The 62,622-nt window shown below is 42.7% G+C and overlaps 1 protein-coding gene across 1 annotated transcript; it reads right to left on the reverse strand.

Moving 5' to 3' along the window:
- Positions 1-16,726: 16,726 nt before the first annotated feature.
- Positions 16,727-46,475, reverse strand: TMEM254 (transmembrane protein 254). The gene is made up of 4 exons (XM_075564215.1): positions 46,169-46,475; positions 35,069-35,172; positions 34,814-34,873; positions 16,727-17,475 (listed from the first exon to the last, which is right to left on the reverse strand). The coding sequence occupies exons 1-4, from the start codon at positions 46,271-46,273 to the stop codon at positions 17,355-17,357; spliced, it is 390 nt and encodes a 129-aa protein (XP_075420330.1). The 5' UTR covers positions 46,274-46,475; the 3' UTR covers positions 16,727-17,354.
- Between the last annotated feature and the right edge of the window lie 16,147 nt (positions 46,476-62,622).

Raw genomic sequence — 62,622 nt, forward strand, 5'->3', positions numbered from 1 at the left:
AGCATGAAAATCCCCAAAGCTTCACAGCAGGAGTACTGACAGAAATAGAGGAATATGGAAGAGTGGAAAGATACAAGATCAATAAACAGAAGTCTATTGTTTTGCTATATACATCAGACAAGACTGTGAAAGAAAAATTAATTAACTAATTAATTTTAAAATAGAAAGATCATAAATGAGGAGCTCAAGAAAGCAGTACCGTTCACAATATCCAAGAACAAATTGAAATATCTAGGGATATATTTAACCAAAAAAGCAAAAGACTTATACAAGGAAAACTACAGGACTGTATGCACTACAGGAAACCAAAAGCAAACTTCACAAATGGCATAATATCCCATGCTCGTGGATTAGAAAACTCAATATAAACTCAATCATACCCAAGGCACTATATACGTTTAATGCTATCCTGATTCAAATACTAACAACCTTCTTCAAAGATTGGAAACACTGGCCACCAATTTGATATGGAAAGGGAAGAAGCCCACAATTAGCAGAGAACTCCTCAAGAAGGACAAAGTCAGAGTGCTCGCTTTACTTGACTTTAACATCTACTACACAGCAACGGTGGTCAAAACAGCATGGTACTGGTATAATGACAGATACTCACACCAATGGAAAAGAACAGATGACCAAGAAATAAAACCAGTGTCATATAAACAACTGATCAACAAGGGCCCCAAAAGCATCAAGTGGGAGGCAGACGCCCTCTCTAACAAGTGGTGCTGGAAACAATGGACATCCACCGGTAGAAAATGAAGCAAGATCCTTACTTCACCCAATGCACAAGAATAAAGTCAAGGTGGATCACAGATCTAAAAGTAAAACCCCAAATTATCAGGACCATCAATGAAGGAATTGGGCCAAACCTAAGAACCTTGGAGAAGGGATGCATGGGCTAACTGCAATAGGGAAGGCTAGACATACAGGTGAACCTGATATTGACAAGTGGGATAAACCTTAGTTTTATGATAAAGGACTTGTGTGCATCAAAAGACTTCACCAAGAGAGTCTGGTGGGAACTGTGGAAGCGGATGCAGCCACCTGCGATGCTACTTCTCTACGAGGCTCCCCTCTCTTGCCTGTGGCCGCACATTCCCCTCTGCTACCCCTACCTCCGGAATGAGAGCTCTCTCTCAGAGTGAAGTTGCTGAGGAGACTCTGTTGCCACCCCACCCCGGGGCGAGTGAGAGTGTCACGCAGTGTCACCTCCCAGAGGCACTGTTCTCACTTGGAGCACTCCCTGGCTCTGCAGGACCTATTGGGGCCCAGCCCCTACTCATGGTGCCCAGACGACCGGGTATAGCACCATGGGCAAACCCATTAAACTACTGGCTAACTGTTTATGAGTTGAAATCCCGAAGATTGCTGTTTACCTCTATGAGGTGGATATTAAACCAGACAAGTGTCCTGGAAGAGTGAACAGCACTGCAGGGGAGGCACTGGAGAAAAGGTACTGGAATTGTACTTGGTCTGACGCCCCCCTCCCTCAGCGCCTCCACCGGGGAGAAACAAGAAGGGAGCGCAGCAGAGGAGCAAGGGGAGCAAAGAAAAGATGCCCCCAAGTAATCCTGAAAATAGACTACAGATGTGGAGGGCAGATCTTGGCACCTCACCAGCCTCACCAGAAAACATACATAAGGGTCGACAGACAGACGTGGAACTATTTATAGACCCCCCCTTTTTCTTCTTCTCCTTTTTAATAAGATAGGCAAGATAAACAATCCCAAGAATTAAACAACAGTGTATTGGACAGGGTTCTCTAGAGAGACAAACCAGATTGCTAGTAATTATATATAAATATATTTATAAAGATAGATATATAATTTGAGAAATAAACCGTTAAATAATATACAGATAGATAATACAAGAAATTAACAGTTAAATTATAAAGCAGTGAGACACTAGCAGTCCTTCAAGTTTTGAGAGTTGCCAGGTGCCAGTCCCCTTCTGTAGAGAGAGCTGGGCTATCTATACCCAAGCAGCAAACAGAAAGGCAGGTCACCAACTGTCATCAACTGTCAGTCCCCAGCTCCAGAGATGAACATTCCAATTGTGTGGGCTTAAAGGGACCTCACCTTACAGCGACACAGTCCACAGGCTAGGCATCCCACAGGTAGTGTACCCCTTTAAACTGAGGCACAGAACAACCAAGGTGAGGCTCACCGAGCCATTTATCCCTCTGCCCTTCAGTTAATCCTACTTGTGTTTATCGGACAGGCTGGCACAATAAACTATAGCAATCCACCCCTTGCCAGCCTGGCACCTGTACACAATTCTTTACCAATACATACTTATATAATTTCCAGATATTAATGAAATCACACTTATACTTACCATCAATCATCTATCATACATATAAATGAAAACACAATGAGTCAAATTATATCTGATATAACATACTTGAACAAAGGAAATATACGCAATAATCACATACAAAGAAAATACATTGACAATTACAAGCCTCGCTTTTGCAATTGATCACGTGGTCGTAATTGATAGGTAGAACTACCTTCTACTGCTACCCATTCTGTATTACCTTTGCCCTCAGCAAGCACCTCAGCTGGCTGTGGTTTTTGGCCTGGCGGGGTGACCCAGACCTTCATTCCTGGGTCATTATAAGTCCTGTTAGGATTGGGTTGCTGCAACTTACCATTTACTTTAATAACAGGGCATGGTAACACTAAGAGTCGGCCTATGGGATCTCCTGGATTCCAGACATATTCTTCTTTACCTCCATTATGTAGGACCAGTCCAATTTCTCCTTGGTAATCAGGATCAATCACACCACTCAGTATGGTGACACTCTTCCTGACCTGTTGATCCAAAGGCATGAGAAGTCCAAAGTGCCCTGGGGGCATTCTCAGCTGCCAGTTCAGTGGAATCCAGGTGGGAGAGTTCCTTTTTTTGGGACCAGGACCTCCAGGCCTGAGGAACACAGGGTTGCTGGGACAGGAAGCAAAAATGCTGCACAGGGATCACTAGGAGTAATAGTGAGTGGTGCCACTCCAGCTTCCACCCCTTGGTTCCTGGACCCATGAATTCTGGCTATTGGAGACACAGCACCATATATTGGCTGCTGGTTTAGAGCATATACAGCTTCCTGGAGAACATTGCCCCAGCCCCGCAAGTTGTTGCCACCTAGTTGGCGCCGTAATTGTGTATTTAGGAGCCCATTCCATAGTTCTATCAAGCCGGCAGCTTCAGGATGATGAGGAACATGATACAACCAGTGGATTCCATGGGAATGGGCCCATTGCCGCACTGTATTTGCTGTAAAGTGAGTTCATTCATCTGAAGCAATGCTATGTGGGATGCCATGCCGGTGGATGAGGCATTCTGTAAGTCAACGAATAGTAGTTTTGGCAGAAGCATCACGTGCAGGGAAGGCAAATCCATATCCAGAGTAAGTGTCTATTCCAGTGAGAACAAAACGCTGTCCCCTCCATGATGGAAGTGGTCCTATGTAATCAACCTGCCACCAAGTTGCTGGTTGATCTCCCCGAGGAATTGTCCCATATCTTGGACTTAATGTGGGTTTCTGTTGCTGGCAAATGGGACACTCAGCAGTGGCAGTGGCCAAGTCAGCCTTGGTGAGTGGAAGTCCATGTTGCTGTGCCCATGCATAACTTCCATCCCTGCCGCCATGTCTACTTTGTTCATGTGGCCATTGGGCGATAACAGGAGTGGCAGAGGAAAGAGGAGGACCAGTCTCCACAGCGTGTGTCATCTTATCCACTTGATTATTAAAGTCCTCCTCTTCAGAGGTAATCCTTTGGTGAGCGTTCACGTGAGATACAACTAACTTTACTTTCTTGGCCCATTCAGAGAGGTCTATCCACATACCTCCTTGTCACCAATTTTCCAATCATGGTCTTTCCAATTCCCTGACCATCCAGCCAAGCCATTAGCCACATCCCATGAATCAGTATATAATCTCACATCTGGCCATTTTTCCTTATATGCAAACTGAACGGCCAGGTGCACTGCTCGAAGTTCTGCCCATTGGGAAGATTTAGCTTCGCCACTGTCCTTTAGGGAGACCCCAGAAAGGGGCTGTAGTGCTGCTGCTGCAATTGGGGTCGCCACCTGGTTAAGTTTACGATAATCCACTGTCATTCTCCAGGATCCATCTGTCTTCTTTACAGGCCAAATTGGTCAATTAAATGGGGATGTAGTAGGAACCACCACCCCTGCATCTTTCAAGTCTTTGATGGTGGCACTGATCTCTGCAATCCCTCCAGGAATGCGGTATTGCTTTTGGTTCACTATTTTCCTAGGTAATGGCAATTCTAATGGTGTCCACTTGGCCTTTCCTACCATGATAGCCCTTATTCCACATTTTAGGGATCCGATATGGGGGTTCTGCCAGTTACTAAGTATGTCTATTCCAATGATGCATTCTGGAACTGGGAAAATAACCACAGGATGGGTCCGGGGGCCCACTGGACCCACAGTGAGGCATACTTGAGCTAAAACTCCATTGATAACTTGACCTCCATAAGCCCCCACTCTGATTGGTGGGCCTTCAAAACATTTTGGGTCTCCTGGAATTAGTGTCAGTTCTGAGCTGGTGTCTAGTAATCCCTGAAAAGTTTGATTATTTCCTTTCCCCTAGTGAACAGTCACTTGTGAAAGGCCGCAGGTCCCTTTGGGGAAGGCTAGAAGAAAGACTAACAGTATAAACCTTCAGTGATGTAGCAGGATCCTCCTTACAAGGGACCCGGCCTCCCCTTCATTCAAGGGGTTGTGGGTCTGTAAACTGTCTCAGGTCTGGGAATTGATTGAGCGATCATGACTGTCTATTCTGCTGTTCACCTGATCTACCATTCTTTTGCCTGTACAGATCACATAAATATTTAGTAGGCTTCCCATCTATTTCATTCCTAGGGACACCGTGGCTAAGTAGCCAATGCCATAATTCCACACGAGACAGGTTGCTTTGATTATTATTGAAAACTTGTTGTCTATTATAACCATGCCCACCCTGTCTCTGTTGATTCAGTGCTGACACCTGCCCTCTACCATCACGGGGACCAATCAGCCCCTGGGGTTCCAGGGGACAGGGGAGAGAGGGAAGGAAGGAGGAGCCAACCAACCCAGGGACAGGAGAACAACAAGAGATCTAAAATCGATGGCAAGGAGGGAGTGGATGCCTGGTGGGGTTTGATCAAGGGCAATGTAGCTGAGAGGAATTACTGAAATAAAGCTGAACATGATATTGGGACAGGAGAAAAGTAAAAGGAAATAGAGGAATGAAGTAAGAGGCAAAAGACATTTACAGAGGTATAAATATGGAATGTACATACATAAATATATATAACGATAGGGATATAGGCCTTTGTTCATATATTTATATGTTAAGTATTAAGAAAGCAGATGGACATCGGGCCTCTACTCAAGTACTCCCTCAATGCAGCACACTTTGTTCTAATAACCTGGCATTCTGTGACACTCACCTTCCTGAAATGATCACAGACGACAAAACGGGTGCATAAGCAAATGTAGTAAAGAAAGCTGATGGTGCCCAGCTATCAAAAGATATAATGTGTTGGGTCTTAAAGGCTTGAAGATAAACAAGCAGCTATCTAGCTCAGAAGCAACAAAGCCCACTTGGAAGAAGCACACCAGCCTGTGAGATCATGAGGTGTCGATAGTATCAAGTATCAGGCATCAAAGACCCAATACAAAATCATACTCAATGTGAATGGGGGAAGGGGGGCAAGGAGTGGAGACACAATGCCCATCTGTAGACAATTGGACATCCCTTTGCAGAGAGGTCACAGGGAAGAGATGAGCCAGTCAGGGTGCAGTATAGCACCCATGAAACACAACTTTCTTCTAGTTCTTTGGTGCTTCCTTTCTCCCACTATCATGACCTCAATTCTGCCTTACAAATCGGATTAGACCAGAGCATGCACACTGCTACAGATAAGAGCCCGCAATACAAGGAATCCAGGATAGATAAACCCCTCAGGGCCAATAAGGAGAGTAGAGATACCAGGAGAATTAGGGGAAGGTGAGGTGGGGGGGGGGAAGGGGACTGGATCACAAGGATCAATCTATAACCCCTGCCCAGGGGGACGAATAATGGAAAAGTGGGTGAGGGGTGATGGAGGATGATGTAAGATATAAAAATAATAATCTATAACTTAATAAGGGTTCGTGAGGGAGGGCGGGTGGGGGAGGGAGGGAGAAGAAATGGGGAGCTGATATCAGGGGCTCAAGTGGGAAGAGAATGCTTTGAAAATGATGATGGCAGCATATATGCAAATGTGCTTGACACACTGGATGAATGTATGCATTGTGATAAGAGATGTAAGAACCCCCAATAAAAGTAAGAAAAGGAGAAAAAAAAAGATTTAACCAAGAGGGTAATAAGAGAACCCACAGACTGGGAGGGTGTTTTTTAGCAATGACACAACAGACAAAGGGCTTATTATTAAAATCTACAATACCATCCTGGCCAGGAAAAGAGGAAAACAGTTAACCCCATGAGGAAGTGGGCAAAAGACCTGAAAAGAAATTTCACTAGGAAGGAGACCCGAATGGCCAATAAACATATGATAAAATGCTCCCGGTCATTAACCAGCACAGAAATGCAAATCAAAACAACAATTCAATACCATCTAACACCCTCAAGGATAGCCCAAATCAGAGAACAAATGTTGGAGGGAATGTGGTGAGATAGAAACTCTCCTGCATTGCCGGTGGCATGTAGCTACATACAGCCTTTGTGGAAAGTGATCTGGCGATATTTAAAGCAAAAGGAAATTGAGCTACCTCATGACCCAGCTATCCCTCTACTGGGCATATACCCAGAAGAGGTAAAAAAGAAACCACAACCAGCTGTTTGTGCTCCAATGTTTATTGCAGCACAATTCACAATCACAAAGAATTGGAAACAACCTAACTTTCTACTGATAGACAAGTGTATTAGTAAACTCTGGCTCATACACACAATGTAGTACTGCACATCACTAAAAAGTACTGATGATCACATGAAGCATGTCATTTCAAGGAAAGAATTGGAGACAATTATGCTTAGCGAAGTCAGGCAATCACAAAAGGAGAAGTACAACATGAGTCCCCTGAAGTAAGCATAACCAGCACAGTAGGTATAGAAGAAAAGCCATTTATCTCACAGGTACAGGCAGTCAGGTGGAGTACAAAGCAAACTCAAGGAGGTACATGTTATTCCAACTGAAAGAAGGACAAAGGAGAGAAGGGAAGGGAGAAAAGAAAGGGGAGAGAGAAGATGGCATTGGGGCCACAGGACACTAACCCACCAGTAGGAGAGTATTGGTTATGTCTCCACAGAATGGAGAGTGTGCATACAGACCCCACATCAGTGCACAAACCTTGAGGACAACATAACCACATGGAGAAAGGCATGAAAAGATTGGGCTACAGGGCTGGCCCCAATCAGAGTCAAACTGACCTCCACCCTAGAAGTAGGTGCTACAGAGGACAACGCTAAACCTACAGGTTGGGAAGAGGGGCCAGCATACCATGCCCACAGGGAAGCAAACCAAGAAGGAAAAAGAGAAAGGGATGGTCTAGACCCCATATCGGCACACCAAGCCCTGAGGACGATGTCCCTGCACAGAGTTGCTAAAGCACAGAGATGACTTTAGGGCTGACAACAGCTCAAGATATGTTGTCCCCTCACTGGAGCATACTGCGACAGAGGACCATACTGGTGACACACAGGGGAGAGTTAGTCCTGCCTAAAACCTCCTCAGTGGGGCGAACCAAGAAGGAACATAGCAGATCAGCAACAAGAGCAAAGCAAAGCCACAGCCCTTAAAGAGCCCCCAAAACAGACTCCAGTGGGGAGATAGTCATAAAGGTGAGTAGACAGACCTGGAATTATGTATGTTTTTCCCCCTTTTCCCCACCAATCTTTTGTTTTCTTTTTGTTTGGTCTATATTATTGTTTGCGTGCCTACTTATATAAGATAGGCATGAGAAGCAAGCTTGAGGAGAAGGCAATGGGACCAACAGTCCCAGAGTACCTTGGGAAAGAAGGAGGCGAGGGAAGGGAGTGGTGAGCAAACAACGCCATAGACAGGGAAACAACTAAGGAATTAAAACCAACAACAAAGAAAACATAGAGATCCTGGGGGTATTGGAGAAACAACAATCTAGTTGAGAGGAATTACTAAGAGATGGAAGTAGAGTGAGCATGATGGTGGGACAGGAAGAAGATAAAAGGAAACAGAAGAAAGATCTAGGAAGCAAAGTTTTGGATAGAGGTATAAAGTTAGGTGTGTGCACATATGTAAACACAGTAATTCACAAAAAATAGAGGTATCAGCCTAGGGGCATATAGTTATATGGCAATACACTGAGGTAGTGGACAGAGTTTGGGTTTCTGCTCATATCCTCTCTCAATGCAAGAACACTTTGCTCTAACAAACTGTGATGCTCACTGTGGTAGTTACATAATCTATTGTCAATTTGAGAATTAAGAGTGAAGGAGCAGATTCTGGCCTACCAATCAGGTCACACCTTGATGACCTCATTAGGAGGTATGAATGGAGATAAATAGCTCACTGGAGGTAGGACACACACTCACTCTCTGAGAGACATGACTGACGATGAGCCTGATGGAGCTATACTGATGCAGCCAGAGACCAGAGCTGGAGGAGCCACATGGAAATCCACCCCAGTGCTGAGATGTTTCTACCACCACTGGATCCACAAGACTTTCCACCTACTGACCTGTGATCGTCCTGCATTTGGCAGCATTGCATATGTTGCGTGAGTCTGAAGAGGAATATATAGCTTGGTCTTGGAGATATGGGCTAACATCAGACTTATGGACTTGACCTGGACTGGACTAGGATGTATTCTTAACATACAATTACTCTTTGATATAACGTTCTTTCTTATACATATATGAGTGTCTATGAATTCGTTTCTCTAGTCTACCCAAACTAATACACTCACCCTCCCAACACATCACTGAAGACAAAATGGGTGCATAAACAAATGTGGTAAAGAAAGCAGGTGGTGCATGGCTATCAAAAAATATAATGTCTGGGTTTTAAAGGCTTAAAGTTAAACAAGCAGCCATCTATCAGAGAGGCAACAAGCCCACATGGACGAAGCACACCAGTTTGTGCAATCATAAGGTGTCATTGGGACTGAGTAACAGGCATCAGAAGACTCATAACAAACAAAAAACATATTGTTGAGAATGAGGAGGGTCGGAGCAGAGACCAAAAGTCCGTCTGCAGATAATGGGACATCCCCTCTCAGAGGGGTCACAGGAAAGGGATGAGTCAACCAGGGCACAATATAGCACTGATGAAACATACAATATTCCTCTGGTTCCTTGAGGTTTCCTCACTCCCACCCCACCCCCACTATCATGACCACGGTACTGTTTTTCACTGCGATTTAGTATGGAACATGTGCACAGGTACAGATAATAGCTAAGAACTCAAGACACACTGAATCCAGGAACAGGAATAGGAATGGAGATACCAGAAGGGTGAAGGAAGGTGGAGAGAGGAGTGGAGGAAGGGGGGACCAGTCACAATGATTGACACATAATCACACACACACCTCCAGGGGGATGAACTACAGAAACCATGGGAGAAGGGAGACAGCAGTCAGTGTAAGACATGAGAATAATTATAATTTATAATTTCTCAAGGGGTCACAAGGGTGGAGCGGGAAGAGGGGAAAAAGAGGGGCTGAGACCAAGGGTTCAATAGAAAATAAATGTCTAAAAAAGAATGATGGCAACATATGTACAAATATGCTTGATACAATTGACGTATGGATTGTTATAGGAGGTGTCAGAGCCCCCAATAAAATGACCTTTAATTTTAAAAAATGAGTTTAGGATCAGGCTGTACTAGGTTTTTATGCTTAGCTTCTGCCTATTGTTATTGGTATAATGAGTGATAGAAATGATTATTGAGACGTAAAAAGAGAGAGTTTGTAAGCCTCCTTGCCTTCAGCCACTGAAAGTGGATCTTTAAATGGGTGTAAAACATGCCTGCAAAGAAGGCTCTGAAAAGCTTAGCTCCACCCAGTGCTTTGGAGTACTCAGGACAGTTGCATTCGAAGAGACTTGCCTAGGGGGCTGTTGACAGACTGAAGAAACAAAGAAATCTTTGGCTTTTAGAAGTTTGAACTAGTGGTTTGTGCCAGAAGCTAGAAAAATATTGGAGCCATGGAAGGAATTCTGTGCTCTAGGACTAAACTGTTAAAGGGAGCCTGTGGGCAGGCTGAAATGCTTTCTAGGTGACCACCTGGATCCAATTGTTGAGTGGAAGTGAGAGAAACCAAGCAATAAAGAGATGGGTTGAGTCTGGCCACTGACATTCCTGGACCTGGTTCAGAGGGATTAGTGGAAAAGACGAGAGCAGGTTAACTGGCCTGAAGTCCATGACCTAACACAAGGGGGCTAGGGTTGTTAAGAATTGTGATGGGGCCCATGGTCTAAAGGGAAGGCACCAATGGGCACACTGGTGAAGCAGTCCACATTGAGTTGACTAGAACCTGTCCAGATGAAGAAAAGATTTTTGAGCCTGTGAACTGGAGCATATGCTGCTGACTTTATGGACATCCTGTCCTGATTTGACTTTGCTTATGGATGTGTGTCACATGGAATGAAGATTTTTCACATCAAAGATAAGGATGGTCTCCTCAGAGCACTGGGTTGATGTAATTGGGCAGTATAAAAATGGGATACCCAAAATTAGGGAGATAAATGCATGAAGTGGTGGGCTCACAAACTTTCACAGGTGGGGAAATATATTCATAGAATTATGGTGTAGGTGTTCCTTTCATTGTAACTGTTAGACATAGAATATTATTGTGTTGTTCACTTGTAGAATATTATGGGTACGTGAAGCTTTGGCACTTGTTGAGTTGTACACATTTTAGTTTTATCTGTTAGGTACAGATTTGATTTTATCATTTTTTGTTTAAAAATTATATATGGCTAAAGAGTTGTGTAAAAGTGTCAAATTGACAAGGGTGGTCTGTGGCCATTACATAATCTCATGTCAACTTGTGAAGGGGTGGAGTCTAGCCTGTCAATCAGGTCACAACTGGATGACCTCATTTGGAGGCACGAAAGAGATAAATAGCTCACTGGAGGCCAAACCCTCTCTCTGTCTTCCCTTTCCTGCTGTTGAGACACTCCGAGCTGAAGAAGACACATGGAGACTCATGCCATCATTGAGATGCTTCACTGCCACTGGACCCACAAGACCTTCTACCCACTGGCTTGTGATCTTCCTGCTTTCGGCATCATTGCATGTGCTGTGTGAATCTGAAGAGGAAAGTATGGACTAATATCAGACATATGTGCTAATATCAGACTTATCAACTTGATCTGGATTGGGTTGGGATGTTTTCTCAATATACAATTGCTCGTTTATATAAAGCTCTCTCTTATACGCATATCAGTGTCTATGAATTTGTTTCTTTAGTCAACCTGGATGAACACAACAGTCCATGGTACTTTCAATATTCTTCTTCAGCTCCACAGTTCAAATACATCAATTCTTCTTCACTCTTCTTTATTCAATGTCCATTTTGCATATGCATATGCACAATGGAAAATACCATGACTTGGGTTATGCACATCTAAGTTCTCAAAATTACATCTTTGCTCTTCAATATTCTAAAGAAATCTTGGGTAGATTTACCTAATGCAACTCATCTGTTGATCTCTTGAATGCTGCTTCCATGAGCATTGGTTGTGGATCTAATTAAGACAAAATCCTTGACAACTTCAACATTTTCTCCATTGATCATGATGTTGCCTATTGGTCCAGTTGTGAAGATTTTGGTCTTCCTTACATTGAGTTGTAATCCATAATGAAGGCTATAGTACTTGATCTTCAAAATCCAGAGCTTCCCAATGAAACACACAGTATTCCTCAGGTTCCTTGAGGCTTCCTCATCCCCCCACTATCATGACTCCAGTCCTACCTTTAACTGAAGGCTAGACCAGAGCATGTACAGAGGTACAGATAAGAGCTCACAACACATGGAATCCAGGTCAGATAAACCCCTCAAGAACAGAAATGAGAGTAGCAATACCAGGAGAGAAGGAGGAAGGTGGGGAGAGGAGAGGAGGAAGGGGGAAACCATCGCATTGATCGACGACACATAACCACACCCAGTCACCCCAAGGGGGATGAACAACAGAAACTGTGGGGGAAGGGAGACAGTGGTTTGTGTGAGATATGAAAATAATAATAATTTATCAAGGAGTCATGAGGGTTGGTGGCGGGGTGGAAGAGCTGATACCAAGGTCTCAAATATAAAGTAAACGTTTAGGAAATGAGGATGACAACATATGAACAAATATGCTTGATACAATTGATGTATGGGTTGTTATAAGAGCTTTAAGAGTCCTCAATAAAATGATCTTGGTTGGGGGGTGGGGAAGCAAGTGCTTCAAGTCCTCACTTTCAGCAAGCAAGGTTGTGTCATCTGCATATTGCTGTTAATAAGCCTTCCTCCAATCCTGATGCCCCATTCTTCTTCATATAAGCCAGCTTCTCTGATGATTTGCTCAGCATACAGATGGAACAAGAGGATACAGCCCTGATGCAAACCTTTCCTGATTTTAAACCATGTAATATTCCCTTGTTCTGTTCGTTCAACTGCCTCTTGATAAATAGAGAAATTCCTCGTGAGCACAGTGAAGTGTTTTTGAATTTCCATTCTTCTCAACGTTACCCACTGCTTATTATGGTCCACAGTCAAATATGTGTGGACAGTCAATGAAACACAAGTTAACATCATTCTGGCAATCTCTGCTTGGAGCCAAGATCTACCTGACATCAGCAATGATGGCCCTTGTTCATGACAGTTTTACTTCCTAAATGTTTAACATGATCTTTTCCAACACGTTTTTTTTAGCACAACAGGTCGTTAGACTATTGCCTCCATGGACATTAATTATAAAACCATATAGATAAAATGATGCTATTTATTTAATACAAATATATATAATTATCCCTGAACTTTTCCTAAAATAAAATAGATTCTAGAGATTCTGGGTCAAGATGGCCAATTGATCACAAAGAGATTGAATTCCCTCCAAAAACCTGGAGGAAGATATAAAAAGAGAGAGAGAGAGAGAGAAAGAGAGAGAGAGAGAGAGAGAGGTGAAGCACTTCAGAAAACAACCTAATAAACAACCCAGCCCAGGCCACCCTCTGAGGTCGTGGGAACAGGTAAGGGCAAAGGGGAGAGATCTAGCCCTTCTTTCTACAGAGCTAAGCTGCTGATCTTGGAAGACAGCTTAATTCCCCAGCAGTGTGCACCCCATACACCTGGCCTCCAGGCTGCTCACGCTCAGTACTCATTTCTAAGTTGGTGGGCACCCTTAAGCAGCTGAGCACCCAGGCTCTCAGTGCCCCTCTGCCCTGAATTCAGAAGGCTCCAAGTCAAAGTCCTATGCCCTGAATTCAGAAGGCTCCAAGTCAAAATGCTGTCAGACTTGAGCACCCCAGCCTCTCACAACCCCCACTCTCCACCCTAGTTAGAGCACCCCAGGCTACCAAAGCAAAAGCCTGCCCCCAGAGAAGGCTCATACCCCCTGAGCTAGTTAGTTTATTGTGCCAATCTGGCCGATAAATACATGTGGGGTTAAATAAATACATGGGGATAAATGGTTCAGTGAACCTCGCCTTTCTAGCTCATGGGTCTCTTGCTTTGTGAGGGTCGGACCAGGGCGCAGCTGCCTTAGTCAGTTCCCTGCTTCAGCTGACAAGTCTCACTTACTGCAAGACATTCCCAAATGCAGCCCTGGGTGCTGGAGCAGCCATGTAGAGACAACCTGCCAGCACTGAGACGCTTACACATTCACTGATTCGGCTTTCCACCTGCAGGTGGCATAACAGTGTGTATTTTGTGAGATGGAGGAGGACTTTGCGGACTGGTGTCAGACATAGGGGTTAAGGTTGGACTTGTGGGTTTGGGCAGGTCTGGATTGGGATATTTCCTTGATGTGCAATTAAGCTTTATATAAATCTCTCTCTTTCACATGAATTTCTGTGGATTTCTCTCTAAAGTACCCAGACTAACACCCCAAGCCCCACCTCATTTAGAGAAACAACCTTTCCTTCCTTGGAAGATACTAGACACGGCCCCTCTCTTCCATCTTCCATTAGGAATCTCCATCACCTGACTAAACATAGTGAACTCCACCCACTCCGATGACCTGGGCCACTTGAGCTCTATTCATGTAAGACAACTGGCTATGATTAGCCACACTCTACTTCTCAAACTATAAGAACTCCAGGATCTTAGGTCCTGCAGCCCTCTAGGCTGCACTGAGGGCACAAGCCTGGACTGAACTCTGGCCATTATTTAGTGCTACAAAGATTCTCTGTGCTTTCAGCTCCATTGCCTTTTCCTGTTTTGTTATGTTAAAACCCTAGGTTGTGCTCCAGGGATCAGTTCTGCCTATCTTTTTATATTAATGCTGTTAAGAACCAGACTTCTGGTGGCTTACATTCAAAGTTACACAAAGGAACACAGTCTAGGATGAAAGTGTTTTAATTTTTTTTTAAGTTTTATTTATTTAATGGGTTTGTGGGGTGCCTTGGTATCAGGGATGTGCCACGCTGTCCCACAGGGAAGGGGGACCAGGTTAGCTAAGTGGGTTTGGGGCTGGCTGGGTCTGAATTCTCTCCCAACAGCACTCTTGTGTCACTCCTGGCTCTCTCCTGCACAGCTCTGCAGACTGTGCTCCAGGGAGCTGCATTCTGTCATGGGGAAATATCCAAGGGGCTCTTTATTTGCTGTAAGTTGGTGTCTAATTAACTAATTATCATTACCCACACTGGCAAGCACACTGCTGTGGAGAGTGGGAAAGGGGATGGCCAATTTAGTCACTCCATTTCTGGCTTGGGTTGGGAGATGCAACGCCCAGGAAAGCCTGAGCGGGAAGGTTAGCAGAGAGGGGAACTCTAATGTGAGGCTTTGTGGTCAGTTCTTGGAGAATCTCCAGGAGCCTGGGGAAATTACTGCACACTGTGGGTCTCAGATCTTGGGCACAGGAAGGGGTAATGGGCACCTTCCCACTGGCCCTGGTGAGGGATTAGAGGAGCCCAAGGGTAGGTGTGGTGAACTTAGCATTTCAGTGAGTTCTCGAATCGCTCCATGGGCAAAAAATCACACGGGGAGGTCTGATACAACAGGAACATTGGGTGGGTGATTCTACCTAGATGCCATCTTCAATTCCACTCTATTTGTTAATGATCCTGAGCATTTCACATGTTTGTTGACTGCCTGAATGTCTCCTTTGATGATGTATCTGTTCATGTGCTCTATTTTAGCATTTTTTTTTAAATGAAGGCACGAGAATGGGTTCCGTTATTTTAACATGAAAGCTGAAATAAGTTTAATAAATGAAAAGTGTAATCAGAGATTCTTTGTTCACTAAACAATGATTAAGAATCTGTATGCATGGCAAGTGGGTTAAAGGGTCCAGGGGCAAATTAAGCTAAGAGGTGGTACTGACTTGAAGGAGCCTCTGGCAATGACCACCAGTCTCTAACATCAAGTACACACACTCAGAGGACAGTGAGAGTTCCCAAGTGAAGAAAAGGATCCAAAAAGGCATTCCTCTGTCATGTCTTCTGTGATTCTATGTAAGGGCAGATCATCTCTCAGCCTCCCTGCCAAGGCAATCACATATTCCTTCTTTTTCTGAGTTTGAGAGCAAAGCTCTTGCTTCACAGGTTCCTAATAAATGTCTGAAATTGATGTGTTGTAAAAAGGGTTGTTCTGTGTTATATTGGTATAGAAAGATGGAAACACTTTTGAGAAAGGTGAGCTAAGATGGTTAGGTGAATGTAAGGTGTTCTAATCAGAAAGCAGGTATAAAAATATGCCAACAGGCAAATTTAGTATTCATTTCATGAGAGGGTAGAATTTTGCTTAAATAATTGTAGTAGTAATAAAGATGGCAAATTAAGATACTATCAGGTTTAGGCATGTATAGTCTGTATTTTTGTAAGCCAGAGACAACACCTGAGCGGGTGACATGCTTTAAATTTGAGTTCAGAAAGGTTAATTTTGTGGCCCCATAAGTTACAGGAAATGCAGAAATGAGGCTGCTGCTGCCACGGTGGAGACATGGCCTTGGACAAAAGTGGCTTCAGTGAGAATAAGAAAGATATCCTGAAGTGACAAAGGAACTTGTTCATTTGTCCAGTGATGTACAAAAGAAAAAAGCATCCACAGCAATTGCTAGGTTCTTGGTCCAAATGATGGAGAAAATACCAACAAATTCAAGGACCTCACGAAGACAACACAAAGTACTCCGCCAAAAAGATTAACCTATGGAATTAAAGAGCGAATCTTTATCGTCTCATAAGCCCAACCCCAGCATACAACATAATAATATCTAAAAACCAGAAGCCGAGCGGTCTACTCTTGAGTCAATTCTGGCTCATAGCACTGCTGACTAGGGTTTCTAAGACCGTGAGTCTTTACATGTGCAGACAGTGTCATCTTTCTCCCTTGGAATAGTTGATGGGTTTGCACTGTTGGCCTTGCAGTTAACAGCACAATGCCTAATTTACAGAGCCACCGTTCCCCAATGAATAACTAGAGTCTTTCTTGTGAAGTTCTGTGCTGGGTGGTTGCCCACGGGTGAACTAGCAAGCTCCAGACCCGTGTAGTTTGTTAGGATCCAGAGATAAGCCTCGAGCACGCACACACACTGAACAGAGTTAGGCCACAGTTTTATTAAAGTATAAGATTGCTTCAAAAGAAATGAAGAGTGTTTCTTTTGAGGTAAGAAAGACACCCTTAAGGAAAGAGAAACTTTGCTTCTGGAGTGAAGGGTGTCCCCCTTCCAGTTGAAAAGGGACGTTGTTTATGGGAAGGTTTCCAGTTTTTCAATGGAACTTTCAAAGGGGAGGGGGTTACGGCTCTGCAGATGGTCAAGCAGCTTTCTAATTAGTTACTCAGTTCTTCCTAGGGTATCATGCATAGTTTCTCACAATTTTATCTCAGCTCCAGCCCGGCTTCGGGTTTGAATGTTTAAGGATTCATCTCCAGTTGCAGTCTTGTGTCAGGAAGGATACCAGGTGGATACCAGGGCCTACCTTCAAGGTTAACCTGTTCACCAGGCCTGTGCCCACAGGGTCCTTTGTTCATTCCCTTAGAAGGCAGGGCAGAAATCCTGTTCTGTTCCTAACATGCTTTGAAGGACAGATATTTTTTAGAAAGTAGAAAGAGCAAGTAAATACTGTACCACCCCTCCCTCTTGAATTTGCTCCATGTCCCCCCCACCAAAAAAAAAAAGTAGGGTTGAATGTCCATGTATAGAAAAAACTTTCTGATATCTTCTTTTAAGTTTTCTTCTTGTGCTTTGGTCTGTACGCAATCAAGATGGAGAGAGATGCTATTCCAAAGAGGAAAGTCTGAATGAACCAGAGTAGCCGAGCCCGGCCATTCGTGATGCCTTTATACCTGAAGAGAAAGGGGGTGGGGAGGGAGGGGCAAAAAGACACAAGGGAAAATTTAAACACCAAAATTCTAAGCCTATGGCTGAACAGAATATAGAATTATCTTCTATATTTTTAATTTGGTCATTCCATCTATTTTCATTTGAGTTTATTTCACTATTTGGCTCTAGCTTTAAAATGTTAACAGTCCACATATATTTTTAAGTATTTTTAACATGTACATTCAAAATGGTATGTTCTTTGCCCCCAAAACAGTCTTGCTACTTTCCAGGGTACCTTATTATAAATGTGTTTCTCATGTGATTCTAATATGGAAACACCGTGATAAAGGCCTAGTATAACTTCAGCACAAGAGCTTGGACGATAGACCAGATGTGAATCCTTGCCTGGCCAGCACCATGCCGGTGACTTTGGGAAAGTCACTCAATCTCTCCCAGACTGAGTTTCCTCATTTGAAAAATAGAAATAATAGTACTTATCTCACCAAGTTTTGAGATGAGTTATAAAAGATGAAAAGTACTTAGTAATTGGCACATAATAAATACTTGCTAATATATTCTTTCAAATTAACCTCCCTTGTGGTAATCCCGAGTGCGGCTCGGGGTCAATGTTAACTGTCAGAAGCCACACTCGGGATTACACCGCAGAGAAGTCCCTTAACTGCTCCCAGGCCAGCGGTGTCCTCTGCTGTGATCGCAGAGCACAGCAATCTGACTTCCTCTTTCCCTTCCGGTCCATTATCTGCATGCACTGCATGGGGCGGAACGGGGCGGGAAATTCAAAACTGCAAGTCTAAAAGAGACATACACACACAAACAGTGATACAGTGTAATCTGTGAGGATTACATTGTATCAAAGCAAATCACCTCAGATTTGCCCCTAGATCAGTCTCCAGTGCCCTGCCTGCCCTTTTACTGTCATTTGGAAAAATTTTTGCCTGGAAATTTTTGTCCATGGCATCAAAAAATTGTCACTTTAGCACAAAAGGAGTCTTAGACCAGATAAATGACAGTGACAGTGACTTAGAAGTACTCGCAGAATTGAGCAATAGCGGTTCATGGGGAAATTCATCATCGGGCACTGACACTGATCAGGTAAGTGACGACAGTGATGATTCTGCACCTGAGCTCAGTGATGTGCGAACTTGGTGCTCTATTGTCTGCGGTACGGATCAGGCAGCTCCCCCAAGATTCCCGTTTACTAGAGCACCTGGTATGAAAGTAGACGTTGACCACAACAACCCTTTGGCATACCTACAATTATTTCTGACCGATGAGGTCACTGAAAAAATTTTTACAGAGACAAACCGGTACAAAGAGCAACAATCCGCTACTCTGCTTCATAAGTTTTCAAGAAGCAGAAAGTGGGAACCAGTGACCAAAGATGACATTTTGAAATTTCTGGGCCTAATATTAAGTATTATTATATGGGAAACCCCTGCAGAAATGCTATTGAACCACCAATAAATTACTTGCAAGTCCATTTTTTGGCACCGTCATGTCAGAATACAGATTTCCCCTGATGATATTTTTTTCACTTCACAATGAAGAATTTGGGTACAAAATGACTGACATACTTAGACCGCCAGGGAGTTAAATTCCCTAAACCAAAGTCCACCAGCGTCAAAGTAGACCTTGGAGATCATCTCATGAATAGATTTGAGCAGCTTGCCCAGTGGTCCCGTGGATCTGTGTCTTCTTTCAACAGTGTTTGGATGGAACAGATGCAGGGACTCCCTGCCACCAGCCTCCAACTTCTACAGGCATAACCTCCTGGACCATCTTCTTGGCCATCCTCTTTTCTGAGACCACCTAACTCCGTTTTATTTTGTGTGTGTTTAGCACCAAACATGTGATCCACTTGTGAGTTCACAGATTCATCATAATTATTCTGCTGAGGCTGAGGCCAGGATTAAGTATCTGGTCAGTGTGCATCTGTGGCTTCTTACACCTATTTCTCTTGCATTTCCATTTCAACCCTGACAATGTGGCCTTAGAAGGCAAAGCTGCTGGAGGAGAAGAGCAAGGGGCCTGAGTGATTCTTGAAGCTGCCAAACCAGCACATGGGATGCACCCTCTCCCGGTGTATGGAAGAGTTATCTCAAGAGAAGTTGCCATGGAAACTACCCTGGCTCTGGGGAAGAATCTCAACTCGGCCCTTCTGGGCCTTCATGACATGTGTTCTACCCACACAGACCCCCATTTCTGTGACTTTCTGAAGAACCACCTCTTGCAAAAGAGGTAAAACTCCTCAAGATGGGCTGACCAGCCCCATGGTGCAGCTGGTGGAGTATGCCTTGGAGAGACTCTCCCTCAAGCAAGACTAAGAGCCTGCCAAGCCACCTCTGCCTCTGCCTGATTCCTCAGACCCTCTGTCTGAACCTGCCCTTCCAGCAGCATCGCCAGTACCTGAAAGTCCCCTCTCAAGCCATGGACTAAATGGAAGCAATAACGTTTCCTTTCGTGGGAGGGGGGGCAAGACTTGACAAATTGAACACAAATCATCAATAGCCACATGAATTACAGGGTAACATCAAAGATGTCATACATCAATGATGAAAGTAAGAAGTCAATAAAAAATAGAAAAGAAAGGAGAAATCAAAATGGATGTCAGGAGAAATTCTGGAAATTTCCCTTGAAAGTAAAGTAGTGGAAGCAAACAGATGACATAATGAAGAAAAGGTGTTGAACATAAGGTTTTTATATTATCCAGCAATCTTTCTACTCTGTGTGTACCCTAAAGTAATACAGAACAAAACACAACTGATATGTGAACACCCATGTTTACAGCAGCACTGTTCAAAATAGCAAAGAGATGGAGACAACCTAAATGTCCACTGGTAAAGGAATGGATAAATAAACTTTGGTACATGAATATTAATTATTACTAGAGAAACATTATAAAACTGTCAGATACCTCATGACATGGATGGATTTGGAAAATATGCTGAGTGAAGTTAATTAATCACATAAAGACAAATATTGTATGGACCACTGTTAGGAAAAAATCAAGATAAAAGTTTCTCATACCCAAAGAAACAGACTGATGATTACTAGGGCTGGTGTGTGTGTGTGTGTGTGTGTGTGTGTGTGTGTGTGTGTAGTAGTAGTAGTAGTAGTAGTAGTAGTAGTAGTAGTAGTAGTAGTAGTAGGCTGGGGAGCAGAAGGGAGAAGAAAAAGAAGGGGGGAAATAAATTAAAAGATAAAAGGCACATGATTTGAATCGTTCAAAGATGCCAACACTGTCATTTTGATATGGTGAAAATTAAAAGCACAGAATTCTTTGGGAAAGATGGAAACAGCACCTTCATAACTGTATAAACTTAAATGGAGAAACAATGTCATATTTTGATGATTTAAATCAAAGTTTTGTATGATTTTGTAGCAATACATTTTGTCTAACACTTCTTAATAATAAGGCCCTATGAATATCCTGTGTCCTTTAAAAAAATCTATTGAGATTATCTCTGTGGAATTAAAAAACCAAAAACAGTTAACCTAACCTTCTGATCTCATCTTTCTGTCTTGAATTTAATTGGTCCAGCAGCTCCCCTCATAAACCAGTGTTAAATGGGTCTTTTTCTTTTTATGGCACCCTAAGGAAACTAAGACAGATGTATTACTGAGAGACCTGGTTTGCAGCCCATCCATTGGTTGGAGAGGCATGTTTAACGATGATTTATTTACAATAAACCTGGAACCCCTGTAGCAATACTTTCTCACTTGCAAACAAGTGTGCATATATGGGGAGTTTTAAAAAGTTTGCGGGAGCCCCCATACCAGCTACCTGGACAACTGCCCCTCCCCGCAGAAGAATTTACTTTAGAGTATGGCACTGAAGCTGCAGTTTGGGGAGAGGGACATGTCTGATCAGAGCACATGGGAGCAGATGAAGGGGAAGGAAGAGAGAGTGGAGCACATCCTGGCTCACCAGGCCTGGAGGATGATATCCCCACTCTGAACAGCCAATCCAGAGAGTGGACCATATGGCTGATCCCACTACGTGACACGCCATCCCTTGCTGGCCCAGGGCCCTCAGGGGGACAACACTGGAGACTCAGTGTCAGGACTGGCCCGGACTGACCCTGTGACACCGAGGCAAACCACTAAAGGCATGAGGCAGAGCAACTGTGGGAGCAGAGCAGGGAACCCCCAAAGGAGTACAAAGGACAGACTCGGGCCAGAGCATGGTACCCCATTGGACTTGACTGGAGGACATGCCTTGAGTTAGAAAATCAGACCTTGATCTATTTCCAGGTTTTTCTTTCTTTTAAATTTTTTTCTTTTCATTAATTTATTCTTTTATGGGTCATTGGTTTTCTTTTTTGTTGTCATCACTATGTTCTCATTCATCACCTATCTTGCTATGGCTTGATTTTTGGTGCATATTATTGTCTCTACAGATCTATCTAGATAAGATGGGCTGGATGAATACTCTGGTAGAGAAAACAACAGGATCAATGGTTCCGGGGGGACATGGGAGAGGGGGAGGTGGGGGTAAGGAGGTGGTGCTGACCAATCCAGGGACAGGGGAGCAACAAGTCATCTAAAATGAGTGGCAAGGAGGGTGTGAGAGGACTGGTCGGGATTCAGCAAGGGTAATGTAACCGAGAGAAATTATTGAAACCCAAATGAAGACTGAGCATGATAGTGGGACAAGAGGAAAGTAAAAGTAAATAGAGGAAAGAATTAGGTGACAAAGGGTATTTATAGAGATCTAAATACTGGCATGTACATATGCAAATATTTTATATAGGAGGGTGGGGAAATAGATTTACGTGCATATATTTATAAGTTCAGTATTAAGGCAGCAGATGGACATTGGACCTCTACTCAAGTACTCCCTCAATGCAAGAACACTTTGTTCTATTAAATTGGCATTCTACATTGCACACCTGCACGACATGATTGCTGAAGAAAAATGCATGCATACGCAAATGTGGTGAAGAAAGTTGATGGTGCCCAGCTATCAAAAGATATAGCATCTGGGGTCTTAAAAGCTTGCAGGTAAACAAGTGGCCATCTAGTTCAGAAGCATCAAAGCCTCCATGGAAGAAGCACACCAGCCTGTGTGACCACGAGGTGTAGAAGGGACCAGTTATCAGACATCAAAGAACAAAAAATCATATCAGTGGGTGCCCATCTTCCCGATACGATCACTGAAGACAAACGTGTGCGTAAGCAAATGTGGTGAAGAAAGCTAATGGTGCCCGGCTATCAAAAGATATAGCGTCTGGGGTCTTAAAGGCTTGAAGATAAACAAGCGGCCATCTAGCTCTGAAGCAACAAAGCCCACATGGAAGAAGCACACCAGCATGTGGGATCACAAGATGTCAAAGGGATCAGGTATAAAGCATCAAGGAACAAAAAATCATATCATTGTAAATGAGGGTGAGTGCGGAGCAAAGACTCAAAACTCATTGGTAGGCAATGGACACCCCCTTACTGAAGGTTTGTGGGGAGGAAATGAGCCAGTCAGGGTGCAGGGTAGCAACAATGAAACATATAACTTTCCTCTAGTTCTTAAATGCTTCCTCCTCCTCCCGCCTCCTACTATCATAATCTCAATTCTACCTTACAAATCTGGCTAGACCAGAGGATGTACACTGGTACAGATAGCAACTGGAAACACAGGGAATCCAGGACAGATGGCTCCTTCAGGACCAGTGGTGAGAATGGTGATACCTGCAGGGTGGAGGGAATGTGGGGTAGAATGGGCGAACCGATTACAAGAATCTACATGTAGCCTCCTCCCTGGGGGGATGGACAGCAGAGAAGAGGGTGGGGGGAGACGTCGGACAGTGTAACATATGACATAATAACAATTTATGAATGATAAAGGATTCATGAGGGAGGGGGAATGGGGAAGGAGGAGGGAAAATGAGGAGCTGATATTAAAGGCTCAAGTAGAAGGCAGATGTTTTGAGAATGATGATAGCAACAAATGTACATATGTGCTTGACACACTGGATGGATATATGGATTGTGATAAGAATTGTATGAGCCCCCAATAAAATGATTTTTAAAAAGTTTGGGGAAAATGTCATTATCTTTTCATTCTATTTTTCTTCAAACTCTGACATATTTATTATACACACACACACTCACAGGAGGCTAAGTGAAAAGCATTATGATAGCTCTTTAGGTATCCGCTAGGAGTAGTCTTTATAGATTGCCTTGAAGGCGACAGGGCTGATTATAAAGAATTGTTAAGAAAATTGAAAGCTTAACTTCTGGCAAGATGGCAAACTAGGCAGATTCCCTATAAAGACCACTTATAACAAAGACACAAGAGACCTAATGAACTGAAGATGATAATCTTGGAATACTGGCATTCAGAGGAAGAGATAGAAGAATGCAATGAATACTGACTTGGAGAAGAAGCTAAGCAAATGCAGTGAATGAGGAGACAGAAGGTGAATTGTCAGTCAGCCTGCTGCACTTTGACCATTTTGAAATTTTTCAAGCAGCATTCTATACAAGCTATGGTCTGGCACAATTTGTGGCTAGCAACCAGAAAAGGTGGTTTCTCTTTTGTTCCACACATTCTCTTGGTGATCAGAGGAGTGACCAGCCCCCACTCTCACCCACCCAGCAGCCAGTGACCCTGCCCTTGTGTAGCTCTTAGTCCACCTGAGGTCAGAGCTCCACCCTCATGGATCAGGCACTGAAAGCATCACCTCTGAGCCTAGGAGTGCATGAACTCCCCCACATCAAAACAGTGGAACACATAGTTCTGGGTCCCTGGCCAACTCCTCCTATAAGCAGCCCTCATCGGCCTTAGGAATTTCTTCCAGGAACACACACCACGATGCTCACCATATGAGCCAGCACAAACATCCTGACTTCAGCTACCATCTGAGCTGGCACAAAATACTTCAAGATCAGATACCCCACCCCTAGAGACCCTATAGGCTGGTAGAAACTCCAACTAGGATGAGTCTCCCACCCCACAAACTCCTAGGCCGGCAGAGGGTGCCAACTCCCACCGAGTGCTCTGCTCCCTCCAGTTTTCTTTGTTTTTGTTTATCTGCTTCTTTTTTCTTCTTCTTGATTTTTATCCTTTCTTTCTTTGCTTTCCCTTTCCTTGTTTCTCCTGCCCCTTCTCTGTTTCCCTTTTCTCTTAGTTTCTTTTTTAATAATTTCATTTTTATTTGACACTTCTTCCCCATACCTCCATAGTTTTGCTTGTTGCATTTTACTTTATTTTATCACTTTTATTTTTCCACCAGTATTTTTACTTTCCTTTTGAAATTTTTATTTCTTTCTGCTTTTGCCAACTTGCCTGGGTTCTTTATGTATTTATTTACTTATTTTGGCTGTTTGTTTCTTTTGTCAATTATTTCCCATTGTTCCACAAAAAAGGAAGATAGCAACCACACCCATACAGCCCAGCCACATCCCTAACTCTTGCAGTCACATTTACTCTGTGAGAGCTGATATCGATTGCTATTCCACCTAATCATTGATAGCAAGCTACAAAACTCTCAACTGTGTTATAAGAATAGTAAGAGAATGTTTTCACACACACTCAATTATCTGGTCAATAGGTAAGGTGGCAGCAACATATAATCAATTAAATAAAAATAATATACCATAGTGTCTCAGAAGCAAGAGACCATTTCAGTTCACATGAAGAAAAAAGGCAGAATTTCTCAAATACATGACAAATATGTACAGCCTGAAGTCTTTGCTGAGGTAGAAAAGGCACTGGAATGAATGAATAAGGGAATTTAAAAAAATAGTATTTCAATTCCTTCTGTAGACTGAAAGAAGTATAGACAAAACCAAGAAAAAAAATAGGAGAAAACCATCTGACATATCATAATCAGACTTTCAAACTAAAACCAAAGGCAAAGGAAATACTGTGAGAAAATTTCAGGAAAAGCAAAATGTTACCTAACTAAGAGGAAGCAATAAGATTTCTCATCAGTAATGGGACAGACAAGAAGGCAATGGAATGACATATATAAAATTCTGAAAGAAAACAATTTCTTACCAAGAAATATACACTCAACAAAACGGTCCCTTGAGTCTGGTGGTGATATTAGGACATTTCTAAATAAACAGAACTTAAAGGAATTTCTAAAACAGATCAACTTTATCAGAAATATTAAGAACTTTGGACACAGAACCAACAACAGTGGACAACAACCTGAAATCAACATATATGACAACTCTACACAGAGGTGAAGTATATAGAAGTATATAAACCTAGATATAGTAGTATATAAGACAGCAGATTGAAAATGGATAACTGACATATCAATTTGTAATAAAAACAATTATACAATTACAGATTAAATGGAGGGAATAATGCAGTTACAGAAAGTTCAAATGGAGAGGAATTCAACTAAAATTCAAGATTCAAAAGACTATTGAAAAGATTACAGGATACATTCAACTAAAATGAGTAAGCTTCATCAAAATAAAATAAGAAAATCATAAATATTTAGAATACACTAAAGCAGCTACAGTTAATAGATCAAATGATCTATTGCACTAGGTAAATCTGCTGCACAGACCTCTTTAGAGTGTTGAAGAGCAAGGATGTTACCTTGAGGACTCCGGTGTGCCTGACTTAAACCATGGTATTCTCCATTGCCTGAAATGCATGTAAAAGTTGGAAGTTGAATAAGGAAGACCCAAGAAGAACCAATGCATTTGAATTATGGCGTTGGAGAAAAATATTAAAAGTAACAGATCTGGAAACACAGGGAATCTAGGATGTATGAACCCCTCAGGACCAACGGTGGGAGTGGCGACACCGGGAGGGAAGGGGGTGTAGAAAGGGAGAGCCGATCTTGGGGATCTATGTGTAACCTCCTCTCTGGGAGATGGGCAATGAGAAGGTGGGTGAGGAGAGACGCCAGGCAGTGTAGGATAAGATAAAATAATTATTTATAAACTATTAAGGGAACAGGGGGAAGGGGGGAACGGGGAGGGGAATAAAAAGAAACCAAGCTGATTGCAGGAACCCAAGAGGAAGGCGAATTTTGAGAATGACGAAGGCAATGAATGTATAAGGGTGCTTTACTCAATTGATGTATGTATGGATTGTGATAAGAGTTGTATGAGCCCCAATAAAAATAATTTATTACCACCACCACCACCACCACCACCAAAAAAAAAATTATTAATTTTTTTTAAAGTACCATGGACTGAAAAAAAAAAAACTTATCCGTGTAGAAAGGGGGTCAGAGTGCTCCTTAGAGGTGAAGATGGCAAGACTTCATCCTAAATATTTTGGAAATGTTGTCAGGAGACACGGTCCTCGATGAAGGACATCACATAAAGTAGAGGGACAGCAAAAAGAGGAAGGCCCTCAACACGATGGATTGACACAGTGGCTCCAACAATGGGCTAAGGCATGAGAACAACTGTCAGGCACTGGGGCAAAACACAAAGGGAGTGCAACAAAGCAATGAGTCGCCAAGGAATCCCGAAGATAGCCTTCAGAACTTGGAGGGCAGGGCTTGGCACCCCATCAGACTTAATCAGAAAACATATATAAGGATCAGCAGAAAGACCTGGAACTATTTATAGGCCCCCGTTTCCTTCTCTTTTTTAATGTCTATTTATATAAGGTAGGCAAGCTAAATAATCCCGAGGAGAAAACAATAGGACTGATGGTTCTGGGGGCACAGGGGAGAGGGGGAAAGTGAGGAAAGGGAAGGGGGAGCCAACAAACCAGGGACAAAGGAACACAAGAGATCTAAAATTGATGGCAAGGAGGGTATAGAGTGCCAGGTGGGATTTGGTCAAGTGCAACGTAGCTGAGAGGAAATACTGAGAACTGAATGAAGGTCGAAACTGATAGTGGGACAGGAGGAAAGTAAAAGGAAATGGAGGAGAGAGCTAAGAGGCAAAGGACATTTACAGAGGTATAAATATAAGCATGTATATATGTAAATATATACACATATATTGCAGGTCTATGTACATATATTTACATGTTAAGTATCAAGGTAGCAGATATACATTGGGCCTCTACTGAAGTCCATCCTCAACACAAGACCACTTTGTTCTAATAACCTGGTATTCTGTGACACTTACCTTCCCTATATGATTGCTGAAGTCAAAATGGGTACATAAGGCAAATGTGGTGAAGAAAACTGATGGTACCCGGCTATCAAAAGAGATAGCGTCTGGGGTCTTAAAGGCTTGAAGATAAACAAAGCGGCCATCTAGCAGGGAAACAGCAAAGCCCACATGGAAAAAGCACACCAGCCTGTGTGATCATGAGTTGTTGACAGGATCAGGTATCAGAAGACCCGAAACAAACAATCAAATCAGCGTGAACAAGGTGGGTTCAAAGTGGAGAATCAAAGCCTATCTGTAGACAATTGGGCATCCCCTCACAGAAGGATCACAAGGAAAGGACGAGCCAGACAGGGTGAAGTATAGCACAGACAAAACACACAACAATCCTCTAGTTCTTCATTGCTTCGTCCCACACCACTATCATGACCCCAGGTCTACCTTACAAATTTGGCTAGACTAGAGCATGTAAACTGGTACAGATAAGAGTTTTCCAAACACGGAATAAAGGACAGATAAAGCCCTCAGGAACAATAATGGGAGCAGTGATACCATGAGGGTAGGGCAAAAGTGTGGAGAAGAGGGAGAAAGAGGGAACCAATTACAATGATCTACATATATTGCCTCCCACCCACCGAGGGGGATGAACAACAGAAACGTGGGTGAAGGGAAAGAGTAGATGATGTAAGATATGAAAATAATAATAATTTGGTGGTGCTGACCAACCCAGGGACAAAGGAGCAACAAGTGATCCAAAATTAGTGACAAGGAGGGTGTGAGAGGCCTGGTAGGGATTCAGCGAGGGCAATGTAACCGAGAGAAATTACTGAAACCCAAATGAAGGCTGAGCATGATAGTGGGACAAGAGGAAAGTAAAAGGAAATAGAGGAAAGAACAAGGAAGCAAAGGCATTTACAGAGGTCTAAATACAGGCATGTACATATGAAAATATATTTATATAGGATGTGGGGAAATAGATCTACGTGCATATATTTATAGGTTTAGTATTGGGGAAGCAGATGAACATTCGACCTCCACTCAAGTACTTACTCAATGCAAGAACACTTTGTTCGATCAAATTGGCATTCCATGATGCTCACCTTCCCGACACGATTGCTGAAAACAAATGTGTGCATAAGCAAATGTGGTGAAGAAAACTGATGGTGCCTGGCTATCAAAAGATATAGCGTCTGGGGTCTTAAAGGCTTGAAGGTAAACAAGCGGCCATCTAGCTCTGAAGCAACAAAGCCCACATGGAAGAAGCACACCAGCCTGTGTGACCATGAAGTGTAGAAGGGACCAGGTATTAGGCATCAAAGAACAAAAATCATATCATTGTAAATGAGAGTGAGTGCAGAGTGGAGACCCAAAGCCTATCTGTAGGCAACTGGACACCCCCTTACAGAAGGGTCATGGGGAAGAGACAAGCCAGTCAGAGTGCAGGGTAGCCACGATTAAAAAAACAACTTTCCTCTAGTTCTTAAATGCTTCCTACCTAACCGACTATCATGATCCCAATTCTACCTTACAAATCTGGTTAGACCAGAGGATGTACACTGGTACAGATAGGAACTGGAAAGACAGGGGAATCCAGGATAGATGACATCTTCAGGACCAGTGGTGAGAGTGGCGGCGATACCAGGAGGGTGGAGGAAAAGTGGGATAGAAAAGGAGAACCAATTACAAGGATCTACATATAACCTCCTCCCTAGGGGATGGACAACAGAAAAGTGGGTGAAGGGAGACATCAGACAGTGTAAGATATGACAAAATAATAATAATTTATAAATTATCAAGGGTTTATGAGGGAAGGGAAAGCAGGGAGGGAGGGAGAAAATGAGGAGCTGATATCAAGCAAATGTTTTGAGAATGATGATGGCAACAAATGTACAAATGTGCTTGGCACAATGGATGTATGCACAGATTGCCCCTAATAAAATGATTTTTAAAGAAAAAATAATTTATAATTTATCAAAGTATTACAAGGGTGGGAAGGTAGGGGAAGGAGGGGAAAAAAAGAGGAGCTGATACCAAGGGCTCAAGTAGAAAGAAAATGTTTCGAAAATGATGATGACAACATATGTACAAATGTGCTTGATACAATTAATGGATGGATTGTTGAAAGAGTTCCCAATAAAATGATCTATAAAAAAAGAAAGACCAGTAGGGGGATCGCTGTATCATACGGTAGCTCAATTTCCAACTGTTTTAGATATCACCAAATCGATTTCCATAATGGCTGTAAATACCTACAGGTCCCCCAGCGGTGGACAAGAGTTCCTATCTCTCCGCATCCCCTCCAACACTTGTTACTTCTGATTTCTTGAATTGGGCTATCTTTGAGGGTGTTAGGTGGTATCTCATAGTTGTTTTAATTTGCATTTCTCTTATGGATAGAGATCTGGAACATTTTATCATGTATTTATTGGCCATTTGAATTTCTGCCCTTGAGAAACTCCTGCTCAGGTCCTTTGCCCCCATCCTGAGTGAACAATTTTTTTTCTTGTTGTAGTTTAGCAGTGTATTGTAGATTTTAGTAATAAGGCCTTTGTCTGATGTGTCATTGCTAAAGATGTTTTCCCAGTCTGTAGTCTCTCTTATTACTCTCTTGGTGAATTCTTTCGATGTACATAGTGTTTTATTTTTAGTATGTCCCATTGGTCAATTTGTGCCTCCTCTGTGTAGGTGTCCTTCCTGATTTCTGGTAGCCTATGTATTCCCTGTGCCAAGGTTCTCAGGTTTGTCCCAATTCCCTCATTGATGGCCCTAATAGTTTGGGGTTTTCCCTCAAGGTCTGTGGTCCACCTTGAGTTTATTCTTGTGCATGGAGTGAGGGAAAGGTCTTGCTTCATTTTCTGCAGCTATGTATTCATTTTTTCCAGCACCATGAATTGAAGAGGGCATCGGCTTCCCATTGGATATTTTTGGGCCCTTATCAAAGATCAGTTGTCGGTACACTGATGATTTTATTTCTGGGTTTTCAATCCTTTTCCATTGGTCTGAATATCTATTGTTATACCAATACCACACTGTTTTGACCACTGTGTGGCTGTGTAGTAGGTGGGCATATACCCTACTGGGCATATACCCAGAAGAGACAAAAAACAAACTAGGGCCAGACACTGTGCCCCAATGTTCATCGCAGCACAGTTCACAATTGCAAAGAGTTGGAAACAGCCCGAATTTCCATCAACAGATGAATGGATTTAAAAAAAAAACAACTCTGGTACATACATACAATGGAGTATTACGCATCCCTAAAAAGCAATGATGAATGCATGAAGCACATCTCCACATGGGAAGAACTGGAGGAAATTATGCTAAGTGAAGTAAGCCAAGCACAAAAGGACAAGTACTACATGAGTCCACTGAGGTAAGCTCAAAAAAAAAAATTCAAAAGGGGCATAGGGAAAAAGATGCTGTACACATACGTCCCTGGGGTGAGGTCCAGGTAATATGGCAGGGGCCAGACTAAACTCAGGGAGACACCTGCCTGGCACAATCGCTGATGACAATGGGTGCACAGGCAAATGTGGTGAAGAAAGCTGATGGTGCCCGGCTACCAAAAGATATAGCACCTGAAGTCACTGAAGACCTGAAGATAAATAAGCAGCCATCTAGCTGAGAGACAAGAAAACCCACATGAAAGAAGCACACTGGCCTGTCCCAACTAGATCACTGAGGAAAAAGTGGGTGCATAAGCAAAAGTTGCGAACAAAGCTGATGGTGCCCGGCTTCCAAATGATATAGCATCAGGGGTCTTAAAGGCTTGAAGACAATCAGGCGGCTATCTAACTAAGAAACAACAAAGCCCACAAGGAAGAAGCACACCAGCCTACCCCAACGCGAACACTGAAGACAAAGCGGGTGCAAGAGCAAGTGGGGTGAAGAAAGCTGATGGTGTCCAGTTGTCAAAATATATAGAACCTGGGGTCCCATAGGCTGAAAGATAAACAAGGGGCCATCCACTTGAAAAATAACAAAGCCCACATGGAAAATGCACACCGGCCTGTGAGATGACAAGGCATCGAAGGGATCAGGTATCAGGCATCAAAGACACACACAAAAAAATCTTTGGGTTGTGATAAGAGTTGTATGAGTCCTAATAAAATGTTTTTTAAAAATCATAGCATTGTGAATGAGGGGGAGTGCAGAGTGGGGACCCAGGGGCCATCTGGGGGAAATTGGACATCCCCTTGCAGAAGAGTTGTGGGGAGGTGACGAACCAGTCAGAGTGGAGTATAGCAATGATGAAACATACAATTTTCCTCTGGCTCTTGACTGCTTCCTCCCCCCACTATCATGATCTCAATTCTACCTTACATAACTGGCTGGACCGGGAGATATACACTGGCATGGATAGGAACTGGCAATAAGGGGAATCCAGGACAGATGAACCCCTCAGGAACAGTGGTGAGAGTGGCGATATCGGGAAGGTGGAGGGAGGGTGAGGGAGAAACGGGAAACAGATGACAAGGTCTACATGTAACCTCCTCCCTGGAGGACAGACAGCGGAGAACTGGGTGAGGAAGACGTTGGATAGTGTAAGATATGATAAAAATAATAATTATTTTATAAATTATCAAGGGTTCGGGGGCAGGGGGGAGGGAGGAGAAAATGAGGAGCTGATGCCAGGGGCTCAGGTTGAGAGTGGGTGTTTTGAGAATGATGATGGCAACATATGTACAAATGTGCTGGGCACAAATGATGTATGTATGGATTGTAAAAAGAGTTGTATGAGCCCCTAATAAAATGATTTTTTTTTTTACAAAAAGAAAGAACAATTGTAAGGAAGGTGCAGGGTCAGGCAGTGTTTCACTCCGTTGTACCCAGAGTTGCTATGACTCAGAACTAACCTGATGGGCCCTAGCAACAACTAACCTGCCGTTTAATGCAAAGCATCGAGCGCTTGAAATCTTCCCCTACTTTCACTTAGCAATTCCATAGCCTGGAACTCAGCCTAGAAAACAAATCAATTTTCAAAAGAAATTATGGTACTGCTTATAAAAATTTTTAAATGATTTAAAAAGTAAAGTTTCCTTGATAGAGGGTTATATAAGTAAATTTTGGACTTAGCGAAACAATATGAGCTCTAAAATGATCTACAACAGAGATTCTAACAACTTGGAAAACGTGTAATTTTTGATGTAACAGATATAAATCTGAACATATAGCCCCATTTTATCCCTGGTTAAAAGTGAATTCTCCAAAATATTATAAGTAATTGATTTTAGTGAGTGGAATTTTGGAGGCTGCAAGTGTACTATATATCTTCGTTATTAATTTACATTCATTCATCTCTTACTTCAAAAGGAATATTCATTCAGATTGATAGTGCCTAGGATATTGTCCAACATAGTACGCCCCAAATTTTTTTTATTAATTTTAACAATTTATTGGGGCGCATACAATTCTTATCACAGTTCATACATATACATACATCAATTGTATAAAGCACATCTGTACGGTCTTTGCCCTAATCATTTTTTTCTCCTCTTTTCTTCTTTTACATTTTATTAGGGACTCATACAACTCTTATCACCCTCCATACATATACATACATCAATTGTATAAAGCACATCCATACATTCCCTGCCCCAATCATTCTCAAGGCATTTGCTCTCCACTTAAGCCCCTTGCATCAGGTCCTCTTTTTTTTTCCCCTCCCTCCCCTTTCCCCCCTCCCTTATGTGCCCTTGGTAATTTATACCTCGTTATTTTGTCATATCTTGCCCTATCCGGAGTCTCCCTTCCCCCCTTCTCTGCTGTCCCTCTCCCAGGGAATAGGTCACATGTGGATCCTTGTAATCAGTTCCCCCTTTCCAACCCACTCACCCTTCACTCTCCCAGCATCGTCCCTCACACCCTTGGTCCTGAAGGTATCATCCACCCTGGATTCCCTGTACCTCCAGCCCTCATATGTACCAGTGTACAGCCTCAGTCCTATCAAGGCCTGCAAGGTAGAATTCGGATCATGGTAGTTGGGGGGAGGAAGCATCCAGGATCTGGGGGAAAGCTGTGTTCTTCATCGGTACTACCTCGCACCCTAATTAACCCATCTCCTCTCCTAAACCCCTCTATGAGGGGATCTCCATTGGTCGACACTTGGGCCTTGGGTCTCCACTCTGCACTTCCCCCTTCATTTAATATGGTATATATATACATATACATATACACATATATACACATATATACACACACTTATATCGTTGTTTTGGTTTTTTTTTTGCATGATGCCTTATACCTGGTCCCTTGGCACCTCGTGATCGCACTGGCCGGCGTGCTTCTTCCATGTGGGCTTTTTTGCTTCTGAGCTAGATGGCCGCTTGTTCACCTTCAAGCCTTTAAGACCCCAGACACTATCTCTTTTGATAGCCGGGCACCATCAGCTTTCTTCACCACATTTGCTTATGCACCCATTTGTCTTCAGCGATCCTATCATGGAGGTGTGCAGTCAATGATATGATTTTTTGTTCTTTGATGCCTGGTAACTGATCCCTTCGGTACCACTCGATCACACAGGCTGGTGTGTTCTTCCATGTGGACTCAAGTATTAAGGTGGCGGAAGGACCTTGGGCCTCTACTCAAACACTCCCTCAATGCATAAAAAAGATTTCAAGACCATGGCAATAGTGACCTGACTTCTCTAGGCCTGTTTTGCCCTGCCCTAAAATAATTTTCAATTAAGTTTTTGAAGACTCTCACATATGCTTGAAATATAAATAAACAGATTTTTTCTGGGACTGTCTCATATTAGCCTGCCCTGATATCTGCCAAGTGATAGCCCATTCTGTGATTTTCAACATATTCTATACTCCAAAAGTACCTGCAGAGCTGGAAAAAAATACAGATTATTGTTTTTCATTTTGTTATCAATGGGGTTGAGAAGAGTCTATGAGCCAGCACCAATTTAATAGCACATAACAGCAACAAACAACATGACTCTAGTCAGACCTCCAAAACCAGAACCTTGGGGCTGGCAATCAGACAGGAATGTTTTGAAAAAGGCTCCTCAGGTGATTCCATTGTGAAGCCTGGATTAATTATAATAATTTGCTCTTATATGAGCTATATGCAAATTTTTAATGATCTAAAGTAAATAACTAAATAATTGATTAGTACAAATAAAGTGAACTCAGTTAAATATTTACTGAACACTTCCTCTGGGCCAGTTTCAGTATTAGGCATGGGGATTTGAGTTTATCTTCATCCTACAAGTGTGTGAATTATGTAAGTGTGGCTACTTTCAACTCATATTGGACATCAAGAAGAAATTGAGAAAAACCTATTCCAGAGACTCACTTGCACAATACCATGGCATACAAGGACTCTCCCACATGAATCAGCCAGGTAAGCCAGTACCTGAAACAACAACAAAGAAAGCCAGTCTAATTAAAAGTAGTGGTTATTTGTTGATAAACTATAACACTGATCTCAAAAAGGTACCCTAGTTGGAATTTGCCCCCTCTGATACATATAAGTACAACTTCAGGTCTTCCTGTCTCCAGTGAGCTTGCAGCTTCTGTGTTCGCCATCCATCTCTGCAGATCTCCTTACCCATTGTGCACGAGGGTCTGATGATGGTCCACCAAGTACTGAGTGAAGGGGCCCAGAGGGCCAAGGCTCTGATAGGGAATACTCTGAGGCCAGAAGACAACCCACTGAAAGAGAACCAGACGCACAAAACAGCAATTAAGTCTCATTTAAAAGATCAGCAAGTTAGAATTAAAAACAACAGAGGCAAATATTGTTATATACACAATCCTATATACTGATGATCTATAAGTGGAACTATAAAATAGATATACAGCCTGAAATGATGTGGGAGGGTGAGTAGACTATACCCAAATATATATATATGTAAGTTTGACAGAACCTATTAATATATACATCGTTACCTTTGCTGCAAATATATCCATGAATGTGGTAGAGCATGTAAAGGATAAACATAACCAAATCCCTTGAGAAAATGCTGGCTTTGAGGGCTGAGAACCATAGTCTTGGGGGAAAGTATGGTCAACTGACATATAACAGTTCACAAAGACAATGCTGTACATTCTATTGTGGTAAGTAATGAATGAGATCTTGAAAGCTTCTCAATTTTTAATTTCAGGAAAAAATTGTTTTATTCTTTACTTTCATAGTTATCAACATATATATTAATATATACATTTAATTAAATGTTACAAAAATGTCATGCTTGGCATTACAGTGCTAAAGACCAGTTATTGGTCTCTCCTATCAGAAGAATGAGTGATGAAAGTAGAAAGGCATATGGAAATAATTAGTTCAAATGGCTAATGGGCCATACAAACATCAGTCTCCACAGCCCTGAGACAACAAGACTAGATGATGTCCAGCTACCACCACTAACTGCTCTGAAAAAGATCCCATTAGAAGCTCCTGCGTAGAGTGGCAGAAAACAATGTGGAACAGAGCCCATGATCATAAGCTTCCTAAGGTCCTCCTTAGTCACCCTTCAGGTTTGGAACTGAGCTTACCCCGTGTTAGAATACTCGATCATTTACGGTCATAATGACAACATTTTCCAAGGACAGGAGGTTAGTAAATATGGAGAAATAGGAAGAGAAAACACAGGGAGAAAGTGGGATAAGCAATGGTACATTGAGGGAATTGAAACAAACTGTGTATGAATTGTTGAATGTAAAATTGATTATCTGCTTTGCAAACCTTCACCTAAGTCACAATTTTTTTTAAAAAAATCAAGTTTTTGCGTTTGAGAGACTATGAAATAATCCTGTAAAACCATCTGCTCTCAGATAAGGTAAGCAACTGCAAGGCAGAGAAACTCTGAACAAAGTCATCTGGGCTCCAGCTCTTGACTTTTGTTCTGAAAAACTACTCTAATAGGGGATATACACGAAGGAGGCACTGTGGTTATTGGTGCCCCCGGTACATACCTCCTACTCTTGATGAATGTTACCAAGAATTTTATAAAAGCTTTTAGCACATTTTAAGAGTTTATGTACCTGAGATAGCTTCTTTGCTAAATAATGATGACTCGAACCAAAGCCCTGTTTAATTTAGAATCCCTTTTGCTTTCCTCTTTCTCCTCTTTCATAGGCCCCGGTGGTACTGCATGCAATCAGTCACTAACCTAAGGATTGGTGAATAGAACCCATTTACAAGGGCTGTGAAAGGAAGGTTTCCCTAGAGGTCACGGACAAGGAAACCCCATGTAGTTTTACTCTGCAGTATGTAGGCTCACCATACGTCAGAATTAACTTGATGGCAATAGGCTTTGTTTTGATCTTTTATTTCACTCTTTCTATCCTAGATTAGCAATGATAAACTGTAGAATCCTCTATTGAGGATTTTGATGTGCTAATATGGCCCTAGATTTTGTAATTGTATCAAGCTTTTCTGAGCCTTTATGTTGTAACTTCTGCCACCTTAGGTTTCTCACAGTTGCAAAATGTATTGTGCCACTCAAACCTAAAACCTAAGAGCAATATTACCTCTCCCACAGTTTCAAAACCCAAACTGAAATTTAAAATCACCGCATCCTTCAAAACTATAAAAGCAGAGTTTGGATCCACACTGTTTGAATTTGAAGTCTCCCTAAGCATATGATCAAGAATCAATAATACTGAGGAAAGAAGTTTCAGATGCACTGATGATATTGGCTAAAAACAAGTGTCCGGAGCCACGAGGCCCGGCCATTACTTGGAATTTATTAGGACCACATTTGCCAGTTCCCCACCTGGGAGTCAACCCCAAAGGGCTTGTTCCTAACATAATTTGGCAAATGGATGTTACCCATTATGCAGAATTTGATAATTTAAAGTATATCATGCATGCATAGATACTTATAGAGGGTTCATACTTGCTACCCCCCAAACGGGAGAGGCCACCAAACATGTTATAGCTCATCTGTTGCACTGTTTTTCCGTCTTAGGTATTCCTAAACAAATAAAAACAGATAACGGTCCTGGCTATACAGCAAAGGCTTTTCGGAATTTCTGTGATAAATTACAAATAAAACATGTCACAGGGATCCCTTATAATCCTCACGGACAGGGAATGGTTGAAAGAGCCCATTTATCTTTAAAGACTACCATTGAAAAAATTTAAAAGGGGGAATGGTACCCCACTAAGGGTACCCCCAGAAATATCCTTAATCATGCTCTCTTTATAAAAAATTTTCTAACATTGGATGATCACGGAAAATTCGCCGCTGGTTGCTTTTGGCACTCTGAATCTCAAAAACAATTCGCCATGGTAAAATGGAGGGATCCATTAGACAACTCATGGCATGGTCCAGACCCAGTATTGATCTGGGGGAGAGGCTCAGTCTGCGCCTTTCTCAAGAAAACGATGCAGCCAGATGGCTGCCAGAACGATTGGTAAAACAAATAGATAAGAACAACTTGTCCAGGGAAGAGATCATTCCCTGAGAACATTTTTCCTGTTTCTTTCCCCAACAGGAAAATGGAGCCTCAGAAGTTTTGGTCGATCCTGGCCTTGCAATTTATCCGCATCAATGGATTCGTTGCCGGTAACCCACACCAACCTGTGAATGTAACTTGGATAGTCACTAATGGACAGGGGAGTATATTAAACAGCACTTCTCGAGAGGCATCACCCACCACATGGTGGCCCTCATTAGAGGTGCCGCTTTGTAAAATGTTGAGAGGGGACGACAGAGGCCAAAATAAGGATCGGTTATGTAATCAGATCCGATTCGGCCTCGCCGAAAAGGAATTCTATGTCTGTCCTAGTAAGAAATGATCACAGGTCACCTGTGGTGGAGCCGACTCCTTCTTCTGTGCCAGTTGGGGTTGTGAATCTACAGGCAGCATCCATTGGCACCCCCCAGTACATGGAGATTTCATCACAGTTACTGGCTTCACTCGAGGGAATGAACCATGGGTTAACATCTCTTTCACAATAGAAGGCCGGGCATTTCAAAGTTGAGAGGACCCGCAGATGTGGGGACTTAGACTCTGTCAATCTGGATATGATCATGGCTGCTTATTCAGCATTCGACTTAAAAATTCAGTTCCTTCTCGGGAACCTGTCTTGGCTATTGGCCCAATTAAGGCCCTGGGCAATGAGATGAGTGTCTCTAATGATACCAAAACGCCCGGCAAAAACACCACAAGTATGTCACCTAGAGTATCTCACCCCCTTTGGGATGTGATGAAGGGAACTTTTCAGCTCCTTAATGCATCACGCCCTGATCTCACGGATTCCTGCTGGCTCTGTTATAGTGATCAACCACCTTGTTGTGAAGGAATAGCTGTGTTGGGGAGTATGCCCTTCAGAGTAATGTGAGCTCTTGTCGTTGGGGCAAAACTATAGGAACTTTAACCTTGCAAGAGGTCCAAGGCCAAGGTACATGTATAGGTAACCCATCATCTCCATATTTACATCTATGCAATAATACGTTGCCCGTAAACTCATCCGAGGGATTTTACGTCCCAGATGATGATGTGTGGCGGGCCTGCTCCACTGGACTGACCCCATGTGTTAATGCTCAAATTTTAGAGCAGGAACAAGCTTTTTGCGTCCTTGTCAGATTGTGGCCCCACATAGTTTGTCGATCTAATAGAGAAATGATGCTGGCTTTTTCCAACAGTGGCCCCATCCTCAGACAGAAAAGAGAGGCCCTAACAGCCTTGACCGTTGCCCTTTTGCTAGGCTGGGGGCCGCAGGTACCGGGACAGGCGTGGCCTCTTCGGTTTACCATGAAAACAATTACAAAAGCTTGAGAATTGCTATTGATAATGATCTGTAGGATTTAACTGATTCTATCCAAGATCTCCAGGAATCAGTGTCTTCTTTAGCCAAAGTGGTCCTCCAGAATAGAAGAGGGCTGGATCTTTTGTTTCTTCAGCAGGGCGGCCTTTTTGCGGCCCTCAAAAAAGAATGTTGCTTTTGTGCTGATAAAACAGGCCTGGTTAAAGAATCTTTAGCAAAAGTACGGGAAGGACTGGCCAAAAGAGAGCATGAACGACAGACCAACCAAGGCTGGTTTGAGGGTGGTTCACCCAGTCACCATGGCTTACTACGTTGGTGTCCACCCTATTGGGCCCTCTCATAATATTTTTATTGAGCATTTCATTAGGGCCTGTAGTATTTAACAAGCTCATGGCTTTCATTAGACAACAGATTGAGGCCATCCAGGCAAAGCCTATACAGGTCCATTACCACAGCCTTGAGATGTGTGAACAGGGTGGCTCATACGAGTAGTTATGATAAGACCCCCTGCCCTTCTGTGTTGAACTGGACAGTCAGTGACGGATAAGATTGGGCACAAGGCATACCAACCTAAGACAGACTTTGGTTTGCTCCCATCCTCTATAAAAATGAAGGCATTCCATTGATCAATGACGGGTAAGGATGATTCTTGATGCCTGATGACCCAAGACAGACGCAGTTCCCGAAGGGATTTCTCTCGGCTTTGAAAAAATATATAAAAGGGGGACCTGTCCGGAGCCATGAGGCCCAGCCATTACTTGGAATTTATTAGGACCTGTCCGGAACCATGAGGCCTGGCCATTACTTGGAATTTATTAGCCTGAGCTCTGCGTATTCTTCCAACCCAGCCTACGTGACAGAGCACTGCAGCTGTGTTTGACATAATTATCTTGCCAGACATAGATAAGGAAGTCTCTATCTGTCTGTACGATTCTGTTCTGGGTCACTATTCCCGGAATGAACTCTGCTTGCAACCTTGGGTAAACATGTGTGTAATGATTATATATAAGCACGTGCATCTTGCTTCCCCCACTATTGTTCTCAGGGAAATATCTGCAGCTTGCTTCCCCCATTGCTGGCCTATATAAGCTGTAACTTTCCACTCAATAAACAAGACTTGATCAGGTTATTGTCTTATCTCCATTCCTCATGCCTCTTGTCCCCCCAATTCCCACTCTCTCCTCCAGGATCCACATTGAAGTTCCCACGGGACGGGACAAACAAGATTCCAAGAAACGACAGAATATTAGTTGTAATGCCCCAATAAACAGATACAGGGTTAGAAATACTCTTTTGTATATGCCAAGAAATTTGTAAGGCAATCAACTTATAGAGATCCATGTTTGTATCCATTCTAAAGAAAAGTGATTCAACAGACTGCAGATATTACCAAATAACATCATAAGAAAATGGCTGTCTTAGATAAGATAGGCAGGATAAACGATCCGGAGGAGAAAACAATGGGACAGATGGTTCTGAAGGGACATGGGAAAAGGGAGGCAGGGAAAGGGAGTAGGTGTTAACAAACCCAGGGACAAGGGAACAACAAGTGACCTAAAATCTATGGTGAGGGAGTAGGATGACTAGCAGGGCTTGATCAAGGGCAATGTAACTGAGAGGAATTACTGAAACCCGAATGAAGGCCAAACATGATAGTGGAACAAGGGGAAAGTAAAAGGAAATAAAGAAAGAACTAGGAGGCAAAGGGGATTTATAGAGGTCTAAATACAGGCATGTACATATGTAAATATATTTATATATAACGATCGGGAAAAAGACCTATGTACATATATTTATATGCTAAATATCAAGGTAGCAGATGGACAATGAGCCTCTACTCAAGTCCTCAATACAGAACACTTTGTTCTAATAACCTGGCATTCCATAATGCTCACCTTCCTGACAGGATCACTGAAGACAAAATGGGTGCATAAACAAATGTAGTGAAGAAAGCTAATGGTGCCTGGCTATCAAAAGATATAGCATCTGGGTCTTCAAGGCTTATAGTTAAACAAGCAACCATCTAGCAGAGAAGCAACAAAGACCACATTGGAGAAGCACACTATCCTGTGTGATCATGAGGTGTTGATGGGAAGAGGTATCAGAAGTTCAAAAACAAGCAACCAAATCAATGTGAAGGGGTATTGATGTGGTGGAGACCCAAAACCCACCTGTAAGATAATTGGACAGTCCCTCTCCGAAGGGCCATATATAGAAGGGATGAAAACTCCAGAGTACGGAATAGCACTGATGAACCACATAGCTATCCTCTAGTTCTTTATATTTCCTCCCCTTACTAGTACGGTTTTTATTTGTTTACTTCATTAATCATGTTAGATTTGCATACGTTCATTTATAAATGTAAAAGAGTTTGGTACATGAAAACAAAGATAGATAACGCTTTAGAAACCGTAACAGGAGTGCCCTGGGGGCATGGGAAGAGAGGGAGGGGAAGGGGAGAATAGGGAGCTGACAGCATTGATGACTGTATAAATCCATCTGATGGGATGGATTGAACAAAAGAATTATATGTGAATGGATATAGTGGATCATGTATGATATTGCAAAAAATCCCAAACTATTATAGGAAAAAAAGTAGCATGGGAAGGGAGGGAATAAATGGGAGCTGATATCAAGGAGTTCAAGAAAAAAGAAAATGTTTTGAAACTGATTGTGGTAGCAATTTTACAATACTGCTTGATGTGATTGAACAATGGAATGTTATTACATCTGTAAGAGCTCCCAATAAAATAAATTTTTTTAAAGAATGGCATCTTCAAACAAACAGCCATTTAATTGAGGCATCAACTAAATCCATATAAAAGAAGCACACTAACCTATGTGACCCACAGACGATAAACAACAAAATTCAAAGTCAAAGGAAGGCATGGTGTATTAGTCTGGGTACATTAAAGAAACAAATCCACAAACTCATGTATAAGAGAGAGTTTTATATAAAACTTAAGTGCACATCAAGAAAACATCCCAACCCAGTGCTGCCCAAATCCACAAGTCCAACATTAACCCCTATGTTCGACACCAATCCACAAAGTCCTCCACTATCTCACAAAACATACACTATTACGCCGACTGCAGGAGAAAAGCCAAATCAGTGATTGTGTAAGCATCTCAGCGCTGGCAGGGGTCTCCACACAGCTGCTCCAGCACCCAGGGCTGCATCAGGGTAGGTCCATGCGGCTTCTCCTCAGGGACGTCTTGCAGGAAGTGAGACTTGGCAGCTGAAGCAGGGAACTGGCTAAGGCAGCTGCACCCTGGTCCAACCATCATGAAGCAAGAGACCCAAGAACTAGAAAGGCAAGGCTCATTGAGCCACTTATCTCTCCACCCTTCAATTAACCCCACATGTGTTTATTGGCCAGGTTGGCACAATAAACTTTAACTCACATGGTATCAGAGCTTAAATTGTGAACACTCAATTTGCAGAAGACTCTGGATAACTGAGGGAGCTCAAAATCCCTGCCAATGGGGGTCCACCAGATGCTTACTCCTCACTCACTGCAGCAGAGGAACGTGAATAACCTTGCTATCATGAACAGCAAGGGAGGATGTATCGCGACAGTAACTGCGATAATGGCTTCACGGGGATGGGGAAGAGGGAGGAAAGTTGGAGGGAAATAGGAAACAAATGATACAGGAAGGAGAGGATGCTCTCAAACTGATTGTAGTGACATACATACTACTGTTTTTAATATAACTAAACTGTGAAAGTGTATGACATGTTAATTATATCTCAATAAATTGAGAGAAATCCAAGAAAATCAAGAAAAGGGCAAAGTGTTAAGAAAACTGATAAAGTATAATATTAATTTCACACATAAGTAGCTTTTGTGAAGATTATTCAAAAATTGTTACAGTAGTTCACATAAAGGGGGGTGCCAGAGATTTGAGCTGGATTCAGAAGAGGGTGTGGAGCCAGAAATTATCATTGCTGATATCTGGTAGATATTGGCTGAAAACATAGTATACTGTGGGGGAAGGACCAGCCCCCACAACTAATCACGGGTTTGATAGGTGCAATTGCACGGTTAAGATATATATAAAGATCATAATAAAGTCATAGAGCATGAGAGATAGAAGAGAGATTGAAATAATGGAGTCAGGCACGTTTCATGGTAGTATGCTCACCTTAGCCCCGCTGGGTGGTCCACGTGGAGAGAGGATGAGGGGAAGGAGGACAAGGGGAAAGGAAACAGGGGAGCGAGGACAGGGGGTCTTTATTGCTAAGCAAGGCTTATGTATCTTTGGGGGGCAATGCAAGCCCACTAATTACAGGTAAAGACATGACGTCATGGGAAGGGGTTGCACTATAGGTTATACAGCAATGAGAGGGGGACAATCTAGGGCTATACACGCAATAGGAAGGGGAGGGATTGAGGTATACATGTGACAAGAAGGGCGGATCCTAGATTCAGGATGGCCACCTAACTTTGGATGTCACTGAGCAGGTTTGACCTGTTCTCTGGATCATATAGAAACCATTATCAGTAGGGTGTAAACCCCACCTACAGGAACCAAACCTATGACTGCAAGCCTTTAGGGAGAAATAGCTCATTGTCCTTAACAGCAGGGAGTGGACCCTACTTGTGGTGGAACCAGACAGGGAGGTAACTTGACAATCATTTACACTGCAAGAAGTGTCCTAAGCCTAACATATATTTGGGGGAGACGACTTGGGAGAAATCGTTCTATTTCCCCCAGTATACCAGAAATATGTTTACTTGTGTATTATTGACTATGCAATGGCATTTAAAGATGTCGACCATATAGAATTATAGGTAACATTGAGAAGAATGGAAATTCCAGAATATTTCATTGTGCTCCTGTTGAACCTGTACATAAAGCAAGAGGCAGTCATTTGAAGCGTATACTGGGTAGCTTAAAATTAGGACAAGTGGGCTTAAAGGCTGAGTCTAACCATATTAATTCAATTTGTATGCTGAGCCAATAATCAAAAGGTGAATTATATGAAGAACACAGCATCAGAATTAAAGGAAGAAAATAAATAAATAATAAAAGAATTGGAGGGAGACTCATTAACAATCTGCTGTACATAGATGACACACGCTTGCTTCCTGAAAACCACGAGGACCTGCAATACTTCTTGATTAAGATCAATGACTACAGCATTCACTACAGTTTACACCTTGACATAAAAATAACAAAATCCTCACAGCTTTACCACTAACTAGTATCGTAATAAATGGAGAAAATATTGAATTTGTCAATGATTTCCTTTTATTTAGACCTGAAATCAACACTCATAGAAGAAGTAGGAAATCAAATGATACCTTGCATTGAATAAATCTACTATAATGATCTCTTTAAAGTGTTCAAAAGGAAAAATATTACTTTGAAGATTAAGGTGAAATTGACAAACTCAAAAACCTAAACCCACTAAGATTGAGTTGATTCTTTCTGACTCATAGCAACCCTGTAGAACAAGGTAGGATTGCCCTGTGGGTTTCTGTAGAAAGTCTCATCTTTCTCTCACACAGCAGATGATGGTCTAGAACTGCTAACCTTGTGGTTAGCAACCCAATGCTTAACCACCACCAGGGTTCCTAAGTATCTTTCAATTGCCTCCGATGCATGCCAAAGCTATACAATGAATAAAGAAGATCAAAGAAGAAGAGATTCATTTGTAGTATTGGCAAAGAATATGAAAGTGCCATGGGTTTCCATAGGAAGCGACTAAGTCTTGAAAGTACAGCAGAATGTTCTATGGAGACAAGGATGGCAGGACGTTGCCTCAGCACCCTGGACGTGTAGTTAGGCGGGGGCCTGCTCCTAGAAACGGGCACCGTGCTTGGTAAAGTAGAGGGTCATCAAAAGAGAAGCCCTTCAGTAAAACGCACTGACGCAGTGGCTTTAACAATGGGCTCAGGCACTACGAGAGTGATGACGGTGCAGAGGCTGCCTGTGCTCCCTGCCGTGGTACACGGGTCCTGTAAGTCCAGAGAACCTACCAGCAATAGCTTTCTCCCAGATACATTTTATGAGAGGTTGCGAGTCATGCACGTCGGGCATGTTTCAGTTCAACAACCCTCCTTTCACATCTGGACACACCAGGGCAGTGGGGGTCAGATTTGAACACTGTGGGCCTAATAGAACACATTTCACAGACCCAGTCTGCAGGCACTCCCTGGAATATCTAAACGGCGGTGCCTTTCCGTCTCAATTATTTCAACATCACCCCCGTCCCCGCCAACGGACTTTATCCTTTATCAGTGTTTCCCAAGTGAGTCCTACGGTTACTAGTTCACTTTCCAGGGTGCTACGACGGAGTAGGGGTGGGAGGAGGGCGGCTGCAAAAGCATACCTACACACAGAATAAAGTATAGCGCCCACTTTGGGAGACGGTGGAACAGGATAAATGGGAAAGCAGTCTACCCTGAGTCAGAATCGACTCAGATGTTGGACACTTTACCCTGGATTACACGTTATAGCACAAATCTTTGATTGCCAGGGGGCGCTGCGTAACTTTTTTCCTCCGGAAAAACGGGCAAAAGGCCGTGTGGGAACCTGTTTTAAGCGAACTCTTTGTCAGCCAGGCAGGGGTCCTCTGACTTCTGGTTTCCACGCCGACGCCGGAAATGACATCATCTCGCTCTCCTTCCCAGTCAGCCCTCCCTCATGCTTTGGGTCTATTCTTTTTCTAAGGGATCCCAACGGCCGGACCACGCTGCCTCTCGGCGGCCTCACGGCAGACGCGCTCACGCAGGCCCGCTCCGCAGTGGGAGGACCCGTCTGCGCGTGCGCCCCGCGCGCCCCGCCCCGCGCGCCCCGCCCCGCGCGCCCCGCCCCGCGCGCCCCGCCCCGCGCGCCCCGCCCCGCGCGCCCCGCCCCGCGCGCCCCGCCCCGCGCGCCCCCGCCCCGCGCGCCCCCAGCCGCCCGCGCGCGCCCGCGCCTCACCGTGAAGTAGCCCAGCCCCAAAGCCGTGGTCAGCGACGGCAGGGGTCGGGCTCTTCGGAAGTAGGTGGCGGCGCGCCGGCCGGCCTCGGACGCTGCCACCGCCATCTGGATGCGGGCCGGGGCCGCCGCGGATCGGGCGCCTCGCCGCCTGCGTGAATGCAGTGTCCCCGCCCTCGGCCGGGAGCCGGTTCGGGTGGCGGCCGCACCCCGGGCGGCTCTCGGGCTCAGAGCGGCCCCTTCTCTGCCGCGACCCGCCCACAGCCCGCGGGTGGCCGGAGGAGAAGCCCCTGGATTTCACTTGCCAGCCTCCCCGATGAAACTTTGGGAATCCATGGTGCTGTCAGGCTCTAATTATCGGGAGGCTGACTTGTTTTTTTTTTTTACTAAACTTCAGCTGTGTGCTATTGTGGCGCAATTTTACTGTCTGTAAAATGGGGTCAGTTAAATGAGTTAACACCTGTAAAGCACCCAGGACAGTATCTGGCATAAAGTACCAGTACTTTATAGAGTTTGGATATTAATATCTTTAAGTCTTGAAGTATATGTTCTTTTTCTTAACTTTTATTATTTTTAATTGTTTTATTAGGGGCTCATACAACTATCACAATCCATACACACATCAATTATGTAAAGCACATTTGTACATTCATTGCCCTCATCATTCTCAAAACATTTGCTCTCCACCTAAGCCCCTGGCATCAGCTCCTCATTTTTTGCACTTGCTCCCCCTCCCCATTCCTTCATGAACCCTTCATATCTTTCCCTGTCCCACGCCTCCCTTCACCCACATTTCTGTTGTGCGTCCCCCAGGGAGGAGGTCATATGTAGATCCTTGTAATCGGTTCCCCCTTTCCAACCTACCCTCCCTCTATCCTCCCAGTATCGCCACTCACACCACTGGTCCTGAAGGGATCATCTGTCCTGGATTCTCTATGTTTCCAGTGCCTATCTGTACCAGTGTACATACTCTGGTCTAGCCATATTTGTAAGGTAGAATTGGGATCATGATAGTGGGAGAGGAGGAAGCATTTAGAAACTAGAGGAAAGTTGTATGTTTCATCCGTGCTATATCACCCTGACTGGCTCATATCCTCCCTGAGACCTTTCTGTAAGGGGATGTCCAGTCGCCTACAAATGGGCTTTGGATCTCCACTCCGCACTCCACCCCTCATGCACTATGATAGGATTTTTTGTTATGATGATGCCTGATACATGATCCCTTCGGCACCTCGTGATCACACGGGCTGGTGTGCTTCTTCCATGTGGGCTTTGTTGCTTCTGAGCTAGATGGCCGCTTGTTTCCCTGCAAGCCTTTAAAACCCCAGATGCATATCTTTTGATAGCCACGCACCAGCAGCTTTTTTCACCACATTTGCTTATGCACCCGCTTTGTCTTCAGCGGCTGTGTCACGAAGGTGAACATCATAGAATGCCAATTTAATAGTAGAAAGTATTCTTGCATTGAGGGAGTACTTGAGTTGAGGCCCAATGTCCACCTGCTACCTTAATACTAAACCTATAAATATATGCACATAGATCTCGTTCCCCATCCTCATATATAAATATATTTGCATATGTAAATGCCTTTATTTAGACTTCTATAAATGCCCTTTGCCTCCTAGCTCTTTCCTCTAGTTCCTTTTACTTTCCTCTGTCCCACTATCATGCTCAGTCTTCATTTGGATTTCAGTAATTCCTCTTGGTTACATTACCCTTGATCATGCCCTACCAGGCCTCCTAAACCCTCCTCACCACCGATTTGGATCACTTGTTGTTCCCTTGTCCCTGGGTTTGTTAATACCACTATCTTTCCCTCCACCTCTCTCTCTCCCATACCCCCCCACCCCGAACTGTCAGTCCTATTGTTTTCTCCTCCAGATTGTTCATCCAGCCTATTTTATTTAGAGAGACCTACAGAGATAATAACATGCACAAAAACAAGACAGAGCAAAACCAAGCAACAATATACAACAAAACAACAACAAACCAATGACCAAAAAATCCAACAAAACAAAACACAAGAAAGCAAGCTTGTAGTTTGTTCAAGGACTGTTTGTGGGCCTTTAGGAGTGTTTTCTAGTCCAGTCTGTTGGGGCACCACGCTCTGGCCCCAAAGTCCACCTTCAGCATTCCCTGGGGACCTCTTCGCTCCATTCCCTTGCTTTTCTGTTGCACCCTGTGATAGTTTATTGTGCCAGCCTGGCCGATAAACACAAGTAGGATTAACTGAAGGGCAGAGGGATAAATGGCTCGGTGAGCCTCGCCTTGCTCGTTCTGTGCCTCAATTTAAAGGGGTACACTACCTGTGGGATGCCTAGCCTGTGGACTGTGTCGCTGTAAGGTGAGGTCCCTTCAAGCCCACACGATTGGAATGTTCATCTCTGGAGCTGGGGACCGACAGTTGATGACAGTTGGTGACCTGCCTTGCTGTTTGCTGCCTGGGTATATATAGCCCAGCTCTCTCTACAGAAAGGGACTGGCAACTGGCGGCTCTCAAGCCTTAAAGGACTGCTAGTGTCTCACTGCTTTATAATTTAACTGTTAATTTCTTATATTACCTGTCTGTATATAATTTAACAGTTTGTTTCTTGTATTATATATCTATCTTTATAAATATATTTATATATAATTACTAGCAATCTGGTATTGTCTCTCTAGAGAACCCTGTCCAACACACACCCCCTTAGTGTTTTGCCTCCGTGTGGCAGGATCAGATCGGGTGCAATTCCCACACTGTGTCTCCGCTGTAGGGCTGTGGGTCAGTGAGGGACGTCATGTCTCATAGTGGGCCCCGCCATTTGGTTCTCTCTGTGCTCTAATCAGGAACATTGTCCTAAAGGCCTGGTGGGCCAGGAAGTGCTCCACTCTCTCCTCCGTCCCCTTCCTCTGCTCCCATGTGCTCCAATCAGATATGTCCTTCTCCCAGAGCTGCAGATTCAATGCCATCCTTTGAAATAAATTCATCTGGAGGGAGGGGCAGGTGTCCACGTAGTAGCTGGGATTGGGCCGGCCCTTCAGACCTCTCCACTGGTTCCAACGTGTATGTTCTACAGTGTGCTAAGTGCTATGTTTTCAAGGCACAGTGCAGATGTACAAGAGAGTACATAGGTCAATCTGAAAGACCTTCTCATTAGGCTTCATGAGGAGTTGCACATGGAACTTAAAAATGGATAAAAACTAAAACTGATTTCCATCAAATTGATTCTGACTCATAGTTGGAGCAAAGACCAAATTGGATGTTAAATCTTTATGGAAACAGAGACGCGTCTTTCTTCTATGGAGTTGATGGATGGGTAGGAGCCAAACACCTAACCTACATCACCACCAGGGCTGCTTGATTAAAATCTCCAAAAGCCAAAAATAACAAATCCACTCAGATCCAAAGGATTCCAACTCCTAACAGCCTAACAAAACAGGACAGAATCGTCCTGTGAGTTTCTGAGCCTGTGACACTTTACAAGTGTAGAAAGCCTCATATTTTTAAATCATTTTATTGGGGGCTCATAAACTCTTATCACAATCGATGCATACATCCATTGTGGCAAGCACATTTGTACATTTGTTGCCATCATCGTTCTCAAAACATTTACTCTCTGCCTGAGCCCCCGGTATCAGCTCCTCATTTTTTCCCTTCCCTTTCCCTGCCCCCTCCCTCATGAACCCTTGGTAATGAAATCATTGCTACACTGCACCCTGACTGGCTGGTCTCCTCCCAGTGACCCTCTGTAAGGGGATGTCCAGTTGCCTAAAGATGGGTCTTGGGTCCCCAATTTGCACTCCCCCTATTACACAATGATATGATTTTTTTTGTTCTTTGATGCCTAATACATGATCCCTTTGACATCTCATGATCGCACAGGCTGGTGTGCTTCTTCCATGTGGGCTTTGTTGCCTCTGAGCTAGATGACCGCTTGTTTACCTGCAAGCCTTTAAGACTCCAGATGCTATATCTTTTGATAGCCGGGCATCATCAGCTTTCTTGACCACATTTGCTTATGTACCCATTTGTCTTCAGTGATCATGTTGAGAAGGTGAGCATCATGGAATGCCAGTTTAATAGAAGAAAGTATTCTTACATTGAGGGAGTACTTGAGTGGAGGCCCAATGTCCACCTGCTACCTTAATACTAAACCTATAAATATTTCCCCATCCTCATATATAAATATATTTACATATGTACATGACATTATTGTGACCTCTATGAATGCCTTTGCCTCCTAGCTCTTTCCTCTATTTCCTTTGAGAAAGCCTCATCTTTCTAACACAGATCGACTGCTATTTTCAACCTGCTGACCTGATTGATGGCTAGCAGCCCAAATAGTAACGCTATGCCGCCAGGGCTCCTCGTTGAGTGCTTGACGGTGCTGAAAACTGATAGTGATGGTAGTTACACAGCATAATGAAAGTAATGATTGCATTATACACATAAGACATATTGAAATGAATCCCTCCATTTGACATACAGTAACATCCTAAAACTTCTTTAACTGGGAGGGTTACTGAAGTGGACATCAAGAAAATTTGGGCAATAGTAAAAGGCACAATGCACAATGACCAAAAATTAATTCAAAAGCAACTGTGTAAAGAATCTGAAATGTTTCTGTCAGGACTTGCCCGTATTGCATCCCATAATGTCACTGCAGCCTTGGTTTGGAACACACGTGTACTTTGCGTTGCACATGCCATCATGCCTCCAAACCCTGACAGAAACACCTAGGCTGACATTCAAGACTATTGTATCTTATGAGTTTCATTGTTCCTATTGTACATACAAACTTGTCTGGTCTTACAGAAGCATAATAGTTTAATTATGGAAAATAAAAACTTTTAATATTTTCTTACCATCATTCCTCAGCTTGTACATACCAAATTAGTTTATCGTTAGTTTAACACAAATTACGTAATAAAATAGTTTAACACAAGAATGTTTTGGTTTTTAAAATTGCAATCATCTTCTTTTACAGAAACAGAATTTTCACTGTAGCCAGCAAAGACAAAAAGTCTTCAATAATAATTCTCCACCATCACCACTACATGTGTATAAGTGTGAACGTTGATTTTAGTTTGGCTGGTTTCATGCAACCAAAACTTGATTACAAATTAAGCAGACATTTCCACACCATCATAATTATTAGAAGTATATCTATATTGCAAAAATGAATTGACATAGTTTCTTTTTCTAGTCAATTTAGGTGTACTACAATTTGGTAGCAAAAACTCTGCTGCATTGTTACTGGTATTTTTTCTCTTCTGTCTAAATTTAGCTCTTTATTCATAACCAAAAATTTTTGTCTTAAAATATAAAAGAATATTACTAATAACTTCTTAAATAAATTCTAATTTTAGCTTATGACACTACTTTTGCTTGTACCATCCTTGCCTCTACTAGCACTCTTCCAAGACAGATTTGTTTGTCCTCTTTGCAGTTCATCCTACTTTCAATATTCTTCTCCAGCTCCACAATTCAAAGGCATGGATTCTTCTTCAATCTTCCTTATTCAGTGTCCACTTTCATATGCATATGAGGCAACAGAAAATAACATGGCTTGAGTCAGGCTCACTTTAGTCCTCAAAGTATCATCCTTGCTTTCCAAACTCTAATGAGGTCTTTTTTTTTTAACCTTTTATTAGGGGATCATACAACTCTTATCACAATCCATACATATAGATACATCAATTGTATAACGCACATCTGTACATTCTTTGCTAGCGAGGTCTCGTGCAGCAGATTTACTTAATGCTATGCGTCTTTTGATCTCTTGACTGCTGCTTCCAAGAACATTGATTGTGGATCCAAGCAAGACAAACACCTTGAAAACTTCGACCTTCTTTGCATTTATCTTGATGTTAACCTATTGTTCCAGTTGTGAGAATGCTGGGCTTCTTTCAATTGAGTGGTAATCCATACTGAAGGCTGCCATACTTGACCTTCATCAGCAAGTGCTTCAAGTCCTCCTCACTTTCAACAAGCAAGGTTGTGTCATCTGCTTATCTCAGGTGGTTAATTAGCCTTCTTCCAATCCTTTGCCACATTCTTCTTCATATAATCCAACTTCTCTGGTGATGTGTTCAGCATACAGAGTGAATTAGTATGATAAGGGGATACAACCCTGACATACACCTCTTCTGATTCTAAACAGTGCAATATTTCCTTGTTCTATTCAAATAACTGCCTCTTGATTCATGTACAAATTCCAAATAAGCATTATGAAATGCTCTGAAATTCCCAAACTTCTCAGAGCTATCCGTAGCTTGTTATGATTTACACACCATAACATCTGACATCAGCAATGATATCCCTTGTTCTATGTCCTCTTCTGAATCAGGGCTGAACCTCTGAAGTTGTCTGTCAATGTACTGCCATAATCATTGTGGAATGATCTTCAGTAAGATTTTACTTACATGTGATATCAATGATGCTCTGTAATTTGAGACAGGAGTCACCTGTCTTTGAAATGGGTATAAATGTCCATCTCTTCCAGCCAGTTGGCCAATTAGCTCTCTTTCAAGTTCCTTAGCACAGATAAGGGCTCCCAGTGCTTCAAGAACTTGTTTAAACATTTTGATTGGTATTCTATCATCCATGTCTGTGGTCTTGCTTATGGCTCATGCTTTCAGTGCTGCTTGAACTTCTTTCTTCAGCACCATTGATTCTTGCTTATCTGCTACCTCCTGAAATGGTGGACAGTCGACTAGTTCTTTTTGGTAAACTGATTCTGTGTATGCTTTCCCTCTTCTTTTGATATTTCTTGCATCATTCAATCTTTTGCCCATAGAATCTTTCAAGATTCCAAATCAAGGCTTGATTTTGTTTTCTTGAGTTCTCTCACTTTCAGAAATGCTGAGCTTGTGCTTCCTTACTGGGTTTCTAGCTCTGGTCTTTGCACATTTCATCATACAATTTTGGCTTGTCTTTTTGAGCTGCCCTTTGAAAATTTCCCTTCAGTTCCTTGATTTCATCCTTTCTTCAATTTTTTTAAACTACTCTATGACTAAAAGCAAGTTTCAGAGTCTCTTCTGACTCTGAAGAGTCTTTTTTAAAAAAAAATTTTATTAGGGGCTCACACAACTCTCATCACAATCCATACATACATCGACTGTGTAAAGCACATCTGTACACTCATTGCCCTCATCATTCTCAAAGCATTTGCTCTCCAAGTAGTCTTTCCTTTCTCTCCTGTTTTTTTTTGTTTTGTTTTAGTGGCCTTTTACTTTCTACATGAATGATGTTCTCTCAAAGCTCATCAGGTCTTCTGTCATTAGTGTTCAATGCGTTCTTGTGATATTCTGGACTCCAGGTTCACTCTTGTGGATGTGTTTAATTGTCTTCACCTTTAACGTGAACTTACATATGAGCAACTGATGTTCTGTCCTATCGTCAGTCCCTGGCCTGATTTCAGCTACTGATATTGGGTTCTCCATAGTCTCTCCCACCGATGTAGTCAATTTCATTGCTGTGTATTCTATCTGGGGAGATCCATGTTCATAGTCACCTTTTTTTTTTTTAATTTTAACAATTTATTAGGGGCTCATACAATTCTTATCACAGTTCATACATATACATACATCAATTGTATAAAGCACATGTGTTGTTGAAAAAGTATTTGCTATGAATAAGTCATTGGTCTTGCAAACTTCTATAATAATTCTCCAGCTTCATTTCAATCACCAAGTCCATATTTTCCAACTACTGTCTCTTCTTTGTTTCCAACTTTTGCATTCCAATCACCAACAATTATCAATGCATCTTGATAATTATTTATAAATCTCCAACTGAAGTTGTTGAAAGAATTCTTTAATTTCTTCATCACTAGCTTTTGTAGTTGGTGCATAAATCTAAATAGTCGTTGTATTGATTGGATTTTCTGGAAGGCACATAAACATAATTTTAAAAATAATTTTATTGGGGGCTCATACACTCTTATCACAATCCATACATATGTCAATTGTGTAAAGCACATTTGACCTTTGTTGCCTTCATCATTCTCAAAACATTTGCTTTCCACTTGGGCTCTTGGAGTAGCTCCTCATTTTTCCGTTCCCTCCCCGCTCTCCCCTCCATCATGAACCCTTGATAATTTATAAATTATTATCATTTTATCATATCTTACTCTGCCCGATGTTTCCCTTCACCCACTTTTTTGTTGTCCATCCCCCAGGGAGGAGGTTACATATAGATCCTTGTTATTGGTTCCCCCTTTTTCCTCCACCTTCCCTCCACCCGGTATCACCACTCTCACCACTGGTCCTGAGGGGCTCATCTGTCCTGGATTCACTGTGTTTCCAGTTCCTATCTGTACCAGTGTAAATCCTATGGTTTAACCAGGTTTGTAAGGTAGAATTTGGATCATGGTAGTCAGGGTGGGAGAGTGGGGGAGGAAGCATTTAAGAACTAGAGGAAAGTTGTGTATTTCATCGACGCTACGCTGCACCCTGAATGACTCATCTTCTCCCCTCTACCCCTATGCAAGGGATGTCCAGTTGCCTACAGATGGGTTTTGGGTCCCCATCCCACACTCCCCCTCACTCCCAATGATATGACTTTTTGTTCTTTGGTGCTTGATACCTGGTTTTTTTGACCCCCTCATGATCACACAGACATAATTCTATCACAAACAGCATTATACTTCAAGACTGATTTTGTAATATCCTTTTTGACAATTAATTCAGTGCCATTACCTCGGATTATTTTATTCCCAGCATAGAAATAATGTGATTTTCAGATTCAAAATGGCTAATATCAGTCCATTTCAGCCCACTAATGCATAGAATATCCATTTTATGCATTTCACTTCATTTTTGACAAATTTCAACTTTTCTAAATTCATGCTGTTGTTGTTGTGGTTGTTAGATGCCACTGAGTTAGTAGTGACAACAGAATGAAACACTGCACAGTCCTGCCCATCCTCATTATTGGTTCCATGCCAATCTCAGTGCTGCAGCCACAGTGTCAATCCATCTCATTGAGAGCCTTCCTCTTTCTCACTGCCCTCCACTTGACCCAGCCTGATGTCCCTCTCCAGGGACTGGCCTCTCCTGAGAATATGTCCAAAGCAGGTAAGACAAAGTCATGCCATCCTTGCCTCTAAGGAGCACTCTGGCCTTATTTTTTCCAAGACAGATATGCTTGTCCTTTTAGCAGTTCGTGGTAATTTTGATATTCTTCTCCAGCACCACAATTCAAATGCATCGATGATTCTTCAGGCTTCTTTATTCAATGTCCAACTTTCACATGCTTATGAGGCAATGGAAAATACCTAGATTCATACTTCACACATTTCAAGTTCCTATTATTAGTAGATTTTTGCAGCTGTTTCCCTTCACCTGGAGTCTTGTTCCCTCAGCGAATGAAGATCCTGAAGGCTCCACTCACATGGCTTTGCCCCACTCCTGTCACCATGATAGACAGACTCCACCTGAGAAAGTCACATTTGTGACTCTCCTCAGTCACGTTTCAAATTCCCTTGGATCCAAGGTGCCGCGCCTCGGCACTACCTCCAGCAATGTTCTCCTTCCATTCATTAAGCCTGACAATGTTTCCAAGATATGCTTCAGGTCTTTGGCGGCTGCTTCCTCTGAAGTGGGTAGCAGAGTTCATCTTTGTTACCTGTTCTTAGTCTGGAAGCTCTGTGGAAACCTGTGCACTTAGGTGACCCTGCTGGCATTTGAGATACCAGTGAGAGAGCTTCCTGCATCACAGCAACACACAAGCCAACTCAGTACAAAAAATTGACAGGCAGCAGTGGAATTATTACATATTGTTGTGATCTTCAGTCTCTTGGATGATTATTTTCTCTTTCATTATGGTAGTGAAAATTTCTTCCAGCACATCTTGGACAATTTTTCTCTGTGCTCTTTTTTTGTTTTATCATGTTCTGGAACTTCTGTTAAATCTTTGAAATTCTTCCTAATAATGGCCCACATTTTCAGGCTTTCTGCAGCTTTTTGATTTTTTAAAAACTTTTTATGGATCGTCCTTCTTAGTTTGGTTTTAAGACAATTGTCTGAAAGCTCACTAATTCATCCTTCCATTTCTTCCATTCCACTGCTTTGTTCTTTCAATTTAATAACTATTTCTAGTATCTTAGTATTTAACTTCCAGAGTTTACCTGGTGTTTTTGTATGATTTCCAACTTTTAAAATTATATTGTCAGAGTGCTCTTATGGTGTTTTTCTGAAGTCTTCTACGGTTTTTTGTTTAGGCTCGGGGTTTTTTTGGTTCCTCGTGTAGGTCATTTGTTTGTGTCATTCTGCCTTGTTTCTTAATATTGTCCAACTTTTACATGCCTGTGAAGTAATTGAAAATACCATAACTTGTATCAGGTGCACCTTTGTCCTTAAAGTATGGTAACATCCTTGCTTTTCAACACTTTAAAGAGGTCTTGTAGATTTGTCCAGCGTAATACATCATGAATTTTCTTGATGACTGCTTCCATGAGCATTGATCGCGGATCCAAGCAAGAGAAAATTCTTGACAACTTCTATCTTTTCTGTTTATCATGATGTTACTTATTGGTCCAGTTGTAAGGATTTTAGTTGACTGTACATTAAACTGTGATCCATATTGATGGCTGTGGTCTTTGCTCTTAGTCAGCAAGTGCTTCAAGTTCTCTTCTCTTTCAGCAAACAAAATTGTGTCATCTGCATATCACAGGTTGTTAATAATCCTACCTCCAATCTTGCTGTCCTGTTATTCTTCATATAGTCCACATTCGCAGATTAATTGCTCAGCACACAGATGGAATAAGGATGGTGAGGAAACACAACCCAGCCACACACCGTTCCCGATTTAAACCATGAAGGATTACTTTGTTCTGCTCATTCAACTGCCTCTTGATCCATGTCTAGGTTCCACATGACCACCATGAATTGTTCTGGAATTCCCATTCTTCTCAAGTCTATCCATAGTTTATGATTCACTAAGTCAAATGCCTTTACATAGCCGATAAAACACAAGTACACACAATTCTTTTTTAATGGCTTTATTGGCATATAATTCATACATCATACAATTTAATCATTCAAGCATATTCAGATGAGGTGTGCAATCATCCCTACAATCAATTTCAGAAAAGTTTCTTCTCTTGTTGTTCTCATGGATTTCCCCCCAACCTCCCCTGCCAAGCCAATAAGTAATTAATAATCCAGTTATTGTCTCTATAGAGTTGCCTAGCTTGGATTTCATATACAGAAAGTCATATGAAATGAAACCAAGAAACAAAGAAGCCCCCAAAACAATTTTGCGCTGCCTTTCTTGATGCCCACACTATCCTTCCTCTGGACTGCTACGTGGACATTGACTTTAGGTGGCTTATTTCCTCACCTCAGTCACCATCTCCGCATAAAGGTCATTCTTTCTTGTAGTTGTCACCAATGTAAACCGCATACCAGATTGCCAACCTACATTCTATTAACCTGTAGACCTCCGAACATAAAATAAACACTTGGATTCATTGTTACCAAATTTCTTATCTATCACTCTTCTATCTAGATCAGCGTTTCTCAACCTGTGGATTTTCTTTTTTTTTTTTAAATCATTTTATTAGGGGCTCATACAACTCTTTTAACAATCCATACATACATCATTTGTGTCCAGCACACTTGCACATATGTTGCCATCATCATTCTGAAAACACCGGCTTTCTACTTGAGCCCTTGGTATCAGCTCCTCATTTCCTTCTCCCTTCCCATTCCCCCTCCCCCTGAACCCTTGATAATTTATAAATAATTCTTATTTTATCATATCTTACACCATCCGATGTCTCCCTCACCGAGTTCTCCGCTGTCCATCCTCCAGGGAGGAGGTTACATGTAGACCTTGTCATCTGTTTCCCCTCTCTCCCTCACTCTCCCTCCACCTTCCCGATATCGCCACTCTCACCACTGTTCCTGAGGGCCTCATCTGTCCTAGATTCCCCATATTTCCAATTCCTGTCCGTGCCAGTGTACATCTTCCAGTCCAGCCAGTTATGTAAGGTAGAATTGGGATCATGATAGTGGGCGGGAGGCGGGGGGAGGAAGCATTCAAGAACTAGAGGAAAATTGTATGTCTCATTGTTGCTACACTGCACTCTGACTGGTTCGTCACCTCCCCACAGCCCTTCTGCAAGTGGATGTCCAATATCCCCCAGATGGGCCGTGGGTCCCCACTCTGTACTACCCCTCATTCACAATGCTATGATTTTTTTTTTTTTTTTTGGTCTTTGATGCCTGACACCTGATCCCTTCAATGCCTTGTCATCTCACAGACTGGTGTGCGTTTTCCATGTGGACTTTGTTGTTTTTCAGTTAGATGGCCCCTTGTTTATCTTCCAGTCTATGGAACCCCAGATTCTATATATTTTGACAACTGAGTACCATCAGCTTTCTTCACTGCACTTGCCCATGCACCTGCTTTGTCTTCAGCATTCACATCTGGGTAGGCTGGTGTGCTTCTTCTTTGTGAGCTTTGTTGTTTTCTTAGCTAGATGGCCACCTGATTGTCATCAAGCTTTTAAGACCCCTGATGCTATATCATTTGATAGCCGGGCACCATAAGCTTTGTTCACAACTTTTGTTATACACCCACTTTGTCCTCAGCGATCAAGTCAGGACAGGCCAGTGTGCTTCTTCCATGTGGGTTTTATTGTCTCTCAGCTAGATGACTGATTGTTTATCTTCAGGTCTTTAAAACTTCAGGTGCTATATCTTTTAGTAGCCGGGCACCATCAGCTTTCTTCACCACATTTGCCTGTGCACCCATTGTCATAAGCGATCGTGCCAAGCAGGTGAGCATCTCAGACTGATGCTCTCTGTGTTGAGCCAAGATCCATCTGACAACAGCAATGATATCCTTTCTTTCATATTCTCTTCTATATCCAGCCTGAATTTCTGGCAGCCAACTCCCTGCAGGCAGCTTTCTTTGAAATTTCTTGGCATTGATGAATGTTTCTAGTGCTTCATCAGTTTATTACAACATTTTGATTGATATCCCCTTGTTTTGGCTACTGCCTTCAGTGCAGCTTAGACTTCTTTCTTCCTCAGCACAATTGGTTCTCAATTGTATGCCATCTTTTGAAATGGTGGACTGTCGACTAGTTCTTTTTGGTACAGTGACTGTGTATTCTTTCCATCTTCTTTTGACACTTCCTGCATCCTTCAACATTTTGTCCATAGAATATTTCAATATTACATCTTGAGACTCACTTTTTTTTCAGTTCTCTCAGTTTTAGATATGCTGAGCATACTCTTCCGTTTTGGTTTTCTAATTCTAAGTGTTTGTGCATTTCATAAGATCAGTAATATTCTGTTGTTTCTGAGATATTCTGTTTTCAAATCAGTGTTTATCTGCTGATCACATGGTACTGGAGTGAATGAGGGTCCTTACCCACTAGATGCAGTTGTTGAAGCTGTAGGAAGTCTAGGTTATGTGGGGACAGTCTAATCCCAGGGATTGGTCAATTGCTTATCAGTTGCTTGTTCTCTATTAGTATGATTTGGATAACTCAGCTTTCCTCTGCTCTTCAGAGATTTGGTGCCCAGGTTTCTCCACTGTATTTATTTTTTTCCATTTTGTTTGCTTGTTTGTTTTTATAGAGGGTTTTTGTAGTGTGTCTATGCCACCATTTTTTACCAGAAGTTGATACCCTGCTCTACCTGTTCTGTTTTTGTCACATTGCACAGTTTTTTAAAAGGAAAGATGTATCTATGTCTACTTTAAGAAGTTATTATGAGTATGCAATAAAAGTATGTTCAATAGACTATTTACAGTGAATTTATTTAATATAGTTAAATGTTTTCCTGTATGACTAAACTCTAATAGTTTAAGAAGATTTTTAATATTATATTGCATAACTAAAATTTTTATTCTTGACACTGAAATGACTTGTTTAAGAGTTAACTTCAGCAGCAAATAAAACACGACCAGTCATATGTGCTCCAATGTTTATTGCGGCACAATTCACAATAGCAAAGACTTGGAAACAGCCTAAGTTTCCATCGATAGACGAGTGGATTAGCAAACTTTGGCACATACACACAATGGAGTACTATGCAGCACTGACAAGCACCAATGAGCACATGAAACACGTTATTTCATGGGAAGAGCTGGAAGGAATTATGTTAACCGAGGTAAGCCAGATCCAAAGGGACAGGTACAACATGAGTCCCCTGAGGTAAATACAATCAGCATGACAGAAATAGAAGAGTAAACATCCATCCCACAATAAATGGGGGGAAGCATAGATAGTTGGAGGGAGGACAGGCCACACTTAGGGAGGTACATGGGAGCCCAGCATAAAGAAGGAGTAGTGGGACACGGAGAGGGAGAACCAGGATGGGGAGAATCTGAGTGGATGGTATGGGGGGAACTGGGTACTAACCCACCCGGGGGAGAGTATCAGTTGTGTCCCCACAGATATGGAACATACATACGGACCCCACCATGACACACCAAACAAGGAGGGCAACGTAAAGTACAGAGGTCTACACAAAGAGGCTGGACGACATGCTGGCCCAAACCAGAATTAGGCCGACCCCCACACTCGAAGGGAATACCACAGAAAACAAAAATAGATCATCTGGAGTGGGAAAGGAACTGACTCACCACACCACATCCAGAAGGAAGCTGAAACAAAAGAAGGAGAAAGGACGTAGTGGAGTACACCTGGGTCCACCAAACCCAAGGTCGATAGACCAGCTAGAAGGGCCCATCATACAGAGAGGACCATTCAGCTGGCCACTCTACGAGATGCGACATCTTGCACCAACACATGGCCCTACACGGGACAGCACCTGAGACACAGTGGGGGATGTGCGACTGAGCTGACCCCACCATACTGAGGCAAACACTGGGGGTGTGCAATGGAGCAGCGGAGGAAGCAGAGCAAAGAGATCCCGAGGGAGTATAAAGGATGGACTTTTGGGCCAGGATGTGGCACCTCACAAGCTACATCTAGAAAACACTCCTAAAGGCCAACGAACTGACCTTGAACTACTAGCAATTTTTCTTTTAATATTTGCTATCTTTTTGGGTTTTTTTATTTGTTTTGTTTTTTGCCTTGTAAATTTTGTATGTTAGTGACTTTTCTGCTTATCAGTGTGTCGATGTTGCTTCTGTCAAAGCCGTGTTCTTATGTGCCACTTGGGCACTATCAAAGTCATCTGCATTAGTATGCACATATTACTATATCAGCAGGTCCATCTAGACAAAATAGGCTGGACAAATAATGAGAGAAGAAAACAACAGGACCAATGGTCCTGGAGGGACATGAGAGCGTGGGAGGTAGGGGAAGGGAGGAGGTGTCACCCAACACAGGGACAAGGGAACAGCGAGTGGTTCAAAACCAGAGGATGGAGGGGCGGGGAGGACTGGTAGGGAGTGACCAAGAGCAAGGTAATTGAGAGGAATTACTGAAACCAGAATGAAGGCTAAACATGGTAATGGGATGGGAGGAAAGCGAAAGGAAATAGAGGAAAGGAGTAGGAGGCAAAGTGCATACAGAGAAGCCTAAATACAAACATGTACATATGTAAATATATTTATGATTATGGGGGCAATAGACTTATGTGCATATATTTATAGGTTCAGTAGTAGGGTAGCAGATGGACATTGGGCCTCCTCATGCACAATCCCCCAATACAATAGCACCTCGCCCTGCTAAACAGTCATTGCAGGATACCCACCTTCCCGACATGATCACTGAAGACAGATGTGTGTGTAAGAAAACGTGGTGAAGAAAGCTGATGGTGCCCAGCTATCAAAAGACGTAGTGTCTGGGGTCTTAAAGGCTTGAAGGCAAATAAGCGGCCATCTAGCTCAGAAGCAACAAAGCCCACAGAGAAGAAGCACACGGCCTAAGCGAATACAAGGTGTTGAATGGACCGTGTAGCAGACACCAAGGAACAAAAACAATCATTGTGTGATCACCTTCCTCACATAATCGCTGAAGACAAAAGTGTGCATAAGCAAGTGTGGTGAAGAAGGCTGATGGTGCCCGGCTACTGAGAGATATAGCATCTGGCGACTTAAAGGCTTGAAAGCAAACAAGCGGCCATCTATTCCAGAAGCAACCAAGCCCACACGGAAGCAGCACACCAACATAGGTGATCGTGAAGGGCAGAGAAGACCAGGCCTCAGACAACAAAGGTGGGGTGGTAGTGAGAATCACATCACCGTGAAAGAGGGGGAGTACATGATGGGGACCCAATGCCCATCTGTAGACAGCTGGACATCCCTTCCAGAGGGGTAGTGGGGAGGAGATGAGTCACTCAAGGTTCAGTGCAGCAACAATGAAACTATAAACCTTCCTCTAGTTCCTGAACGCTTCCTCCCCTCCCAATTATCATGACCCCAATTCTACCTTGCGGACCTGGTTATACCAGAGGGTGTACAGCGGTGCAGTAGGGATCTGGAAACACAGGGAATCTAGGACAGACGAACCCCTCAACACCAGCGGTGGGAGTGGTGACACCAG

Source organism: Tenrec ecaudatus, chromosome 12, assembly GCF_050624435.1.
Source record: "Tenrec ecaudatus isolate mTenEca1 chromosome 12, mTenEca1.hap1, whole genome shotgun sequence".
In the NCBI taxonomy this organism is placed as follows: domain Eukaryota; kingdom Metazoa; phylum Chordata; class Mammalia; order Afrosoricida; family Tenrecidae; genus Tenrec; species Tenrec ecaudatus.

Excerpts from the sequence above, each read along its gene's own strand:
- TMEM254 (XM_075564215.1), bottom strand. The coding sequence starts at position 46,273 with ATGGCGGTGGCAGCGTCCGAGGCCGGCCGGCGCGCCGCCACCTACTTC. Across the intron at positions 34,874-35,068 it reads CAGACCCTCGTGCACAATGG|GTACTGGCTTACCTGGCTGA; the intron begins GTAAGGAGATCT and ends TTGTTGTTTCAG. Across the intron at positions 17,476-34,813 it reads TATGCCATGGTATTGTGCAA|GTATAAAGGCATCACGAATG; the intron begins GTGAGTCTCTGG and ends CTTTCTCTTCAG.